We start from the raw sequence: 68,509 nt of genomic DNA, 5'->3' as shown, positions 1-68,509 counted from the left end.
CTACGAAACCAGCACGGGATGGGGAACAGCTCTGATTCCCAGCCGCTTCCCTGGCTCCCCGCTCCCAGACTTCACACAACTAATGAAGGCTGCCCGATGCCATCTGCAGGTTTGAGCAGCTCTATTCCACCAAGATTTCATGTGTGAAAGGCAGGCTCCGGCCAGAACCTCAGCACGAGTGCCTCACAAATGAAGCTCCACGCAGCTGCAGGCTCAACTTGTTGCAAAGACAAACCTCGTTCTGGCATTTCAAAAATTTGGAGTACTTGCCTTTGTATCCTCTGTCGCCCTTTTTTTTGTACCTTTACTGGTACAAAGAACAGAACCCTGATGTATTAGGTACTGTACATACCGAGAAGAAGACTACTCCAGGCCTGAAAGCTCCACTTGAGTAAGTTTTTCCTGGCAGCTCAATTTCCTCCCTTTTACATCAGAAGAACCACGCTCCTAAGATTGACTTGTGTGAGATTCTGTAGTGAATATGGCAGTTGAACACAATATGTATAAACCACAGAACCAGCCTGCTGCTTCTGGTGGCTCGGTGTGACACTGAACCAGGGACAATAATGTTGACTACAGAAAGCAGCACTAAAGGGTACTTGAAGTTTATTAAATGCTTAGAGCTTCTCAGACAAAGAGAACATGTTTAAAGGAGCATAAAGCAAAGTTCTATAGGCAAAAGTCACTGTTATTGTGTATGACTGGGCTCAAAATGTTCACTTGAAAGATGTCCCAGCTGAGCACAATTCTTGAATAACTAAGAAGTATGGCATGAGAAAGTAAATCAAAACTATTCAGTATTTATTATTCAATACTTAATAAACTAATACTGAAAGGCTTAAAATAATCCCACATGCAAGCATAAACATGTTTACCCTTCTAATTCCATACTCTGTAGCTTTTTCCACCATTCCTGGAGATAAAAATACTCTAAAGGGCATTGGCACTCTCATTTCAGCCATTATGCTCACCAAGGATTCTGAGTCCAGCCCCAAATGAAGGATCTGAAGTTTTTCAAACAGAAGAATATCAACTATCATTAGACTGCGCTGCGAAGGAAATTAGCCTTGAACCCATCGAGGTCCTTCACAGATGGTTAGGGGCAACCACATTTTGCAGGGGAGAGAGTACTGTGTTGTCCCTGCAGTACCTGGCGCAGGACATGGAAATACACGGTTCTTCAAAACCCAACACATTTCTGATGCTGCCAAAATAATATGATTAGTCTATCACTAAAAGGCGGTTGTTTTCTTTGCTGGATAGTCCTTGCTGTTTTGTGCCTGTTATCAAAGATCATTTTGCAAGAAGGATTAGCTATAAAGCAACTGCAGTCTGCTATAAAACTGCAGAGTAAATGCCAGAGTCCACATAACACGGCAAGGGCACTGGACTATCTTGTCAGTGAAAGAGCACATGGGAGTTTATGGCTCTGCCGTGCAGTCTGTGATGAAGCAGAGCTTACTTCCCCTAGGAAATCTCGATTCAGCACATTTCAAGGTCTTGTAAATGATACTCTGCTACAGACATCTCTGGGCTCTCACAGAAGCAAGGGCAGGAACAGCAGTAGGCTGGTGCCATCTGCTGGCACAGCTGCAACCTTGTCTTGATGAAAAACTCAACAATCCAAGGGAATTTCACCAAAAGCACCATCTCTGATCAAAAGGAGGAACTGCAGAAGCTTTTCTTTAAGGCGGTGCATCAGCTCTGGAAGAGGACGCAGCTCCAGCTGTGGGGGCTGCTGGGCTGGATGTTCTGAACACAAATTTCACTAATGTTTTCTGGATAACTGGGGTAAACTTGACTCTGACAATACGGAATAGATCAGAGGAGTCACTGTTTCTTAAACTTTTATAATGACGTGATCATTTGACCTTTTTTGACAGGTATTCATGATCCCAAAGTACACCCTAGTGTTCTCTAGCAGCAAGGGGAAGAAGACAACGAATAATGTACTTACTGTTTTTTCTCAAAGTTTCTCCTACCTTAACACTAATTTTAATCTGTGATTATAATGGCAAAATATGTAGATCGTTGACAACAGAACCCTGCTCTTTGATTCTTACCCCTGTATCAGGCATCTAAGAGCTGATCCCAAGGATCTCACACCTTCTTGCTGTGGGAATGCAGATGTAAGCGTGCAGGTTCCCTGCCTCCCTCCCTGTGCTGCAGACATTTTGAGGAATGCCCTCCTCACTGCTCTTATCCAGACCATAGGCTGAAGGCCACTTGATCCTCCCTAGATCCTTCCAGCCTTACCCTGCTGAAATCCTACAGAAAGCCAGTGTCAAAGACTGAATTCTACACTGGACATCAGTGCTCAAGCAGCTCATGCCAATGCCAAGTACAGGCAGGATGAATATCATTGCAGGGAAGGCTTCTTCCCACATGTACCTACCTCGGGTTCCTGTATCTCCCCCAGAACCCACACAGTTCTCAGCTTGTGCATCTGATCTGATACAGCAATTTCTACCCTCCTGAAATACAGCTGCATTGTGGGAACAGAGCTTCACAGCAGCACCGATACCACAAACCTACAGGGACACGAGCTGGGAGAAATCATGTGTGATGAGTGTGTTATTTCAGCTTGCCCCTTATACCACTGTCAGCAGTTACGTTGTGTCTTGCTCTGCAAGGTGCCTTAGCAATTGGAAAGCACGGCCACACCAGGGCTGAGACACCTGAACGCAGGTTTCATCTCCTCCTTGAGGATGGATGGAAAATCCTCAGGGATTCTCCAACGGCCATAAAGCTGGGTCCTGCCACAATGTTGGGAGCCCGTTCGTGTGCCAACCATGGGCCAGAGACTCAGGAGGTGCCCAACTCCCCACCAGCAGGACCGAGGTCGCTGGCTGGGGGCTTCTGCACGGCAAGGCAGGCACCAGCAAAGCTGCACGTACAGCAGGCACTGGGTGCAGGGTTGTAACAAATGAACAAACTGAAGGCAACCAAGGGTGCACCTACTGCTCAAATTCCAGCAGATCAGGAGATGAAGTAGGTGGGGACTGGATAACTCCCACGTTCACATCATCCTCTGTTGTGTTTTTTTCATATTCTTCACTCAAACACCAGACTGTAGAGCTACTCTCACTCACAGTTTCTAAGGGTGAGGCACTGCTGGAAACAGAGGAAAAAACCAAAAAACAAAGTAACTCTCAACTGGATTAATAAGGTCCCGAGCATAATCACTGTGAAGCCCAAGCCCATTCTTCCCAACTAGGCTTTTTACTGTCTTTTCTCTGCAAACAAATGAGAACACCTTGGTGGAAATGGACAATGCAGGAGGGAAAGGCAATATAAATACTGACTTTATGAGACCAACAAATGCACAGAACATTCATGCACTGAACGGTCTAGGTGAAATGTCTTCATCTTTCCCCCAGAACAGGCCTCTGCTTGGTAATTCAGCAACACGGATAGAGTGCTGCAGAGAGGCTGGAAGCAGGTGCAAATTATCATCATCTTTCTTGGTGCAAGTCTTTACCTGTGATTGCTGAAGTGCCTCTTGACATATTCCTCCCTGACTTCCTCCAAGCTGGATGGGCTCCCATCCTCCAGGCTGAAGGACTCTGGTGCAGCAGAAAGAAGCAGGTCATGCTCCAGGGGGGAGCACTTGGCTTCCCTCTCACCCCCCATCCCAATCAAACCAAGTCATTCTGACAACTAGGGCTCTGCTGTCACAGCCACAGCTTTCCATCAGGCAAACACGATGCGAGATGAGACACCTCAAGCTACAAGGCAGCTACGGTGATCAGGAGCTTATGATCCCTGAGGGACTTAGTATTACTGCTCCCTTTCTAACGCTGCTCTAACAGGGAAACCCATGGTGAAAACCACAGGGAAGTACCAGTCAGCAAACCGTCATGGGGACACATACCTCAAAACTCTCCTTAACCAGGTTCCACTGCTTGTGATCACTTACCTCTCTGCCAAACTATTTGCTCTGTTCTCTACATACCCCTGCACTTTACTGGTTATCAGAGGATAGGGGTTCAGAACTGGCTCATTTCAAGCACTGGGATTTTCAATTGACGCCAATGATTTGATGTGCAAGTTACATTAAGTAATACTTTTTTTTTTTTTTTTTAAGGTGTCAGTATTTTGGACACCGCAGGCACATAAAGACACGTCCCCAGCCTCCAGCACAGGGAGCAGCACAGTGCAGCCCTGTTCCTGCCCCGGGAGGCCCTGGCCTATGCCCGCACGCAGCGGGCTCGCTGGTGGCAGCGGGGTGACAAGCGTGTGCCACGTGGCTGGGAGAAAACAAAAACGCAGCCTCTTAGTTCTCACTCCCAGGCTAAACTATTAAGCAGAGGCTCCTGATTCCCATGCTCTTGGGAAGCAATCCTCAGAGGGGTTTCCGTCCTTCTCCTGTGCCTCTAGGTCAGACTGGCTCCCTGGCTCCAACTTTTGCTCTGTCCCCTCCCTATGGCCACAGCTAAAGCTGCAGCTGCCTCTGACGCTTTAAGGGGCTCCATGTGTGCCCAGCTATCTATACTGAATAAATAAAACGCAAGACCCAGCAGAGTGTGCAAGGCAAATACGCACATACGGTACCTTTCATCTTCAGCAAAGAACCCAAGGTTTGCTCCAGCTCCTGGATACAACTCTTAGCCTTACGCAAAACCTGACACTAAACATAAAAAGAAATCAGAACTGATTGCTCGCCGCTCTGACTGGACACGTGGTGTAACATGCCTTGGCTGTTTTCTACGCTCTGCTTCATTTTGACCTTCGGTTATCTCAAAGTCTCTGTGAAAACAACTGTGTTGTTTCACCATCTACCTTTATCCACTTGCGGGGAGAGGGAAAGAAATAAAGAGAGAAAACTTAAATATAGACTATAAATATTAGTCTTCATATTATGTAATGCCTACACATAGTACCCAGTCACACAACCATTTGCTACTTAACCGAGTTCTTTGTTCATAAGCAACTGTTCTTGTTTGGTTCATTCTCTTCTTGGAGCATGTCCAGAAAGACCACACTGGAAAGTCTTGACGGATGTCTACTGACACCAGACATAAGGCTTTACTTATCATTTCCCCATGAGAATTATGCTAGGGGAAGCCTTTGCCATGTCTGCTCTCAGCCACGCTGACGCAAACAGGGGCCACTTCACTGTGCAGGCAGCACAACATCCTTGCATCATTTATAGCTAACACAACTGAGAACATCTGGCCAATACATTTAAACATACGTAGCTGAAATATTTCAGGTCTGACATGATCATTGAGACCATCCAAGGTCATCTTAAATAGGTCTACCTTGCACAGCTTCCCCAGGAGATCTTCTCTTGGAGCAGTAGGCGCTAGGATGAGGTGTGAACTTAGCTTTTCAGGCTTGTAAAGGGATTGATCTTCCTCAGCCCCATAAGTCAGTCATGAGCAAATTACACTACGAAACAGAGCAGTTTCTAACTACGAATAAATCCGTGGAACTTACCAAAATACCATGAAAAGTCAGAGGCCCACTGTGGAAAGAATTGGAGGATTAACACAGGCCCTTCGGATTAGACAAAACAAGCATCCGTTTTGTCTGCCCCTTGGATTAGACAAACAAGCATCTGTTTTGTCTCTGTTTCAGGATCATGGTGACTGCAGCTTGCTCCGATCTGGGCACAGGTCGCATGCTCAGCGGCTCAAAGCGCTTTACAAGGACAGTCCTTGTCTGAATGAGCCATTACTCTCTCCATCTTACACACTGAAAATAACCAAGCTAACTACGTGAACTGGTAGCAAAAATCAAGAATCAAAGGTCTTCCGATGCTTAACCCTCCACCTCAAGTACATTAACCTTTCCAGTAGCACAACTTCACCTTTACAAACAGTATCTCTTTTGGTTAAACAGTTTCTCGGTTCAGTAAAACGCGGTAAACAGCAGTGGTTGCTGTGTTTTTCCCCCCAACTTGTTTTTTCCAGACCATCTCCAAGACAGTGCAACTCCTAACATTGAATAAACTATTCCCTTTTCTTCCCTGAAACTTCTGCCGCTAATCGCACTAGTTCTGAAATCAGGGTGCTTTCATCATGAGATGCCTTGATTAGTTTCCAAAATACCGCTACAGAGAAGCAGTGAAACCGCTGCAAGAGAAGCGCGGCGGAGCCACATGATAATCCTGCGATGCTGGGACGCTGAGGGGAGCACTCTGCTCACGCTGAGCTGACAGCTGCCAAGGAAAGGGGATCCAGGGAAACCACACGCAGGGTAAAACAGTAAACTAGCTAAGTTCAAACACACACGCAATGGAGATAAAAGAACAAGCCCCTGCTCCGCACCTTTGAGGCCGAGGCGTCTGCTTGCGACAGAACAGCCTCGCGCAGGCTGCTGAAGAGCCCGGCCAGCTTGGCCCGGTGCCGGGCCTGCGACAAGCGCCTCCGCACCACGCGCGGCTCCGGCTCCGGCCCCGGCCCCGGCAGGCGCTTCGGGAAAGCGGGACTCGCTGCGGCGCGGGGCTTGCTGCGCTCGCCAGCCGTCTCCATCCACAGCCGCAGCGCAACGCTTGCTTCTACCAAAGAAGGAAAAACAGTGAAGGGAACGCAACCCTGCAGCATGGGAGATACGGGGGTACAGCGAAGGGCGCCATGCAAGAGTATTCCAGCTCATGCTTGGTAGGAAGCCATAGCTTAAAGCCCTGATATCGGGACAGAATTGAGGGATACTGCTCCATAAATGCCACCTTCCATTGAAAGGTACAACAGCGGAAGAAATAAATCAAGTTAAAGCAATCATTTGCTACCGGCATGCTTTTTTGCTCTCAATAACCCAATTAAACTTCTGCCAAAATCGCACCTTTCACAGATGGGGCAAGACCACAACTCAGAAGCCACGAGGTGGTACTCCCAGAAGAAAGCTGGGACTGAAACTGGTGAGCAGCAAAAAAGCCAATCAACGGCCCCAAGGAATACATACCTGCTGTTATTACAGAATTGATCTGTTTGCTCTTGTAATATATTAGATTTGATTCATTATGCAACTAGAAGTTAATGAGTAAAGATAATCAGATAGGCAGCTCGTGCTGCCCGTTCTAGCCCTTCTTTAGCAGCTATTGCCCGGGAACCTCATTGGGGAAGAAGGGTGACTCCGGTCAGGACATGGCTCCAGTCGCCACGGGCAAGTGGCGTGGGGGTGGGGAGCCCTCTCACAAACTTGCAGCCCGGGGATGGGCTGGAGAAAAAAGCCCCCAAACACGACCTGCTGCCCCCTTCACCCACCGGCAACGGAGCCCACACGCGGCAGTAACTCCTGCCTTCGCTTTTGCCTTCAGGGCAAGAAAAAAAAAAGTCAGTGGGTAAAAAAATAAAACAAAAAATAAAAAGCAGCGGGCGCGCGACTGCCCCTCGCGACTGAGGCCCCCAGTGCGGCGCGGGCCGACCAGGAGCGCCGCCCCCGCCCCGCTCCCGGACCCGCTCCCGCCGCCGCGCCCAGCAACACGCGCCGCACGCGGCGGGCAGCCAATGGGAGCGCCGCCCGCGCCCGCGGCAGCCAATAGGGAGGCGGGCAGAGCGCGGGCTGGCGCCGCCCGCGGGAGCAGAGGGGCGAAAAGGCGGGAAAGGGCGGCGGCAGCCGCGTCGCTGCGCCGCGAGGCGCAGGAAGGCGCCGGCTCCGCCCGGGGCTGCGCAGGCGCGGAGCGGCAAGGCATGCCGGGAGTTGTAGTCCTCGGCGGGCCGGGCCGCGCCGCCTCCCCGGGGCCGCCCCCGCGCTCGGTCCCGCCCGCCCTCCCCGGCTCCCGCCCCCGCGGCGGCGGGCGGCGCTGCCGGGCGCTGCGATGGCGGCGGCGGCGGAGCGCACGGACGAGCTGGTGCGCGAGTACCTGCTGTTCCGCGGCTTCACCGCCGCCCTCAAGCAGCTGGACGCCGAGATCAAGGCGGACCGCGAGAAGGGCTTCCGGGTGAGCGGCGGCGCCGGGAGCGGGGCCGGGCGCCCCGGGGCGCCGCGTTCCCCCGCGCGGGCGCCCCGAGCTCGGCGCGGGGCTCGCGGGACGCGGCGCCTCTGCCCTGCGCGCGCCAGCGCCGCGGGGAGGGCGCCCTGGGATTAGCGGGAATTCCCGTTCGCTTGCACTGGTGTAGCGCGGCCCACGGCAAAACAGAAACCCCAGAGCACTTCGGTAGTTGAGTTTTGTGTCAGGCGCAGCCTCTTCTCCTCTGGTGGTGTCTTGACCCTCGGGAATCGCTGAACCGCCGATGTATCCCCTCGTCGCTGGTCACGTTGTTCGTGTGGCTGAAGGGGTTTTTAACAGGACCTCGTGGCAGCAAACTCTGCAGTGAGGTTGTACGGCCGCCTCGTTAAGAGGGGACGTTATTAAGGATAAAAGCACTTCAAAGATCACAGTCCAGGGGATCTCTTCTTCCCTCTTTCTGTGCTTCTTCTCTGTTGGCTAAATTTTTCCTTCTGGTCTGAAAATAACCTGATTTTTCCAGTTGTCACACATGAGTTTCCAGCGTTTAGTGACATTTGTGTTTCCTCCTTATCAACCGCCTTTAAAAATAGGTGGGAACCTTTTCGTCCCTGCTGTAAAAACCTTGTGTTTAACAAGATAAAACTCTGTGCCAGAATTTGTTTAGCCTTGCTGTTTCGCCTTCCTTCCTCCTTTATTTTGGAAGGCGCCGCAGGGCAGAGAGCGCGAGGACGGGATGCACAGCATCTCCTGGCTTAGGGAAAGGCTCGCACAGAAGTATCGGAGTGCCACGGAGCTCCTGTTTGTGCAGCGGGAGCTTCTTGGCACGAAGTCACTCATGTGCCAGCGGAGCCCTCATGTGATGCTTCTTCCTGTTTTTGCCTTCCCTAGGTGGATAAGATAGTGGAGCAGCTGCAGCAGTTTGTGCAGAGCTACGATCTGGCCGCCCTGCGGGACTACTGGGGGTATCTGGACCGGCGCCTTTTCAGCCGTTTGGAAGACGTGTACCGGCCAACAGTGAACAAGCTGAAAACCAGCTTGTTCCGCTACTACCTCGTCCATGCTGTCCAGGTGGTCTTTGGTTTTTTAGACTTGTGTTTAAAAATGTCCCTGGCGGGTCAGGCCGGAGCACTGATGTGAGCCTGACGGGCCTGGTGACATGAATCATGTGTCAGGAGTTTGACACAGACGCACGTGACGAGCTGGGGAGCAGGATGGGGAACTGTGGGTCGTTCGGGCGCATGGGCTCGTCGCCGTCAGGCAGGGTGGCTGTGTGGCAGGCACGAGCTGAGTACCCGGTACCCGTTCAGTCACTGTTAGCCACTTGGAAACCAGGAGAGATTGAGTTTCATAAATGCTCATGCACAGAGCATGGCAGTGAGAGCACAGGAAGACAAGATCCGTGTTTAAGGCGATCTTCAGAAGCTGAAGAAACAGCCAGAAAAGAACAGGCTTCTCTACATAGGTAAGAATGATCAGCTGCAACTAGTACAGGGTAAGGAATGACTGGGCAGGCAGCAGTAATGCAAAAAAGGGTCTCAGTGCAGCACTAGGTGATGGTGTCAGCATGGTCATATTTCCAAATGAAGTCAGAAGGAGCCTGTGCTTGGATGAATAAACAGGACTCTTGTCTGCTTTCCTTTCACTTTAAACTCCTAGCAGGACTTGGATGGTCCTAATGGATCCAGGCAGATGGGAGGGCTGGAAGAAAGAAAGATGAAGCTGAGGGAGTCGAATTGTTTGTTTCTTTTTAGTTTATAAGGGAGAAGACTGAGAGGAGAAGTGTCCTTCAAATCAGTGCAAGGTAATGGGGAAGCAAAAGGGAATGAACATTTTTGTCTGTTATGAATAAAACAGAAATAATTAATTAGCATAAAATGGAGCAGAGGCAGTGAATGAGATCTTAGGAAAGTGAGTGTGATATACTACACAGGGCGGACTGCAGGAAGCAAAATACTTGTCAGGAATTTATTTATTTGTTTTGAAACATTTAGGAGCAATATTTCCTCCTTGATTCCGCTCCTTCAATAAAAATCTTACATCATGGGTATTGATGGAAAAATGAAAATTAACTCCACATTTCTGCAAGTGATTTTTTTCATGTTTTGTTCTTTTGCCCTCTGCTCACTGTGCAGCATATGACTATGCTGCTTGAATAATGCATTAGATAGTTTTTTTTTTTTTTCAGAGTGCATCCATTGTAGAATTATTGAGTAATCTGAAGTACACTTTTCCCCTCAGTCCTGTGTGCAAATACTTAGGCCTTTATGTAAGTGCACAATCTCCACTTTCACTAGAAATCAGTGGAGGGAATTTGCCTGGTCTGCCGCAGCCTTTGAACGAAGCTGTGGTAATTAGAGAGGTTAAGTTCATTTGCGAGCGTTTCCTGGTGTGTTTAAGACTCTCTTGCTCCCAGATAAATGTTAACTAACTGCTTGGTTGGTTGGCTGATGAAAGTGGTTGTTACTATGCTCATAACATGGAACAAATGTTCCTAGATCCATGCGGTGGCTGGGACGGAAATGTGATTCCTGCTCTTCTTGCTGTGTTTCAGAGTGGCCGCAATGACAAGGCGCAGGAGTTCTTCCTCAAGCAGGCCTCCGAGCTCCAGAACCAGGCGGAGTGGAAGGATTGGTTTGTCCTGCCCTTCCTCCCTGCCCCAGACTCCAACCCCACCTTCGCCACGTATTTCTCACGCCAGTGGGCAGATACCTTCATTGTGTCCCTGCACAACTTCCTGAGCGTCTTGTTTCAGTGCATGCATATCCTTTTTTTTTTTGTCATTTTGTAGTTAAATCTCACTTGCCCTTGTGCCAGTTTTAGTGTTAGCAACAGTGCCAAGAATCAAGTATTATAGGACCTGCTGCTCTCAGGTGGTTGTTAAGAGCCAAGACTTATTAGGAAGCTGTTGTTCACCAGAGGATGCTAGAATAGTAATTACTCAATTACATGATGATATGTTGTATTCCCTGGGCACAAACCACCAAGTCTGTCGCTAATCCTGAACTCATTCCTATGTTAGCGAACAGAGTAGTAGTGAGAAATCTTGTGTGCATTTTTATCTGAAACTTTTCCTCTTGCCTTGGGACAGTGCAAGCTTGGGTTGGAGTCCGTAACTAAATTAGGATATCCTTTTCGACTCCTGTCTGGCTATACCTGTTCCCAAGGTGTCTAGTGACAGCCCATTATAATAGAGAAGTCAGTGTTAAGGGAAATGAGAGTTTGTGTCCCATTCTGCACAGTTCTGTCCAGCTTTGTTTGGCAATGGGCAGGTTTATGCGGTGGCTGAAATGCAGCTCATCTGGGACTCATCCTCTGCTTTGCACAACATTTCTTGTCTTCCGCTTCCCATCTATAAAAAGGAACAGTCTAAATTCCTTGCCAAGTCAATGTAAAATTATGTTTATGAAGTTGGTTTGGGGTAATTAAATACAAGGTTGGCTTAGGTAAATAAGCTGATACCAATCTTTTGGCCTCACATGTTCTTGCTAGCAATACTGACTGCCCAGCTTTGCTGCCTTACAAGCAAGTGGTCATTATGAATTGGTTGTATTAACTGTTTCTTTACAGCTATTCTAGCTAAACCGGGTGGGCATGGGGTATTGTCTTGAGTTTTTCCTTTAACATTCCTCACCTGTTCCAGTCATTTTGAACTTCGAGGCTGAATGTCACAGGAGCAGTCTCATACAAGAAGAAAATGAATCGTTGCGGCATAAGGTCAGAACTGAAGTCACTCTTTGCTAACTGGCTGTATAAGGTTGTTGATTTTGTTAAGTTGATTTGCCTTTCAAGAAAGTAGTGGCTCTTCAATTTAGTGCAGCTATTCCAAGGCAGACCATTGTATAAATACTTTAATTTCATTTATATTTTAACTGTTTTCAGCAAACTTAAGGGTTTTGACTGTATGTTTACTAGCGAAATGTCTGCTCAGGATGTAACTACCCTCTTTGTGCTATCTGAGACATGGTTGGATCCCATATGAACTCATCTTCTGCTACGGTGCCAAATCAGGCAAGGAGAAAACAGCGGCAAGTTAAGCACATCTATAGCTGACTGCATTGAAACGTGTGAGGGGTGTTCGCAGTCGTTTCTGAGATTCAGCTGATGGAGCAGTAGAAATGGGAATAACTTCTGGTAAAGAGGCAGAAACAGTTGCTTCCAAAATAGCCACTTAACCATTGTGGAAATGCACGTAAAGTAATTTAGAGAAACTGATGCAGATGTTGTTGGGGGCGCTTATTTCCCAATCCGAGATCATACTGTGAGCTGTAGGGCTGGCTGACCTCTGGTCAATGAGGCACCCAAACGTGGCTTATTTTGTGGCAATGCTGTCAACACATGTATGTTCTTATACTTTCCCTCTACATAAGACTAGCTAGTCCTTTCCCAGTAAAATATCCCATTAGGGAGACTACGAAAAAAATCTGCAATGTGAGAACTTTGGAAGGAAACTTCTTTCCTTCTTTGAAAGTAGGAAGTTTTATTCATGCAAACAGGACTTTAGTTTTACTTCCCCAAACATATACTAAGTAAAAGCATCCCCTAAATGACTGTTTCTCAGTAGTATAAGCTTTTGTGCTTTAACTCCTGTGTTACAAAACATTCTGATGACATGCTAATTTCCAGTTAAAACTTTTTTTGATAGCTGAATTGCACTGTGTTCATCTGCCCTAACATGTTGAGATATGACAGATTGATCTATTTCAGCAAGGAGGCATTATGGCTCAAGAAAAGCAAGCTCTGCATGCTGCATGGAGTTGCTAGATGAGGAAAACTTTGCTAGCAGAATAGAGAGAACAGGATAGGTTATGTTTTAAAATGGGACTCATTTCTTCCTTCCAGTTTTGTATTTTGCATTTCTGGTTGGACTGAAGCTAGTTTTTGGTCATAATGTGTTGATTAGTCTTGCTTACAGACTGAGATGAGTTTCCTGAGTCAGACAGTGGGAGGTAAATCTAGACCTGTCTTTTTGGACAGCTGATTAGGTTAGGAAAGGAGGAGCTACCTGTTGAGTACAGGTTTAAATTAAAAATGATGTGAAAAACTAGTGAATCCTGCAGGGACTGGAATTAATTAATGATTCCAGTTTCACTGAGGAAACTGCATGTCTATGGATATATGGAGGTCTATGGATAACATGGATAGTAACCTTAATTTCTAAAGTTCGCTTTTTTTTTTTTGTCATTTGTTTCCTTAAATGCTACAATAGAAGCACAAAAAGAATTGTATCTGGAAAACAAAACACTGTAGCAGAGAAGCCTGAGAGGAACCCTTCCTGCGGCCTGCAGTGGCAGGCAGCAACCACATCCTTCACAGAAAGCTGCTTCCTGGGGTTCCCTCCTGCTAAGGATGTTACCTTCTCTTTAGGGACCAATGAATGTCACTGTGGCCCTCAGGAGGGAGCCTGGCCGGGTGTGCAGCCGCATCAGGGTGCCCCGGCGGCGGTGCCTGTCACCTGCCCTGCCGTTCCCCGGCCCATGTCTGTGGCGGGGAGGTGGTGTGGCCGTTCCCCAGCCCCTTTCTGTGGGGAGTAGGTGGCGTGGCCGTTCCCCAGGCCGTGTCTGTGGGGAGGCGGCGTGACCGTTCCCCAGCGCGTAGCTGTTCCCCAGCCCCTGTCTGTGGCGAGGAGGCAGCGTGGCTGTTCCCCGGCCCATGTCTGTGGGGAGGAGGCAGCGTGGCTGTTCCCCGGCCCGTGTCTGTGGTGGGGAGGCGGCGGGGCCGTTCCCCAGCCTGTGTCTGTGGGGAGGAGGAGGCGGCGGGGCCGTTCCCCAGCCCGTGTCTGTGGGGAGGAGGAGGCGGCGGGGCCGTTCCCCAGCCCGTGTCTGTGGGGAGGAGGAGGCGGCGGGGCCGTTCCCCAGCGCGTAGCTGTTCCCCAGCCCCTGTCTGTGGCGAGGAGGCAGCGTGGCTGTTCCCCGGCCCGTGTCTGTGGTGGGGAGGCGACGGGGCCGTTCCCCGGCCCGTGTCTGTGGGGAGGAGGAGGCGGCGGGGCCGTTCCTCGGCCCGTGTCTGTGGGGAGGAGGAGGCGGCGGGGCCGTTCCCCGGCCCATGTCTGTGGCCAGGAGGCTGCTTGGCTGGCTCGGCGCCCACACGGCCCTGCTTGGGCTGCCTGTGAGCAGCGTGGGGGAACGGGCCCAGCAGCCCTGCCCTGGCCGGCTTCGATTTCTCAGCACCGTTAGTGCCGCTAGAGCAACAGCCCAAGCAGGGGAGTGAAGGGGTTGGAGCAGGCTCCAGTTTCACAAAGTGCCAATTGTTCCTCTCCCGGGTGCTTAGCTGATCAGAGTGGCTTTTACCCTTCCCCAACCTTTCTGGGGCTTTTGAAATAAAAGGAATAAACAACTTCACGGAGTGGGAAGGAGGTGAATTGCAACTAAACCTTTGCTCACTCGGCTCTGCTGTCTTGTTGCAGCTATTTGCCTTGCAGGCTGAATCCTCCCGCATGAAGAAAGAAGAGCTGGAAGTGGAAGAAGCAGTTGTGCATCACAAACTGCCTGCATATGTGGCCAACATGGACCGTCTGGGGGACTCTGAGCTGTGAGTGCCTTCAGAGGAGGAGTGGAGATGGCCCCTGCTGCTGTTATTGGCTCAGGGTGGCACCCAGAGTGTCATTTGCTTGTTCCCCTGCCCTGAAAGCCCTTGCAGAAAGGCACCCAGGCAGAATTTCTGATGTCCTAACTAAGCTTAAGTGGGGAATTCGCAACAGTTTCTCTCCCCATATTTGATGGGGAAGGACATGCTGTCTTCTGGGTTTGTAAAGGACCAGCCTTGTGGGGAAGCTTTTTTGCTGTGGTCTCAGCATTGCACCAGGGTATTTTGTACAGCCAGGGCAGGGCTTTTCTTGGAGATAAAGGTAACAGTGCAGTACTCTGTAGTACCGCTCAGATGAATTGCATGCTGTAGAGTCTCTTGATTCCCTATTTGTTTTCTCTAGGACCTGGGTCCTTTGTCACCTGTAGACACTGGTGCTGTGTGACCTGGAGGAATCATTGCTGTGTAGAGAGATGCTTTCTTACCTTTTCCAAGTCAGGTGAAAGGGACTGTCTCTTTGCTGGGCCTCAGTTATGCTTGATTTATTAAATTCTTATCTGTGGTTAGACAATGTATGCAGTGATACAGATTTAATTGTTAGATATGTATTTAAATCCTTGTTTTCTTGAGCTCGAAAGCAAGTCTGTGTGCTTGAATTCCCTTTTTTATTGAGGTCTTTTTTGTTTGTTTTAAAACAACAAGGAGTATCTTAGCCACAGGCTGGAGCTTTGTTGTTTTTTGTTTGTTTGTTTTTTAAGTGCTTCTTTCACGTCCACTTAGACATGAGCAGAATTGATCAAATTATGCTGCAGACAGCGACAGAGAAGCTGTGACCGAGGCCACACACAGAGCCTTAGTTTTTGTCTAAAATTTCTCTGAGTAAATAGACTGTTTGCTGAGCTCTCTTGGTAACCACTCTGCACTATGTAGGACAGCCCATAGAGTTTAACCGGAGGTCTCTTCAGTTTGAGTACTGTGAGGAAGCCCTAGTGTTCATCCCTGCACATGGAATAGTGATGTGAGGGACAGAGAATCCCTCCTGGAGAGGTGATTAGAGAGGAGATCATATGCCCCCTCATCTGCTGCTGCTCTGCCCTCAGGGGAGGATAGAGCAGGACGAGGCCACGTGGTTGTTCTGGGAAGGAGCTGCTGCTCTCGGCATTGCAGGCTGAAAAGGGAAGTGTGTGTAGCCATAAAATGGACCTAGCTTTCCTTAACTTCTTTGGGTTCCATTTTTGAGGTGTTGGGCCTGTGCTTTGGAATTGCAGAATGTGACTTGATTGTTGAGGAGAACTTTGGATGCTTAGGGCTTCCCAAAGGTAGACTATTTAATAGCTTGAATTAGGAGTCCAAGCTGAATATGCTCTCTGGAAAACTGGGTTCCTCTTCCTCTCCCCTGGAACTTTTCGAAACTAATCAGTTGGGTTGTAAAGAGTCAGGGTAGTTCTACAGAGGATTTAGCCAGAGCTAGGCCTACTGTCTCCACAGCACTGTACCTCTAAGACATGAGCTTTATCTGGTTAGAGTGGTTATAATGATCTGCTCAAGTCGCCAACAGGGTGTTCTAAAATAGTCTTATAGGACAGTGGTCTGACATCAGTTTGGGAAGGAAGCTCTGTCCTGTAGTGGTTCAAACAGCTGGTGCTTTGCTTGTTGGGTTTCTCTGTGTTGTCTAGCTGTGCTTTCATGTTTTGTTTCTCTCTTTCAAATTAGTGATATGACCTGCAGCCAGAGGAGCACTGCACACTCTCTTCAGGCCCGGGGAGGCTTTCTGTCCTCTTTCCTCTCCCAGAGTAAAAAGGGCCCTTCCAGACCAATCCATCCAAGTGGGGCTTCTCCAACACAGACTGGCAGTGTGCTGCTAGGGAAGAAAGAAGCAGCAAATCATCAGGTGATTCTCAGATCTATTCAAGGAAGGGTGCTCAGTAGCTAGGAGCTAACTTGCAGCATGACATTGTTCCAAGCTTTTGCTTCCACATGAAAAAATAAAATGTCCTTTCCTCCTGCTGAGCACTGGGCCTGAATGCAGCACAAGAACAGCTGCTTTTGTCTGAGGGCTTGTGGGGATGTTGCAGCTGCCTCCTGTTTTGCCCTTTGCTCTACAGCCTGGCACAAGCGTAACTTCACCAAATCGTTCCTCTGCCTTTCAGAGTGCCAAAGGAAAGGAAGGAGCAGTGAGCAGCAAGGATGGGAAGAGCCACTTCAGCGGGTTGGCAGCAGGTGAACTGAGCTCCCTGCAGCAGCGGCAGCGGCGCTTACAAGAGCACGGGAAGGAAAGGAAGGAGCTGCTGTCAAAAGGGACCTCCCAGGTATCGGGCAACGCTGCAAGGCCACGAGTGGAGGGCTGACGTTTGTGTCGTTCGTTGTGCTAGGTAGTAGAACCAGGGCGAATGTTCCCATAAGCTTTTGGACTGCTACTCAAATCAGATCTATCGAAGGTTAATCTCTATAGCTAATCTGCTCTTTCCACACTGGTATTATTTCTGTGTCCCTGGAGCAGACTCAGAATTGGGATTTTAGATGGATGATGGCTGGTTGTTTGTTCTTTCTTTTCAATAGCCTGGTCCTGGTGAGTTTTTTTTTTTTGGTTGTTGTTTGTTTTTTTTCATGTTAATGGCTGTTATGTTCAAATATCTTCTTATAACCCCCCCTTCCTTAATAGCAATGAGCTTGACTCACAGATCCTATTTAAATGAGCAACTGTGATATGAATTTGAAGCCTCATTGGAAATATGTTTTTCCAAAAAAACCTGCAGTATGGATTCCAGAATCTTATTTTTTTCCCTGGCAGCTAGGTTTTCATGCTGATTTCTGCATGCTCTTTATATGGCAGTTAAAAATTGATAGCAATTTTTCCTGGAAAGGAATGGAAAATGAGACGTCGTTAATATCCTTCATAGAAATTTTTGTCTTTGAAGTTGCACTATATAGTGAATTTTGTGTGAGGCATGCTATGCTTCCTAAACTAACGAAATAACAAAGCTATCCTGGATTTTATTTGTTGAAGGTCAGTGAACCACTGCTGTTTACCTGCATGTTGTCTGGTTTTCAGCAGTTGTGTGTTATTGGAAGAGAGAAGAGAGCAGAAAGGACATAACGGCAGCACCTCAGCCGCGTTTATCTTGGCCATCCAAGGCGCTCTGCCTTGGGGGGTCTGTAAAGCACTGGTGAGGGACTGTTGCTTATCAGCCAGTACGTGTGGCTGTTCTGTGTGCACTGGGAGATGCCTTGGAGAGGGGTTGTTTCTGCGCTGCTGATTATTCTAGGCTATGAGGGCACTTTGTTCTTCATGACCATCTAAAAAATGTTTTGATCAAGTATTGGTCTGAAAGTTGCAAACCCAAGCTGTCCAGCATGTATCCTTTGGCTCTCATTTTAATGAAATGTTCCAAGTTAAGTGTTGTCCTTCTGATGCTCTTGGGGAAGCTGATATTGTTTAACTCTGCCGTTCTTAGTGTATGTGAGCAAAGATGAAACTGAAAGGCAGCACTGCTGCTTTCATATGAGTGTCATGGGTTATCTCCCACATTAACTAACACAAAGAAAGGCATTCTTGAATTTATTTCCTCTTTTTTTTTTTTTGATTGATTGCAGAGGATTTAATTTTGTAGTGTTTGACCTGTTGCTGAAGACACGGTACCATTACAAATAAGGCAAGATGTGTAGAAGATAAGGATATAATACTTTTGGTCCGTTTTGTCCTTGGAGGGTGGTGTAGCAAAGTGTTGCTTGAGGCATTTTACTCACTAGTGTGCTGTGTCTGCTTTGTGTTCAGATCTTGGTGGCAATGAAAGACTAGGCTGCTTTGAACCAATGGTGTGGTGCAGTGTGGCTCATGTCTCTTAGAGATACCTTCACCTCCTGAAACTCCTTTTCTTCTGTGTGTCCTGTCAAATTGGGTTTTAAGCTCTTGGACTCACTCTTGGTGAGTTTGAAGTTGTCATCAGTCAGCTGGCTGTGGTGGTTATCCTAATGTGTGCAAACTAACAGCATCAGGCAAGAGGTTAATGGATCCAGTGTGCTTTACCTCCACCAAGGGGTTTTATGTGCTGAGCTGTGTCATGTAGATCTATTTTGCGTTGCTCACACGGTTAGTCTGTGGTGACTTGATTTTGAATCTGTGCCCAAACAGCATCAAAATAGGCCTATGACATCAGCTGAGGTATATTGAACAGAGATGTGGTAATTCCTCCAATTCTTACTGTACAGTGCATGGCTGGGCACATGGCAGGGGTCTAGGGAACTCAGCAGTCAAGAAAGCTGTATTAAAAGCCTGGAGTTCAGGGGATTCAGAAGGGGGATTCAGGGGACTCTTGGTTCTTTCTCCCACTAGGAGTGGGTGGTTGAAAAGCTTGATCTGGTGCTCCCATTTCTCTCCACTTCATACGGCATTTCTTCCTTCAGGGTCAGAGTGCTGAGAAGAAAACTGATAGCACCACAGCTGAGGCCGAGCCGTGCTCAGAAGCCCCCGCTGAGCAAGCGGAGGCTCCTAGCAGGACTCCCGCCGGCAGCGCGGAGGCTGCGTCCGTCCGGCAGGAGCAGCCCTTCATTGTCCTGAGCCAGGAGGAGTACGGGGAGCACCACTCGTCCATCATGTACTGCAGGTATGGGGAGCACCACTCGTCCATCATGTACTGCAGGTACGGGCTGGCAGCGGCGAGAGGAGCGCTCCCTCCTAGGAGCATCCTCAGAGGAGCAGCTGCGTTTGGTCTCTTTCTGCCAGCCGCTGTCCTGCCCAGGACACTGTGCGTGTAGCCGTGGCAGCAGGGCGGTTGGGTTGCTGTGGGTGACAATAACCCGTGGCTTGTGCAGTGAGAATGGATCGTGATTTTGTGATTGGGAGATTCCAACCCGGAGAGAACTCTCCGGCAAGACAAGATGGGGGTGTTCAAGCATGTTATGCTTTGCGTGTGGAGCTTGGTGCATTATATTGCACTAGGTCCTGGTGTGGATTGAACATTGGTGCCAGTGTGGCCAGGAGAAGAATAGGAAACCTATTCATACCTAAGAACTCTAGGGAGAAAAATATGCAATCCATTTCCTTCTGCACATAGGGTTGATTGTTCTGGACGAAGGGTGGCCAGCTTGGATGTGGATGGAGTCATCAAAGTGTGGTCTTTTAATCCCATAATGCAGACCAAAGCTTCATCCATTTCCAAATCTCCCCTGCTGTCTCTGGAATGGGCAACCAAGCGGGATCGGCTGGTGAGTAGCTTGCGCATGTAGAGATTCAAGTGTCACGGCCAATGGTTTGCTGTGTGTTGTATATTAACTTCCAGATGGCTACATTGCAGATAAGATCAGGGCAATGGCTAGTTTCCAGTTTAGTGGAACATGATGAGCTGGAGCCTCAGGGTCTGATAAATGCTAGACAGCAGGGAGTGTGCTCTGCATATTGGGCAAGGAATTCACCACCACTTGTGCAGAGAAGGGTTCCCAAGCCCTGCAGGACATGAACAACTGCGTGACAGAAACAAAAGTTTCAGGAGAAGCCTCTCTGTAGGCAGCCTGGCCAGCAGCCTGTGGGAGATCTGTGGTGGGAAGCTGTGAAGCTTCACTTGCATCCTGAGCCAGAAACAGAAAGGAGAATGGGGCCAAGGAGCTGTGCTTTTGGAGTGGGGGTGTGAAGCGAGCTCAGGAGCCAGTGGTGCCATAAGCACCACTCTGCATTTCTTTAGTCGTGTTGCGGTGGAAGGAAGTCAGTACTTCCATAGGGACTTGTCTTGTTCAAATTTCTTGACAGTTAAATCTCTCCCGTAGCCCTTTTCCTCCAGTTCTGTTACTGGAGAGTAACTTAAACAACTTTTAAATTAAATAGCTTCAGAGCCCTTAACTGTCACAGCTATTTCCTTGGGGAAGGAATAGGGCAGTGCAGGAAGGAAGCAGGCCTGTGACTGAGGGGAGATGGTTCATATTCTAGCACTGCTGATGTGTTGCAGCTAGCCCCAAAATGTTGTTTGTGAAGGGCTGGCACTGCTGCTGTGTCTTTCTTTCTCACTTGCAAGAGAAACTGCCCTTGTAGTCATTCTGATTTTTTTTCCCTTGCTTTATGGAGGTTATTTCCTGCTTACTGATAAAAAGATTCTTCTGTCTGAAATATGTCAGAATTCAGCAGCAGATTGTGCTCTGAACTGAAAACAGACCTGTCTGTCTTCATTTTCTTTGTAAAGCTTCCCTCCATGGTGTTTTAAATACTAATACTGCAAAGTGTATATGAACCCTGCTGAATGAATTCTTCCTCTACAGGATGAAAGGAAGTGGCTTCTGATGAGGTTTTTTCCCTAAACCCTAGATGGTTAATTCTGTGTTGTTTTTCCTTACTCCCCTAGATACTGAGACTCCTCATTTCCTTTATGCCCTATATTGTCAAGCCATATTCTAGGAAGTGGATTTTACTCCACCGTGGTGGTTTTTGGATCTTTCTCTGAAGATGCTCGCAGTGTAGCGCTCTTAGCGCTCTTACACTCACTCCAGTGGTGAGGGGATAGTCATAGTCAGTGTGATATGCACAGAAAGACAGGATATATCCCAGTGAAGTGATCCGTTATCAGAATGCATGAATGGAAAAGATGTTAAACTATGTGTGGTGGTGGTGCTTTTTGGGCAGCATCATTGTACTTATACTCTTTCTGTCTCCTCCTTGCTGGTTTCAAGCTGTTGCTTGGCAGTGGGGTTGGGACGGTTCGTCTTTATGACACAGAAGCAAAGAAGAACCTTTGCGAAATCAGCATTGATGAAAACATGCCCAGGTAACACTAGAAGTAACACTAGAATACTCTTGATTTTTCCCTAATGTGCTCCTTTTTTTTTTTTTTTCTTTCTCCTTCTTTTCTTTCTCTTCTTTTTTATGACTGTCAATGATTCTGCTGCTTTCCTGCAACTGAAATATTATCAAGCCTTCTTCCAAAGGGGCAGCTCTTGTCTGAGCATCATGAAGATGCTCAGCTACACTGGAGAAACAGAATCAAAATCCATGTCGATACTTTAATCCTGCTCTCCTTTACAAAATGCCTGAGATGCAGGACTTGTCTTGCAGGATGCCTATGAGAGAGCTGGGAGTGGAGCGTGTTGTTCTCGAGGCAGCTGCTGGAGAGATGCAGCTCTGACTACTTGTGTGTTTCAGGATCCTCTCACTTGCCTGCAGCCCAAGCGGCGCTTCCTTCGTCTGTTCCGCGGCCGCCCCGAGCCCCATTTCCCACATGGACTTCTCAGCGGTCAGCTGTGGAGGCAGAAGCATGAACCAAGTTCCTGGGAAGCTGCTGCTGTGGGACACTAAAACAATGAAGCAGCAGGTACTTGGTTTTCTTCCCATTCTGCGTCTGCTTGCTGAGAAAGTGTCTTCTGGCCTAAACAGCGTGTGGGATCTCCCTTTCTAAGTTAAGGGAAATAGTTGTTGGGTTTCGTGGTGTTTTGTTTTTGTTTTTTGTTTGTTTAGGATTTCTTCAGATTAGTGCATGTTCCTTCTTCTGCCTTCAGAGTTCGTTATCACAAGTAGCTTGAAGGGTGCTTTGCTCAGACGCTTACTGTGTCATCATCCCCCTTCTCCATTGTTTCCAGTTAGATGACTTGGATCCTGGCAGGGAATCCTGGTCCCATCCCTTGCCCTTGTCTGGCGGGAATGGTGGTGGTGGTGTTTTTTTTTTTTATTCCTCCCCTGTAGGAGAGAGTGTAAAACTCAGGCTAATGTCTGCCAGAAAGGGCTTTCTCAGCCTCAAGACATCTCTGAGGGAGCTTAGACCTGGCTGGGGTGAATGACTGGTTTAATTCACAAGAAGTGCAGCTCCCAGCCTCCAGGTCTGTGGGCCTGAGCCGGGTAGGGCTCCAGGCAGGGAGGAGTTCTGCTCACCAGGCCCTGCCTCCCAGCGCAGTCTGAGGTTTCCAGGCATTAATGGAGACTTTCCCTTCCAGCTGCAGTTCTCCCTGGACCCTGAGCCTATTGCTATTAACTGCACAGCCTTCAACCACAACGGCAACCTGCTGGTCACAGGGGCTGCAGATGGGTTTGTTCGTCTCTTTGGTACGTTGGACCAGAGTGGGTTCCTTGGGGTTCCGCACCGGTTGCCCCCAGTACCTTCCCTCTGCTAGCAGGGAGGCAGCTGTGGGACAGGCCCCAATGCCAAGGTGGGAGCTATTTTCCCCCTGCCTTCCACAGCAGCTCCCATGAGTGAAGTGGCCCAAGCCTTCCTTGGAAGTGTTGTCTGAAGACTCTGATAGTGCTACTGGATTTATTGTCCTCCTGTTGTGAGGAGCACAATGAACCTGCCCTTGAGCCATGGGGCCTTGACCCTGGTAGGTTGGTACCACTGCCCTGGTACCAACTAGGGGCAGTATCACCGCCCTAGGCTGAGCCTTGGAGAGAGGTGTTCCTGGGGGCCCCTAGTCTGAAGGCAAGAGCTGCAGTTCTGTCATTCACTGAGCCATTTCTATCCATATCAGCTCGTCCTTGTGGTAAAGGCAGCCCAGGCCACCCTGCTGAGCTACCTTTGCCCTGGGCGCTGAGCTGGCAACGGTCTCAGGTGGCTTTGAGGGGATGGCAGGGAAAGAGAGGAGAGGAGAAGAAAGGCGACCAAGGGGCTTGGATGCAGAAGGACTGTTGTGACACAGATGTGGCAGCGTAAAGCTGGAGGGAGAGGGGTTTGCTCACAGGCAGTAGCTGTGTGGCCAGTGCAATGACTAAAGCCAGCATGTTGGAAAATATGGACAGGCTGCTGAGACTGAGTTGGGCTCCCCCAGGGGGAGCATTGGGACAGGGCCCTGGAGAGCTTTAAGAGCCCTTTTCTCCTCACTGGTTCTGCTTGTAGAATGCTCAGTACTGCTTCTCTCCTCAGATATGCAGCAGCATGAGTGTGCCATGAGCTGGAGGGCACACGATGGGGAGGTCTACTCTGTTGAATTCAGCTACGATGAGAACACGGTCTACAGCATAGGGGAGGATGGCAAGGTAAGCACTGTGTGACCTTCCATGGGTAGTAAAAATAGGAATCTGGAAAACTTGCAAGCTGCTAACTTCCATCGTGCATCCTCATGCGTGCATGAGGAGTTCTTTCAGAGAAGGTGGCCAGAAATCTACTGGATGAGTGAGACCTTGTCTGCAAATTCTTCTGTTGGTGACATCCTCTTCCTAGAGAACCCTTGTGAATATGAGCTTTCTGTGCCCATGGGATCACCGTGTTTGAGGTGTGAGGTCACCATGGAGCAGATTCTTGATCCCTTTGCATAAAATTGATTGCCAGGAACTTCATATTACTTATAATAAATGGTCCAATTTCTGCAGCTCAGGAGTCCTCATCAGTAGAGCTGTGGCTCAGGGGATGGAGACTGGCTGCAGAGTGTCAAGTGAAATCCCAACGGGATCTTGCTTGTGAAATGTGGAAGCACACACAGCAGCAGTACTTGTGAAAGGCATATTCCTTCTTGTACATGAGGCACACTTGCAGCCTTTGCAGCTTGTGTATTAAAAATATTGCCTCATAGCTTTAGATGTAAAATTGCCATATTACCTATGTTGGAAATAACCACTTTTTTAAAAATGCGAGTGGGCTCTTCTGCTTCTATTCCAGTTGACCTAATGACAGACTTGTGTCTCTTTTTCTGCCCTTCTAGTTTATTCAGTGGAATATTCACAAAAGTGGCTTGAAGGTGTCTGAATATGATCTTCCCAGCGAAGCTACAGGTCCCTTTGTGCTGTCTGGATACAGTGGATACAAGCAAGTCCAGTTCCCACGAGGAAGGCTTTTTGCTTTTGACTCTGAAGGGAACTATATGCTCACGTGTTCTTCTACTGGGGGAGTAATTTTTAAGGTAAGTCTGAGAAGTGGCAGGGAATATTCCCGTGGATCCATACAAGCACTTGTAACAACAGCAGCCCTTGAAAGCCCCCAAACAACTCTTGCTGACCCCTGCGCTGTGAAACTCCAGTTTGATCCTACGTGCACTTTAGCTGTGTGTAGCTAGAACGTGTGTGTTCCTTTGTTCCTGAAGCCTAGTTACAGCACAACTTCTTACTGTTGGGAAGAATTCATAAATTTCTGAATATTGACGTACGCCAGCTCAGTGCAAAATGTGTAGTTGATGACTACTTATCTTTAATCTGCCTCATGTGCCTGCCAATGCTTTGCTAGTGCCAGTCTTGGTTTTCTCCTCTTCCTGTATACACAACACTAAAGTTCTATAAGGCGTAAGTTTGCATGGTTGAAAGTAACCAAGTTATTGTTGCTGTGCTAGATGGTCATTGACTGCATCCCCCTTGTCTGTCTCCCTTTGAGGCAATGCAAATCAGTATAAGGCACTACAACGTTTATTGACCTCAAAGGCAACTTAAACTGAATTATTTTTACTTTATATCTGCACATTCAAAGCAGCCTCACTAACATAACTGTGGCTTAAACTTATGTGTTCTTTGCAACTGAGTGCTCTTTGCCTGCCATGTTCAATTACTGCATTTCAGCTGATGTAACGAGTCAGCTGCTTGAGATCATGCGCCTCTGTCCCGAGACTGAAAGTTTACTTCCTTGTGTACGCAACCTAAATCTATTTTTCCACTTCTTGATAATATACTTATTGAGGTATGGATTCTTTTGAGGCCAAGAGGCTTTGGATTTTCCTGTGGGTACACTGCTGCTGTTGCAGAAACTTGCCTTCTTAAATCCTTACGTTTTCTTATTTCAGGTAAATGGTGAAGAAAAGGTTCTGGAGAGCTGCCTTTCTCTTGGAGGACACCGAGCTCCAGTTGTCACAGTGGACTGGAGCATGGCCATGGACTGTGGAACCTGTCTTACCGCCTCGATGGACGGAAAGATTAAATTAACAACTTTACTGGCTCAAAAGTCTTAACCTGGAAAGTGCAGGAGGAAAACAACAACAGACTTGAGGAAAAAAGAAAAAAGTGTTAACTTCACAGGAACAAACTGCATGAGAGAGAAGGCAAACTACAATCAATCTTCTCGTTTTAGCTTTTGCCTTCTGGCAAGTGTTAAGCGTATATGCCAAACCACTGTGCAAAAGAGTGCTGTTCTGGGACCGGATCAGCAGCAGCACTGGAAAACAGGCAGCCTTCACTGACCCCTCGTGGCAGCTGGGCTCCCTCCGATAGGGAGTCTTGAAGTAGTGTGTGGCTAGAGGGCTGCTGAGGTCAAGTCCAGGGCTGGGTGGGAGAAGGCAAGGATGGAGGAAGAACGCACGAGGCAGCGCAGTGCTTGGGGCACAGATTGCTCAGGCTGAAAAGGCCTGTGCAAAACCAGAGTATTCCTTGGGTATAATGTCTTTTTCATAAAAAAAAGAAAATATTCCCTTGCACTTTGATTCCTGTGCTCTGTTTCCCTGTTGCTGATGGCTGAGACAGCTATATGCCAAGAGTGGTCTCTTGCACAGAGAAAAGACCTTTGTGTTTTCACCAGGTGCTTCCTGTACTGAGAGCACTGCCACTGAGAGGAACCTGTGCAAGTACCTGTATTGGTTCAATGTTTTATGTTCCCTAGCAATATCTTCCATAAATTGGAAGAGGGACCCTGAATTACACTTTTTGAAATGTTTATATTTGAGTTTGGATGCATTAGATAATCCTTAGTACCTAATGGTGGAAAGGACAGGGGAGAGGAGAGCCAGAGTCAGTGTGGTTCTGCATAGTGCACTCACTACAGCTGTCTCATCCCACCATCTGCCTTCCACATTAAATATCAGTTGAGTCATGGAGAACAAGGGTTTGCATGGGAGGCCAGAACTGCTTCTGGGTCTACAAATTTCTGCCTCTCATCAGAACGTCTTTGTGCAGTGGAATAGACGAGATCTTTGTGGGGTGGTAGTGGATGTGAATAGAAATCAAATCCTCATGGGGTCATCTTTCATCATCTTGAAGCCCTGCCAGCTGTTCAGGGTGGGATTCAGTCAGAAGTGGAGCTGTCTGCAGCGTCCCATAGGGTCTCTGACCTCCCCTCAGAGCTGAGGGGCCAGCCAGCCACTAGGTGTCTGTTTTGTGTTGGAGATCAGCCCAAAGCTGGGCTGGAGCACAAGGCCTGTTTGAACACCCCTAACAAGGGTTCCAGAGAACTAGTGTTAATCTGAGAAGAGATCCAGGCTGTGCTGGAGATGAAACCTGCAATCTCCTGCATGCACCTAAAGCAGCTTCCCTGTGAGCTGGTGACACTGACACTTTGCAGAGGCAGTCCCCTGTGATACCAAGGTACAAGATTTTAATGTTACTGTGTGTGTATATATATATGCATGTATGTATTTTAAAGTCACGTTTATTTAGGCTGGGCTAAGTTCTTCCTATGTTGGGACCCTATCAAATCCAGGTACAAGATGGGGAGGGTCTGTAGTAAATAATCTCACTTCTGGATCATTGGGAATGGAAGGACAGGACTGCAGGTAGGCCTTGGCTCTTTGTCCAGGCAACAGTGGTAGCTTTTTCACGTGGGCTGTTTCCTAGTAGCTGGAGGAAGGGATGGTGAAAGGTCTTTAGCTTAGTTTTGGGGTAGATGTGGCAGGAAGGAAACATGAACATAAGGAAACTGATATGCAGAAAAACACTGAGCTCCTCAGGGTGAGAGTTTGGTCAGTTTGTTGGACCAAGCCCACAGCTGAAATGTGATGTGGGCTAGATGCCCTGGGAAGCTCAGGAACAGCTCAAGAACTGCCAGGAGTAGACAGTTTCATGGGCCTGGTACAAAGCCCCTGTCTTTGTAACATTTTAGAAGGAAGTTTTGGAGGGGAAAATGCAGGGAAGCTGAAGAGGGCAGAAGAGGGAGTTCTCACCATCCAGCTGCTTGGAACAGGGCAGCTTTTTCTAGGAAAACTGGCCATAGGAACACCAATCCCCGACTGTCAAAAGGCAACAGGGCTCAGGATCTTGCCTCCTACTTCAGTCTATATAACAAATGGTCTTTGGCTTTGCTTACTTCATCTTCTCCTCATCTTCTTCCTTAGGTGATGTCTCCCTGAGGGCCATCGCGGGGGAGTGCAGTGGCAGTGGGTGACAAACACCTCCCACGGACTGCGTATGCCAGCAGCAACCTGGGGCTGGGAGGCTGGTCCTTGGCTGACGTGGGGCTCCCGTGTGTGGGTGTTGCACTAGGCTTCAACCTTGGGGTCCAGCTGGATGTCTGTGGCTTTTGGGGACAGCGTAGAGGACAGCAGTAGTGGGGTGAGGGCTGTCCTGGGGTGTGATTTGCTATTGGGGCAGTGGGGGCTTTTCTAGATGCTTGCTAGGCTTTGAGGTGGGGAAGATCTCCTGCCCTCCTTGTGCCTTATCATCTGCACTGAGTGCCAGGGGCTGGAGGAGGTTATGGGGCAAAAGCTGGCGCCCAGCACCCAAGGTGAGGCTGAGCACAGGGACGATGGCTGGATCCCTGTCCCTGATGCCTGGGAGAGAGGCTCGAGCTCCAGCAGCCTCCTATGGGGCTCATGGTCTAGCTGGCTGACCAGGGCGGTGTGGCATTAGTCCCTTGGGCTGAGGCCATTGCCGGGTGTCCTGGGCTACTTAGAAAGGAGCTATCCTGATGTCCCGAGGCTATCACCCTCCACCCTGAGACTAGAGTCAATCCCTCTCATGCTTCACAGAGTGGTGATGCAGTCACCTCTTGCTTCTCTGCTATAGATAGTATCTTCATAACTGATTCGCCTGGGGGCAAGCCCACAGCTTAAGCATAAAGTATTGCTGTTGCTTAAGTCAAGTAGTTGAGCATGGGCTATTTCTTTCATCACGTACCCTTATCTACAATATGATTATAAGTGATAGACATAATAGTATTAGTTAACAAAATCACAACTGGATATTAAGCATTTTAAAAAGTCCCATTGCTGCCAGTGACCACCCAAGAAGAGTTTCCTCTTGATACTCTCTATCCTTTTTCACTTTTTCCAGAACACCGTGTATTTCTTCTGGATGATGATGGACCGTTATCACTGACCAAATTCCCACTGGAACCAGGCACATGTACTCCGTTTTGTTTACAATATCTAGCTGCTCCCTGGGCAGTAGCTACTCCAGGTTAACACAGCTGAGATAAGGCAACACTTGTAGTAAATTTAAAGGGCACCTAGGAACAAGAAGTTGAGTCCTCCCTGTAAGTTGGCCTGTGCATCCAGCAGCATCCCACCTGTGACCCCTTTGCATGGCCCCTGAGGTTCCCTGAGCAGCCTGTATGGTAATTCCCTCATTAAACTTATCCCCTTTACCCTCTTAGGAACTTTGAGTGCTTCTCACCACCAGTATCTGACCTTCTCTCACCTGCCTTATCACAACAGGTCATTGTGTTGTCACTTTTTTTTTTTTATCAATGTAAGATGATTTATTATGATGAGGGTAGACAGTAAGTCTTGACTTAATGTGCTATTAGATTGTAATCATTGATAAGATGTAAGAGAAGCTGGTAAATTAAAGATGCATTCCATAATTCTAGGAAAATAACAAACATGTTGGAACAATTGCTCATATCTATGCTAAATTTATCTACAAATACAAAACTGTAAGGAGCTCTCATACAAACGCATTGTTTTTTGAGATATAAAGGTGTGGTTTCAGGAGTTTCATCAGGATATATTTCAAAAGGACAACTACTTTGTTTAGTGTCAGGACAAACGTCTTGGGCTCTGACAGTATCGCTTTCACAAATAAATCCTTGTTGTTCCTACACAACGCACACCTTAGCATCAACAGTTTGCCATTCCTTTTCATTTTGCTGGACCTATGCTCTTTGTCCTGAGGGACAGAGGATAGTTCCATGGTGATCTAATGCCAGTGCAATAGTTGGGCATATGGTTTATACTGCAGCATTGTGTATAATTAAGACAAGAGCTATAGCCTTACTGTTGATGAGGTCATAAGTAAAATTGCCTCGATCCCACCAAGACTGTAATTCCTATGTGAAATTAGTTGTCTTACCCCACTGGGCTCATAGTCAGAATTCACATGCAGATGGGTCTTAGTTGGTGTCCCTACCTCTGCCTTGTTTACAAGGAGGTCAGATTGAGAGGGAGCAACCATCACAGGTGGGCTAAGGAGGCAAGTGGGCAGAGACCCACAGCATGACCCCAGCTGGATCTGGGGTATCTTCTACAGCCTTGGCATGGTACTAAGCAGGGCAGGTCTGTGTTGCCCAGCCAGCCTGGGGTGAAGTTGTTCAGGGCAGCGCTGGCTACTTCTGGTCACAATTCACAAAAGGAGGAAGGGGAAGAAGTGGCCTGCTCCAGAGGTGGGAGCTCCTTACAGACACCACCGAGCTTGGGGAAAGAACAGGCCAGGGACTTTGTTCTCAGATGAAGCCTCTCCTCCCTGGTGGCCTAGCGGTATGGGGGCCATGCAGTGGGTGTCCCTTCCTGTGGCACTGCGAACAGATCCAGGCCTGTCCCTGCTACAGGTGTATGAGGGCTTGGGAAAAGGTTGGGGGCTCCAGGAAAAGTCACCCAGCATCTCCTCCCTGGCTGAAGGGAGTAATGAACAGACTGTGTGAGACTAGAGCTGCATGCAAGAGCCTTTATTGTAATGAGGACTCGATCAAACCAGTATCACCATCGGGACCTCGTGGAAGGAGATAAGAGGTGTGCCTAGAGCAGAAGGGTGGAAAGCCAGTGCTGCTCCCCTGGGGTCAAGGATGTGGCGCTGTGTCCCTGCTGCCTGAGGTCCATTCCTTCACCTCTCCTTGCAGGAGCCCTGCTGGCAGCCTGAGTTGAGGGCCTAGGCATGGCTGTGGTGTGTCAGCATGGCTGGACAGAAGTCACTCATCCTACAGGTCAAGTTCTTCCCCAAAGGCGGTAGTGGGAGTATTTTTTTAAATACAGCAAAGCAAGGGACAGCGTCCTACCTGCTTTCAGTTCTTGTGTGTGTCCAACCTGCAGCACATAAAGGCAGTGAGAGCCTGCAGAAGCATAAGGATCAGAGAGAAAACCAGTGCTAGAAAGGCATAGCTAAGGTCAGAGATACAAATCCAATCCCAGACTTGGGACAAAAACAAGAGAAGACCAACAAGAAGCAGGGAGGCACTGAAGAACGGTGTGATCCAAGCAGCACTCCTGGGCAGTCTTTCAAGGGTGTACATCTTAAATGAGATGAAAATAACATAGAACAGGGTGAATACTATAGGTGAATATGCACAAAAAATAGCTAACTTTATTATTTCTGTGTTGATGGCAGTGCCTTCCAGATCTGTGCATGCCAGACACTGTAGCTTTTGAGCTGTCTCATTCCACAGGCAGAAATTGTAGAAACCAAGTCGCTTGTCAGGAAGATCAACGAGGTTGCCAGCTTCCCAGAAGAGGGCATAAAACATCAGGATAAAGGATAACACAGACTTGAGAAACATTGTTGTGCCAAGCCATCTGTCTGCAGGTCTCTGCTGCACAGCACCCCTTGCTTTGCCCATGCTGCCTTCTCCTCGTTTCAAAGCTGCCTAGGAGGAGAGATGGAGGGGGAGACACCATTGACGGGGCATGCTCTGTAGTGGGCTCCACTTTGCTCCATGCCCTCTGTGCCCCTTCCCATGGCACCCTTCTCCCTCAATTGATTTAATCCAGTGCTGTTATTGTCACCCACTGACTGTAGACAGTGGGCAACACCAGGGTCTGGCCGCAGTGCTGGTGACTTTGGTGACCCTCCCAGGCCCTATTTCCCTGGAGAGACCCCATGAGGACACTAGCCCCTCTCCTCCATCCGGACAGTATCCGGGAAGAGCCTGACCCTGCCATGACATTGGGTGCACTCCTACTCTGTCCTGGGGGAACCTGTGTGACTCTTTCCCATGGTTTTCCATATAGCTCTCTGTCTGTTCTTCACTGTGTTCTCTCTTCCTTAAGGCTCTTCCATTTCCAGGAGGGCACAGGGTAAGGTTAGGATCAGGCCAACTGTGGGGACTTTGTTCAAACAGGGAGATTACATTACAGACACTCTGTCTCCCTTCCTGCCCTAATGCCCCAAGCTAGAAACTCGTGCATTGCAAAGAAGAAAAGCAGAAGTAGTAGATGTTCGTCTTTGTTTTCATCCAACTCCTGCAAACCTGTTTTAATGAATTCTTTCAGGAAAAGAAACTGCTTTCCCAAACCCCGTGTGGCATTTTCTGTCACAAATAAGAGACCCACCAACTGAAGTGCTGCTGCCAGATGTGAAGTGAAAGAGGAAAGCAGGAAATGCCCTGCACAGGATAGCAAATGGACAACAACCTGCAGAAGTACATGCATTTCTCCCAACTCCCCCCTGTCTGCAATACTCCTTATGTGAGTAGCAGGGAAGGCAAGATAGAGCAAAAGAACAATTAAAGATTGGAAAGGCTCCAAAGAAAATCCCAAAGGAGACAGTTACAGGTGACTGTCAGGCTGCTGAGGGCTAAGGCTTACAGAGAAAATTTGTACCTACTTCTGCTGGTTTGCTCCTTTTTGCAGATTCTGTTGATGTGCTGAAGAAGCTGCTCTCAAGTGGAGGGCAGGGATGTACGTGACTGCTGTAGTATTTAAAGGTCTGTTCCCACCCTGCTTTCCATTTCCTTTGGAGCACTACATGACAAGATTGCATCAGCCTGAGAGAGTTGCTATTGTTTCTTGTAAATATTACCTGTTTCAGAAAACCAACACCATATTAAGAGGACATTTTCTTTATTCGAGTGCCAGAGGCACGAGGAATAGGTCCTCCTGTTATGCGTGATGTGAGTTGCAGTGACTAAAGCGTATATTTCTCTATTAACTACACGGTCCTTCTGTTTCTTAGAACTAATTACAATATACCCTGTCCTCACACACATGCGCCTTCTGTCCCTTTGGTGTCCCTGGTGGCCTTTGGAGACCCCTGATGGTCATCTTTTGGTGTCTTTTTGATTCACTCCATTAACTTACTTCCATATATGGTCTCATTTTGGCTCAGGGAGCCCTGTTTTGGCCTCACTGTCCATTTTCAGCTGGTTCCTGGAAGATAAGGTGTGGGGTGGTCCTTATCTTTGTCTTCAAGCAGCATTTGCTGTTTGACCATATCATGATTGATGATGACCTCTCTCATGATGTACCAGCAACAGCAGCAAAAATAATGTCCTTGGGTGTGTTCTTGTCTGAGGCTTCTTATAACAATAGCAGGGTGGTCGTCAAGAGAGAGGCCAAGATCTGACCTTGAAAATCCGACTTGGTAGAACAAGATATTCAAGGGTGTCAAAGGGGGGAGCCTTTCGAGTAAAGCGTGGTTGAAGTGGATATGGATGCATTTCCTGACAGCTGGTTTTAAAACCTTCAAAAAAGTTTCACCCTTTGCCACCTGCCCCATGGTTCTGACCACGTGATGGAATGTTTGGGAGATCAGGCTACAGCACAGTAAAACCATAACATTGTCCTGCTGTGGTTTTTCCCTGGAGGCTGAGCCTACTACTATTAAGGACGTAGCCTTTGACCGCAGTGCTGCTCAAGGGGGCCACAGGGGACAGTGTGTCTCCTTGGCAGGAGAGACTGAGGCTGTGCAGTGGATCCCTCACTGACCAAGTGCCCCCAGCCCGATAGGCTTAAATGTCAGCTCCTACTCTGCCCTTTTGCTGCTCCAATGGCTTTGCTGGGAAAAGGGCTACTGGCACCTGCAGAAATCGTCCCTGGCAGTGGAAGAGATACAACCAGCCCCCCCCAAAAGTGACTGCAAACGAGGAAGCCCTCTTGGTTGAGAGGAGAATCCCAAAGTAAAGCTCTTCCCTCACCACGTGACGTCCTTCTCAAGGAGGAAATTGCATGAGAAGTGACGCAGTGGCGCGCATGGGTTTATTCGCCTAGATAAGGCTGTGGGAGGGAGCGAGTTGCTCCCAGCTCTCGCAAGGGAGTGACAGACAAAATGGGCCCAGGCTCTTTGTGGAGGTCCGCGGAGGCACCGGGCGGCAGCGCAGGAGAGCTGTGTGGCAGGTGAGGGCACTTCCCTCCGTGGAGCCGGTGAGCTCAGGGACCAGCACCCCCGGCGGTGGCCATGACCTCTGCGGAGCGGAGTGGATGCCCGGAGCCCCGCGCAGACCCCCCCTCCTCCGGCCCCGTGCACAAGATGGCGGCAGGCAGGCGGCGGCTGCTGCCCGCCTGGATGGCGGCGGCGGAACAGCCTGCGGCACCGGCCGGGCCTCCCCCCACGGCAGCCCGGCGGCGCCGGCGGCAGAGGCAGGGGCAGGTGGTGGCCAGGTAAACCCTGTCGTGCACGCCTGGGGCCGCGGCATCCGGGCTCTCAACTGAGCGTCTCCCCTCGCTCCCCAGGGCAGCAACCATCTACTGCATGACCGAGGCGGAGCTGGTGGACGTGGCCCTGGGGGTGCTGGCCGAGGTGAGCCCTGCGGCCGGAGTGTGCTGGCCCTGGCCCCTCTCCTCGCCGCAGCTGCTGGGGGAGGGCTGTGGGGCTCTGTGCCCCAAGCACCTGCCTTGCAGCGGCCCCCAGCACTGGGGGTGATTGCAGCAGGGCCCGACTTGTCTCCCCTTGGTCAGAAGCTGCAGCGCGAGCAAGCGCAGGAGAAGGCCTGGTCTGCAAGGGAGGAGGAGCAGGACAATCCAACGCCGAGCAGCCCTACCAGCAGCGCAGCCAGCATGGAGGAGCGCAGCAACGGCAATCCATCGCAGCCATCCCCTCCGCACACTGGTGCCGAGAAGCCTGGCGGACAGGACTCGGAGGACGACGATGTTCTGAAATATGTCAGGGAGATCTTTTTCAGCTGATGCCTCTCTCATGAGGCTGCCCCAGCTGCCTCATGTCTGCAGGCAGCTGGAGCAGTGAGGGTGAGGCCGTGGGGTGGCCACACATTGGCCGCGGCCTGTGGTCTCTCACCACAGGGCAGGGACGGGGCCTGTGCTGGCCAGGGGAAAGGGGGAGCTCCTTCCTCACAGCATGAGCTGGGACCGGCGGGTTTGGCCCCGGGGAAGGGTGTATCCTTTGTGCCTGACACCTCAGAGTACAGCCAGATTAAAGGAGGTTACAGAGACTTTTGCCTGTGAAAGTCCCTTTGCCAGGTAGATGCTGGGGCAGGAAGGGAGCAGGGACTCCCCAGCCTTGGTCTCCAGAGCTGGATGGTTGCTGATTGGATTCAGCCTGAACGCTGCGGCCCTGAGGCTGTCATCTTGCGGGGCTGTCCTTACCCTTCCCAGTGCTGTTACAGAAGGGTCCTGGAGCTCACTTGCCTTTGCTGTCCCTCCCTGACGGCTGGTTTGTGACCTGTGCTTGCGAATCCTGGTACTGAATTTGCCCCCAGCCCGGGACAGCCCCCCTTCAGCTGGATGTGTGGGTGGGAGCAGGTTAATGGGGGACAGGGACCATCCTAAGGCACCTGTGGCTGCTCCTGCTGTAGGGTGTATTGGGAGTCTGGGGTAGGCTTGAAGGCACAAGGCAAGCACACCCTGGAAGGGAGTAATGAACAGAACACACAAGGCTCAGGCAGATATGAATAACAGCAGAGTATTGACATGAGAAATCAATCAAACCACTGCCACAACTGTGCTCTCATCAAGATCCTACAGAAGGAGAGATGAGAAGATGGGTGCGCCCAGGAAGGACAGAGTTGACAACTAGTGCTGCTTCATATGAGGTTGCCAACAGCTCGGCAGCCAGCTGCTTCTGCGCAGGACTGGTCTCTGCTAAGGGTCTCTGAGGCTGCTGGAGTACTGGGCTCAGCTGCATAGTGTCAGTGAGAGCCTGGGGGTCTGCACCAAAATCCAACTTGAGTCCTCAGGAAAGCTATCCTCATCATGGCTGTGTTCAGCCAATGATTAAAATGCCCTTCAGGTGCCATGTTGCTCCTGGATTTGGACAAGAGCCACCTCATCCAAATAAACCACAGAGTCGCCATGTAACTCAGCGTTACTCCAGCCGATGAAGTTCAGGTGCTCCGGTTGAAGAAAGTGTTTCCACTGCACACCTGGGGCTTGCACAGCTGTGATGGCAATGTGAAGACAAAGTTCCTCTCTCATGTTTATTTCTAAGAAGCCTCTGGTTATCCAGGAGGTGGAGAAGCAGCTGAATGTCTTTGGAAAAGTCCAGGAAAGTAAGCCCGTTTTGCTTCTCTGGCTGCCTACACTAGGCAAGATACTGCCTGATGGACATATCTGCCTTGTGTTGGGTCTGATCTTTGCTGTCCTCAGGGTCATGGCCAGTGTCTCTGTGGTGCCATGCTCCAGGCTGCGGTGTGTTATGTGCTGCCATTCCCAGGAAGCTTCCACATTGCTGTTGGTGTCTGCTGCCCATTTGCTGCCGGATTGGTGCCAGTGCCTGCCTGGCAATCACAGCTCTGTGTTGGAGCATGGTTGGACATGAGCACTTGGACTAGAGATTAAATTTCCGCCAGTTACAAAAGCTGTAGTGCTAATATTGTTCTAAATGGGGCAATTCCTAGCTTTTGCATCTTCTTCACTTTCAAATCTCAACAAGGAAAGGGCTCTGACATGGGTACTTATGCCGGGCCCATCTAAGATACGTAGTGGCAGTGAATATCTGGAGCAGCAGCAGAGCCTGAGCCCCAAGCAGTGCCAGGAAGCCCCCAGTGAATTCAAAGAGGTGAATCCAATGTGAGGTCTGGAAGAGGAATGTACCCAGGCCTCCGGACAGTATCATCAGCTTGATGACAAGTATGATGAGAATCGCCTTCCAGCCCTCTGTGTCTTCCATGAACTTCACATGTGCAACAAAAAGGGGGTAAAAGATGTTGAAGACCAGGCAAGAGTACACACAAACCCTGGCTACGACTATTCCTGGTAGGCTGATGCCAACCACCTGCAGATGCCTGTACTGCAGGCACTGCAGCTCCCCGGCTGTCTCGTTCCACAGGCAGAAGTTGTAAAAGCCGATACGCTTGTCAGGGAGATTGACCACGTTCCCGGCTTCCCACAGCAGAGCATAAAACATCAAGACCAAGACCCCTGCAGCTTCCAGGAGGATCAATATGCAGAGCAGGTGCCCCACACACCTCTGTTGCAGCAGGCCCATTCCCTTGCCCGTGTGCTCTCTTGATACCACCGTGAAGTCTGTTGTGAGGGCACGCCCTGCAAGACAGGAAGGGGGGAGACCCCTTGGTTATTGCACATACGCTAAGGTGAGTTCTGCACCTGTGACTCCCCTTGCACATGGAGTGAGAGTGCCTCTGTCCTGCCCCTAGGTCAGGGTCACCCACCTGAAGCCAGAACCATGTCAATTGCTCCTGGCCAGTGGCTCGGACAGGGGAGTGAGAGGGTTCTGAGCATTATCCTTCCTGCACTCAGCCAACTGCTTGCAGCCTCGTGGAGCAAAGGGCCCTGGCATGGCCAGTGCTCACCTCATCCCATTTTGTCAGGGAACCTTGGCTCTGGAGGGAAGGATTAGACCAGAACATGCCTCTGTTAAAGCCATCCTGGCAGAGTGGTTGAGTGCCCCACAATGCAGGAAAGCAGAAGGCTCGGACGCACCCTGCACATGCCACAGTGTCACACAGGCCAGGGCAGGCATGGCAGCAAACTGGCCTCTGCGCAGTGAGGGCAGGGAGAGGAACAAAATGCTGCTATCTGGTGAGGGTTAAGAACTATGCTGGGAAAATGTTTGTCTTTCATGGCTGGTTCAACAAGGACATCCCTTGTGATCTTTGGACAAGTGATCAAAACACAGGCATGCACAAGTCAGAATGCTGTCTTGGGACACCCAGTGCCACTGGTGCCCTAGCTGGACATGGCATGGCTGGTCAGCCCCATGCAGAGCCCACCTGTGGTTCCTGCCACCACAAAGGGTTCCCTGGATCTACTCACCTTCCTCTTGAGGGCCCAGCCCCAGGGAGATGGGTGCTGTGGAGTCAGATGGGCCTTGTGCCACTCTCCTGCTCACTCCTCTGGCTGCTTGGCAAAACTGGCTCCTTGCTTCTCACCTGGACACGTGGCTTGTTTTCAGCAGTGCTCCTGTGGGCTTCTGCTTCAAGCTGAAAAACAGGGTTGTTGAATCAGGACATTGTCTGCAGAGCACCATGGCATCAACAGCTGGCTGTCCCAGTCTGCACAGAGACAAGGAGCTTAGAGACTTCACCCTGAGGTGCTCTCTGCCCTTTCCTCCCTCTACGAAGCAGCATCTCCTGTGTATGCTTTACCAGCACACAACGGCAGCCCCACTAGCTCCACTCCACTGGCCACTACCCATGGTATATCATCCCACACTACACTGCCACACTACGCTGCTTGCATTCCTGCCTCACAACTGCTTGTGGGCTTGGTTACAGACTCTCTAGCTTTTTCAGAGTGCCACGAGAGACCCTGCTCACATCTGCAACCAGCACCTGGCTGTGTTGCTGGTAGCTGGTCCCTTCCTCATCTCCCTCTCACTCCTGTCTCCCAGCATGCTGGGTATCGCTGCCTAGGTTTAATGTGCATGGTGCTAAAGCTCCTCTGCCCCAAATGTCCTCATCCCCGCAGTAACATAGCCAGGAGAAGATGGAGAGGGTCACAGCATCCAGGCAGCAATCTGTCCCCATCCAGTAGCATTACCTCACTTCTTAGCGCCTCCCTTGGAGACCTTCTGGACAGGTCTGAAGGCCCCACGGCGGATCTCCGTTGCTCTAAACCTGTCATATGCATAAAAATAGACCAGGAAAATGTCACTAGCACTGTCTAAACCTTACTGCAGAATGGGACCTCCTGTATGTGGGAGTACTTTGACTAGGGTTACTCAGACCTCTTGCTCCCATTATCTCCCCTTGGTTTGTCTGTCTTTACACCCTCTCTCCTGCATACAGTCATTGCTACCTTTCCTCTCCCCGTCCCCACAGGGTATCATGCCTTATGATCCTGGCCCACTCACCCATGCGGTTGGCATCCTGCCTTGCAGTCCTCACAAGGAGTCCAAGAATCACTTTGAGAGAGCTCTTCATTAGTTCACCAGGTTTGTAATGATTAACACCAGACTCAAAACTATGACCTGTGATGTTCAGCCAGCTCTCAGCCCCTGCTGACCAGCCAGTTGTTACTGTCATGAATCTCCAGCCTCACTTCCAAAGAAGAAAGCTTATATAAACAGAGGCTTTTGTTCAATCAGCTCTGATTACTTTTTTTTTTAAACCGCTTGGCCCAGGCACAAAATCAATTAGAAGTTGTCTTTTTTGCACATGTTTGCCAGAAAAGAAAAGGGAGAATTAAATTATTGCAAGGTCCATGGAATTATGTCACAGGGGTAGAGGAGAGACGCCTTAAGACGCCTGGGCTGACAGAAGGGCTATTATGTGATCTCTGCATTTATGAGCCCCTCAGAGAAACCCCAAGGTTTCTCTGCCTCTTCCTCTCCTTTGAGCCCCCAGCCCGTACGGCTGTACCTGCTTTGCCAGTAATGCCATGCCTTCACTCTTACCCTGGGAGCACTGCAGACATTTCCCTCTTGGCTTCCTGCTCCCTGCCCAGCCCAATATGTGCCCAGGTATGAACTGTGATAGGGACAGAAAGCTTCTGGTGCCAGCAACCGGTACTAGCTGGGGCCGGGAGCGCATAGATGGCCTGGAGGCTGCATCACCGTTTGGCTGCGAGCGTGGAGAGGTGGCACCCTGCCAGCAAAACAGCCTCTGGGAACTAGGTGGCGTGATTCGGAGCGCTGCTCGGAGGCAGCCTGGCTGGGAAGCGGGGGATAAACAGGAAAGAGCTGCCAGCCGGTGTCCAGCCGGGGCCTTTCCCAGGCATCGGAAGTCCCCCTGCCTCATAAGAGCTGCCTGTGCCTTTGGGCAGGGGAGGTTGCAGCTCTGCCTCAAAGGCACCATGAAGAAGAGCGCAGCGCAGCGAGCCCAGCCTGGCTCCCCTCTCCGTGCGTTAGGGCAGGCATCATGCGAAACACTGAACATCCCCATGGGAGCCCATGCCCCAGTCTCCAGAGCACAGAGAGGCACCAGGCACACATCCCACCTGGGGTGCCTGGGCTGAGCCACCGGTTGAGCACAGGGTCACGGGCAGCGTGGGCTGGGAAGCCCACAGAGAGCTCTGGCCAAGGGATCCAGCCCCGGGAGGCTCGGGCTGAGGCCCTAAAGGTCACTCAGCAGGAATAAACAGCTGTGCGGGGGCGCGTGACCCAGCCGCGGTAGACAGGCTGTGCCCCGAGCACCAAGGGGAACGGCTGGAAAGCTACTTGAAAAGCTACTTTCTTTCTTACTGAAAAGCTACCAGAAAACTTAGATTTCCTGCATTTCCCCCCACCCCTGCTTCCCCAGCTGCTGGGAAGCTTAATGCCATGCAGGAGCAGTGGGAAAGGGAGGTAGCTCTGGACATTTAACCTTTCCATTAACCCACTCACCTCTTGCCAGGATCCTTTGGTTAAATCTCCCCTACTCTGGCAGGATCCGCTCTTTCCCCAGCTGCGGGACAATCTCAGGTGACAAAGGGCCACTAATAAGCTGGTGTTTGGTGGCAAACGGCAAGCAGCCAGCGGCAGGCGGACGGGCCACTTGGCACTGCCCGGCGGCTGGAGAGGGTCCTGCTCCCACCCAGCCCTCTGCTGCCTGCGAGGCCACCTCTTCCCAGGCACGGTGAGACTGAAAAGGTGGGGGACCCCTCAGGAGGGGCTACTCACAGCGTGGCCATTGTGCTGCATGCTGCTTCTGAAGCCAAAACACCGCAAAGGGCCAAGGTCCGTCCTGCCGAGCCGGTCGTGTTGTCTGCCAGCAGCACGTAGCAAACGGAGCTCTTGTTGTTGTCCCAGTTATCTGGCCACGGTTTCTCCGGTTTCTGTTTCGGTTTTGAGGCCTATGAAGTCCTCGTGCTTTGCTCCTCCCCACTGTTGCTGCTGCGTCAGCTGAATATGAGGAAGAAAACAACCCAAACGAGCCACTGCAGTCCAAGCTGGGTGCAGATTTGTACTTCTTTTTTTTCTGGCCTTGATACCTTGATAACTTGGCCTTGACGTGATTAACTGAGAGAGCTGAGTTCGCTTGGGGAAACCTTTGATCCTGGAGCAGTTTGGGCACCAGCGGGCATGAGACCTGGTTGTTTTGTCCAGGCACTTGGGTAGGGGAGTACGTCCAGTCCAAGGCAGTCGGCACTATCAGAATTCCCTGATGACCTTGTCCTTCCCCCACTTTTGAATACTGCTCCCCGCCCTCCGCCCCGTGCTCGCCTCGGCCGCCCTCGCTGCGGATGTGTCGCTGCATGCACGGTGCGGGAGAAACGGCGACCTGCGTGCTGCGACGGCAGGAAACCTGCTGCCCCGGCCCCGCCTGAAGGGGATGTGTGGCCCTGGCTGCCGCTCACCAGCACATTGTGTGCCTGTTGGTGTGCACAGCTCCCCCTCCTTGGTCCATTAAGCCACAGCGCCCCTTCTCCACTGGTAAGAGCTAAGGAAAATCACCCAGCTCAGGCAGCTGGTGCGGAAGTGTGACCTGCTAGGCTTTTCAGAGGCTACATTTCCCTCAAAAAGCTGTCATGTGCCTCAAGCCAGTGCTCCTCGGTGAGATTAGTGGGTGGGTAAGCACTGTGTGTTCCCTGCTGCCCCAGAGCCCAGAACAGAGACATCCAGAGGGCCAGAGGGTGGGCAAGGAAAGGCCATGCTTGCATCTCCAGCCTCCTTTTTTGAGTCCTTGGTGAATCACAGAATCGGAGAATGTTTGAGGCTGGAAGGGACCTCTAGAGATCATCTAGTCCAACTCCCCTGCTCCAGCAGGGACACCTACAGCATAGGGTGGCATCCAGATTGGTTTTGAAGATCTCCAGAGAAGGAGACTGCACAACCTCTGTGGGCAGCCTCTTCCAGGGCTCTGACACCCTCACAGTAAAGAAGAGATAGAACTTCCTGTGTTTTAATTTGTATCCACTACCCCTCGTCCTGTAACTGAACACCACCGAGAAGACTTTGACCCCATTCTCCCTACATTCACCCCTCAGGTACTTGTACCTGTTGATCAGATTTGCTCTCAATCTTCTCTTCTGTAGGCTAAACGGACCCCACTCGCTTAGTCTTTCCTCATACAATAGACGCTCCAGTCCCTTAATCATCTTCATGGCTCTATACTGGACCTTCTCTTGAAGTTCCACATCCCTCTCATACTGTGGAGCCCAGAACTGCACCCAATGCTCCAAGTGCGGCCTCACCAGAGCTGAGTAGAGGGGCAGGATCCACTCCCTCCACCTGCTGGCAACGCTCCTCCTGATGCAGGCCAGAATCTCATTGGCCTTCTTGGCCACAAGGGCACGTTGCTGACTCATGATTAATTTGTTGTCAACCAGGACTCCCAAATCCCTCTCCGCAGAGCTGCTTTCGAGTAGGTCAACCCCTAATCTGTACTGATGCCTGGGGTTATTCCTCACCAGGTGCAGGACCCTGCACTTGCGCTTGTTGAACCTCATGAGGTTTCTCTCTCCCCAATTCTCCATCCTGTCTAGGTCCCTTTGAATGGCAGCACAGCCCTTGAGAGGGTTGGCCACTCCATCAGTTTGGTGTCATTGCGAACTTGCTCAGGGTGCGCTCTGTGCTCTCCCCATAGTGAATGGGTGAATGTGCTCTCCCTTAGTGAATAAGTTGAACAGGTGGGCCCAGTGCTGACCCCTGCGGGACACCACTGACCACCGGCCTCCAACTAGACACACTGCCAAATGAGCAGAAATGAACACTAGGTTCAACAAGAAAAGATATTTTAGTCCTGCTATTGTCTGTAGTTGCTGAAGGGAGTGTATGCAGTGGCTGTCTGTGGCATGCAGGCTGTTGAATGCTTTGATGGCTGCACTTTCCACAGCTTTTTCTTGAAGAGGTGGAAAAGTTAAATGCCCTAAAATGAAAAATGAATTATTATTTTTTTTGGTAAGTGGCCAGAGGAGAGAGTCCCAGGCTAAGCTGAGGCAGGAAGATGAAGTAAACCCCAGACTCATATGAGACCCTGCCACTTCACTCCCCTGGGCACCATGTAGTACTGAAGCACCTAACACTGCTGCCAGCTCTTTGGCAGAGAAATGCCCTTTCCCAGGAAGGAGATGAAAACGAAGGCCTTTCCCTAGTTGACATGTCCTTCCTTGTGTGATGGAAGGGACAAGTCTCCTTTATTTAGCTTTCCTGGCCAGACCCAGAACCATCTGTCCTGTCCTACTAGCAACCTTAGTAGCAGATGTTAGGTGAGGTGTGTGAAAGGAAATCTAGCCAGGAAGCTGCTCTGAGTCACACCTAGTAATTCCACTTCTGGCAAGGCCAGGAAACCTCCAGGTGGTACACACACTGTGAGCCTGTAATACACAAACAGCCCCTCCACCATACTACAGTGCACAGATCCAAGAACATGAGGTGGGTAAAAGGAAATATGAAAGGAAGCCCTGAGAGAAGGCTGTGGACGGACTCACCAGCCAGGTGGCAGTGGGAAGTCCCTTCCCTGAACGGCCATGGAATAACTCTAGCATTGAGAAAGACAGGAATCTGGGATGAGGTGGTCCAGGTGGCTCAGGCAGGGACTAGAGGCCCAAGGCTGAGCTCAAATAATGGGGCTCCTGGGCAGGAGCAGAGGGGCCCTTGTGCAGCTGGTCAGTAAGGCCTCCCCTCCCCCAGAGCCCTGGCACAAACATGAAGCAGAAAGGGACAAAAGAGGCCTTTGTACAAATAGTTTAGGAAATGTGCAGTTTTTTTTTTTTTCCAGTTTTGGAATATCAATCAGCAAATCACAGCTGTTAAGAGTTATACTGTCGGTTATAACTGACACCTAATTGATCCCCCTCGCTTCCTCTCCTGATAACCAACTGTAAGCATTTCTAAACCTCCATGCTTGTGTGTGCTGCTGGCAAATTTCCAGCAGGGCCATTTATTTGCAACATTCATCAGTCTTTTCATAGGGCATCTCAAATTGGTAATCTTATTCCAAGCAGAAGGCAATAGAATCCATGATGCACTACAGTTCTGTGGCAGAATATGCACAATATAGGGATATTAACAGCACTGGAGAGACAACTTGTGGTTTTAGCACTGGTAATCAAGTCTTTCATTTTTTTTTTCTGAAAGTGGACTCTGCCTAACAAACAAACAAAAAACCCCAAAACACACCCTCTCCTGCTCCTCCACCTCAAAAAAAAAAAAAAATCCCACATGGTGTTTAAGACAAATGATATTTTATATTGAGAAGACACTCACAGCTAAACTAGCTCAGAATGCAGGGCAGGGTACTTCACGTATTGACAGAAACTTTATGTGCTCATTACCCAACTGTGTGTGAACTCTATATTTTTTTCCTCAGAAAAGAAAGCAAGACATCTTTGGTTTCTGTGGTTACCTGTACGCTCATGGCAGAGACATAATCTGTAACCAGTCTTAAGAAGGCAAGTCACAAATTTATGCAAGTCACATATATGACACTTTTTCAGGTGCCTTCACTATTTGAAGAACTGAAGTTCCAAAATAAATCCTGATATTTTGTAGCAGATTGTTTGCCCTTTGCTTCAGGCAATAAGGGCGGAAAGAACTGCAATGCATTTTGAGCCTGACAGGAATTACTCTTCTTAAAATTTACATCTTGGTTTGCTGTTGTGGTCTTGTTTTTGCTGGGCCTTGTGGCTTTTGAGGAGAGTCTCTCCTTCACTTTCCTTTCTTCCTTGCTTGAACTGCTTTTTGCATTAGAGTCAGGACCTGAGTCAAAAAGGAGGAAAAAACAAATCTGCTTTCAACTACTATGTTACTACCTGCTAAAAATGTACAAGGCTTTGGTTTCATTCACAAGAAACTGGTATTACGGCAGGAACATGCATTTCCTTTAGTGTAGGAGTGCCAAGGTATTATTTATGATCCTTACTGCTGTGTAAAACTTTCTGCCCTGGGCATAGGACCTTGTTCTATTGCTCCAGCATTATGATATTCTATTAAAGGATTGATCCTTATTAAAGGATTATTTCCAAGAGTTCACAGAATCACACTATACAACCTTTTATGGTATGCTGACACATATGAAAAGGTATGAGTCTCTGTATGGACAGAGCATCTCCTACCAGGAACACGAGAAGAACAGGACAGGGTCAGAGGCATTATCCTTTCCATTAGGCTGAGATTTTTTTCAATTCCTTTTCAGTGGAATGCTCAGCATGAAGATGTATAAAAGCTTTTGCACCTCAAGCATCTCTGCTGGAACCTTCTAGAAAATCTGTTCTGATACCCTCCAGAAAGTGTCAGCTACTTCCCAGCACGTAGGAGTTTCCTGTCCCTATTACTGATCTTGTTACCATCTGTCTCAGGGCTTTCAGTAACTGATGATATTAGACTAAGAAACCCACCAAGTCCTATTTGATTCTAGGATAGAATAACTAAGAAACCTTTTGCATAATGAAATGTCTTCTCCGAGGAGTTGCAGATATTTTTGCCTTCCAATTTCTTTATCTTCTGGGAGATGAGATTAAAGCTGGAAGAATGAAAATTTTCTCTTGTAGCTAGGACTACAGTGTGGGGCACACTTTTCTTTGGCTCCTGGGACACAGATGGATTTTCACGAATACTTTCAGCACCATGGGAAAGTCTCTTAGAGCTAAAACACACAGAGGTCAAGCCAAAAAAAAAAAATTATCTCCACATAAATTCATGGCAAAATATACATAAAGATGACAGCCTAGAAAGAACATCATCAACAGTTAAAATTCCTGCTATTTTAGTTTGAAAAAATAAGAAGCGATTTTCTTTACTTCAAAATACACAGAATCACAATGCCATCACATTACCTAAAGGACACTAGTGCCAATATCATATAGCCACTATACCAATATCCCCTCTGAGTCAGACAGAAACACTCATGATAGAAAGAGCAGAGATTTACCTTATCATCCTAAAATGAAACAAAAACATCAAATACACTTCTCTTCCTCAGGGGAAAGCTTAAGATTTTCCAATTTGAGTACCAGTGTCAGAGCTAAAGGTGTAAAGCAGTAGTCCTCAAATTAATATTGTGGGAAGAAATTAATATATCTTATTTCATAAGGTGTTTGCAACAGGATCCACTGCAGTTACATTAACTAGCCACTTTGCTCAAACTGCCTAGCAACAGACAAGAGTGCACTGGGCTAGACCAGAGCATTTGTACTATCACTAGGTGAGTATTTAGGAAAGCAACCAACACTGCCCAGCAGTGTTATTGCCACAGGGTCTTGCACACCCATAAGAGTGCACAGCCTTCAGTTTTCACTGCCACAGAACAGAACCTGGAAGTGGACTGGTGTGTAGCAATGAGCTAGACACCAATACCATGATGGCATTATGATTTCAGTGGTAGTAGATACCAAACCATCTGCTAAAATTAGCAGATGCCCTGTTTCGGACTCCTGTGCAAGTCAGCCCAGCACATCCTTTGTTCCCTGATCTACATCCCTGTTTGTTAGTAGTGATATTGCCCCATTTCCTCCTTCCCTCCTAAGGCAACAGCAATTGTTGTTTCCTCCTTGCTCCTAGGAGGTCAGCAATGGAAAGAAGGGGTATGAACTAAAGGAGGGGATCTGGCACCCCAGATGGGATGGAAAAAAAGGGTTTTCTGCCCTGCTAACATTCGCTTGCACTACAGTTTCCACAAGGGGCAAGGGAAAGAGACACAGTGTCACAGGAACACAGAGGAGGGTGGATTTTGAAAAATCAGGCTGGGAACTCGGCCTGGTCCTCTCATCCCTGCTTTTTGCAAAAGTCTAGATGCATTTCAAATAATACTACTTTCCCCTACCTTAAGTACTCTCCTGCTTGCTTCACAGAGGCTGTAATTGGCAATTTTACTGGAGAAAAAAAAAAGTTCTCATCAGATCTCTTCAAAAAATAGCAACACAAGAAGCACTCAAATTTTATCTTGGCTAGTTCAGACTCAATATTTGACTGAAGTGGGTTAGAGTTACAGTAAGTAGACATCTCCGAACATCAACCCACTTATTCAGATACTTTTAATACAAATATAAAGCAGCTAGTTCTGAGTGTTAAGGCTAACCTCATATCTAGCAAACTCAAATTCACATTCCCATCTCCCCGTCTTCTTCTATTGCCTAACAAAGGGTATTTTGGGATGGTGACACTGCTCAGCTTCCACAGAAACTGTTCTACTATGGGTAAAACCGTAGTCAACAAGTGAAGGTGCCAAAGGCAACATGATTCGCTTGCTCTGGTAGGAATGCAGCTCTGCTGAAGAGTTTGTTTTTAGTCCTAGTTTCTGCCTCATGTAGCACAACTGTGTTTGACATTGAAGTCACACCAGACACAACCCAATCATTAGATCAGGGACTACTCTGTGGAGGATGGATTTAGACTATAGTCATGTACTCTTCTCTCTTCTCCTTCCGTGTTTCTCTTTTTGGACTGGATGATTCCCTGGCCAATTTTAACAAGTGGAAATGCTTTACTGGACAATCAGAGAAGAACAGAGATACAGAACTGAAGAGTCTGAATCTTAAGGACTTTCATGGGGAAGTGGAAAAATACAGGTTGGAATCCCCTAGGCTGAGGCTGAAATAACATTTAGCTTTCCCTCTTACTGGTAAGCAGTCTGATCACCAAGCCTTAGTGAGGAAGACAGCTACACTCCCACTACAGGAGATGATGCACATGGCTGCTCTGTGTGCGCTCTTTGCTCTGTAGAGTCGCAGTGAGCTAGTGCCAGCTTATTGACCTTGAGGGGAGACACGCGTTCCTGAGCAGCTTGGCTGTCAGCAATCACTCCAGGAGAGCCGGCTTGGTAAGAATTGGGCAGCAATGTAAGAGTAAAGCACACAGTGAATCTGGAAGGAGCCTGACAGCCTACACAATGCTCTTGTTGCTGCACTGAGGCAGCAGCAGAACAGGGATTCCAGAGCAGGTGAGATAAAAGTGCATGAGCCAGAGCAAACTTTGGGCTACAGATCATTTCCCTTCAGGTACATGTATAGCACCTTTCTTCACTACACACACTGCTAAGACTCTCATAACCTACAGGATCTGGAGACTCCTAGCTGCATGATCATCTCTGCTTGAAAGATGCTGGGCAGTTTTCCAGGACTGTTTAGCTGCAATTTCTCCCAGTCCTTACCTCTGTGCTGGACCTTTTCTTCCTTCTCCCTTGACCTGCTCTCTCTTTTCAGAAGATGACATGCAGAGACTGTTCTAACTCCTCCCCTATCCCTTGCGTGGCATGCTTTTTGATGTGCAGCAGGAGGAAGAAAAGGATTTGGGGATATAAAGTTTTCTGTAGACTGGGGGACAGTATTCCAGATCAAGTCTAAAAACACGTAACAAAGTAATAAAGAGCAGTTAGTCAGAAAGGATTCATTTTTTTTCCCTCTAAGCAAGTCAATTCCAGGAAAGAAGAATGTAATCTGTTACATTTTTACCCTGGGGCATCCTACACAATAGGTAGGAACAGCTGCAGCTGGAAAAGGAAGTGCTTGAAAATCTCCCGAGACTGCGAAAATCTTTTAAAAATCATACTGTGAGTGAGTACTCAAGCTCCTTATTACCTTTCACTTTTGCAGGCAGGCCCTGAGCAGTCATAGCACTTACACCCACTTAAGCATACAGACACTGACTGTCCCACACAAGTTAATTACAGTTATAATTATCTGTGGTGGGGAAGGGGGAGTCACTGCTTGTTACTTCATCGTTCCCTTCACACCGCAGATGATCCGTGTGCCTTGTTTCTCAATACTTGGATTCCAAGTGCGACATTCAGGGCTCCTGGCACTAAGGCCACCAATTCTTAAGTTGCAAAATTGCTGCTGCAGTCTTGGCCCCCTGACATCTTTCTACCATCGTGACCCAGCAGAAGCAGTTTCCTGGCAGACTGTGGACTAGATTAGCTGTGTCTGACTTCAGCACTGTGTGGTGAATACCTTATCGGAAGAGCAGTGTGAGGAAAAAATTTATTGTTCAAGTTTCATGATCTGCAGGTGACATGAAACAGTCTGACAATCTATGGGAAGGCACGACCCTTGGACATAAATATAATTTATCTTGAGGTGCTTTTATTCTGTACAAACAAGTGCCTATATTGTTGATGCAGAATTTCATTAATAACATTTAAACCATAAACTGAAATGAAACCCAAAATGAGAAAGGGGAGGGACAGGCAAACACAGGAACAATCTTCTAATTATCTTTACATAGATTTAAAAAAACATGTTATGAGCTCAGGTTCTCTCTCTCAGAGAATCCATACAAGCAAATATTTATTTTTGTATTGTACTGGAGGTTGAATTGGGTTCAGTAAGGCTGCTACCAACAAGAGAGGTATAACAATGTGATGAAGACAGTTTAAACTAAGGAAAAAGGAGCACTTCCAAATACTGACACTGAGTGAAATCCCGGCCAAAGAACTCTTATCATTATCTTTTTAGAATACACTTTTTACTGGGGTATGAGATTACAGGACAAAAAAAAAAAAAAAAAAAAAAGGAAGGCTTATTGGGCATTAAAAGGCATATAAGATATAAAAACGATACATTTACCTCTGCCTACTGGATCAAGTTCCTGAAATGTCTGATGCAACATTTCAATGCCTTGAGTCTGCAAGAAAGAATGGAAACACAAAAATATTATTAAACATAAACATTATTAAACAAAACAACATTATTTAAAACAATATTATATAAGCAATATTATTTTGAAAAATATTTTAAATATTTTTATTATTTTAAACCTTATTAATATTATTAATTTCCAGGAGACTGAATGAACAAAAGGTATTATTCAGCAGCCACTAGTGTTCTGTAGTTTATTCAAGATGTGTAAATTATGTTAGGATAGGGGAAACTTGGTAAAGGATAACTAGCTTAAATGGGAAAAGGATAACGTGTAAAGGTGCTGCTGATTATTTATTTATTTATATATGCATTTTAAAGTAGGAGGCAAGCTAAGAGTTCAATGTTTGGCTCATTCCCCAAATGTCTGAAAATTCAGCAACTTCTGTTGACTATGTAAGCTTTTGGGTGCTCAGCATTTTACAAATATTTAAATTCCTTTTCAGGAAAGAAAGATAATATTAGACTCTATTGTTTTCATCTTGGATTTTCTAGTGTTTGCCATCATGGACATATTTTTTCTAAATAGTTAAAGAAAATGTTGAACAATAATAACGGAGAAGTGATGTCTTAAAAAAAAATCTTAAACCAATTATACCAACTATCCTGACAAGGACACTTTAATAAAACTAATGCTAGTAGCTACGCCAGACAATAAATGCTGAGCACCAAATTGCATTCCCTAAAAGGTAAGAAGGGATATGACTTTACTTTACAAATATTGCCAGTGAAAATATTTCAGAGCTACAGCTTGGCAATGAAAGCCCAAATTAATTAGCAAATTTAATGCCCGTTTCCCTAAAATAGCCCATGACCTTCTCCTTTGTCTGCTCTTTGCAATACTCTTCTGAATGAAAAACACAATGGAAAATATTTTAATAGATTTGGCAAAAGTCTTCAAGAGAGAAGTCTTAAAAGAGAAATGGGTCCAGCTGAGGGAGTGAGGTATTTGTAGTTTCAGAAGAGGAGCTGGTATAACCTCCAGCTCCAATGCCCATTCCTTCACAGAAAGAGCTAAAATAGATAGAATTTCCCTGCTTGTTCCTGCCCATGGACTTTCATTTTAAAAGAAGCCTCCAAATGTACAGGGTTGCATTAAGCTGTCATATATCACTTTATGTTGTGTTAGCATGTTTTTACTGGGATGAAAAATGCTCACATTTTTGCTTTCATAACTTCGCTCCTTAGCAATCCTGTGAAAATTTTCTCCTGATGTTTTGGTTTTGTTCTGCTCAGAAAAAAAAAAAAAAAAGTATATAACCATTTTGGTTCATGAGGGAATATCACAGTTACGAAAAGGAGTTGTAAATAAACATGATAATCGTAATGCCAGAAGGAATACATGCAAACAAACAACAAACCACTCAAGATTGAATTTCTTACACTGTTCTGTTCAGCAAATATTTATGAACCTGGACACAAACATGTCATACTGACGAGGGACCTCATTTCCTACTCGATTTGGGATGTTTATTTTTAGTCTGGGAACCTGAAGAACCAGGGTTTCTCAGTAGTATGAACTGCCACTGCTCTGTTTTCCCAATGTGCAGGCTCCTGAAAACAAAGATTGGCACGCAACACAAGAAGTCTGGGAAGCAGTGGTCTGTCCATCGAACCGACTAAACTACTAATAAATCAGCATCATAGTGGACATGTATATAAAAAGAATTACCCATGAAAATATTAGTATGACTTTTTCTTTCAAAATTACATTTTGCTTTCTCTAGGCAATGACAGTAGTGCTCCTGTTTTACATCTGGAGGCCATATGCAAGGCTGAACATGAACAAAATGCAGTTGAGGGTTACAAACAGCTTTGGCACAGATCTCTGTCAAAATATCTCCTATACCTGCTATATTTATTGCCATTCATCTTTTTCAAAGGCCTTTATGAACTTCTGTGGAAAGTTTATAAAGAACAGAAATTTTGGTAAGTCTTCTCATCTAATCATCTGAAATGGTCACTGAAGTAACAGAGAAAACACGTGTACCCAGGAAAAGGACAAAAGAAGGAAGTTTTTTGCAGGAATTGTGCTGTGCTGTTCTTTCAAACTTTCTTGTTAACCTGTTGTAACTTTCCTTAAATAACAACAGTATCAGTCTGATAACGTTTAGTTCCTATTGCATACACAGTAAAAACTCCTCAGTTTACTTGCCTAGAAGATGTTTCAGCAATTACAGAAGAGGTCACAGGGAAGCTCTGTTTAACTGGAAGTTTTGCAACATATAGTGGTATTGGCAGAATGTAAAGCTCAGGCACAGCCTTACAGAATCAAGCTTTTATATGGCCCAAGCCCTGTTCATTCCAAACACGCTCACCGCCTCCTAACACAGGCATGTGATGGAGGGGGCTCTGCACTCATAGAATTCCCTGTTGCTGGAGCCAGTTCTTTATTTTGTATTAAGTTAGTTTAAATTAGTGCCTAATTTGCAGAGTGAATTAACTTTAACAATGTAAAGGTTGAAGTAATCACCTACAGCTCAGATCTCCTAATGGTTTCCTGCTGCTGAAGAAGAAAGTTTCATTCCTTTGCCTTGGTCCTTCCACCTCTCCACTCCCCAACCTGCCACTTGACTCACTCCTCCCTTAGTCAGTGTTTTGCTACATCTCTCAAGCTGGCTCTGATGCTCAATAAAATTTTCCATGAGCTGATTTAACACATTAACCCAGCAGATGATGATCTAATCTGCCTTTTTTTCCCCCCTGTGTTTGTTTGCTCTCAGATTACTGTATTAAATTGGGTCACAGAAGGGACTGAGAGAAGTAGAAGGAATGTGGCAGAGAAACAAAGTGGAAGGTTACAGCTGAGGAACTATTAAATGGCTTATCACATTACGTGAAGAGTCCTTTGGGTCAATATTCGGGGAATATTCGAATCCACTGTTCAGCATGCATATGAAGTAATTGAGCCTTACCAAATGCTCGTGTGAGTTCTGTATGGTTTTTCAAGTGTTCCTATGAAGGTATTTCTGCAGTTTTTATTGCTGTTGTTTATTACCTAGCAAGTCCACCAGGCTTTTTGAGTCTACAAATCCCCTGCAATCACAATTATCCAAAAGGTTTCCACAGTTCCAGCATCATGTGGGTAAGTCACCCTTCATCCCAATCCATGGAATGACTACCAGGCACCCTTGCCTTACCATAACTCATTAGTTATATGGTAGTCAGCTCAACCTACAGCTGTATCACAGACATCAGGCAAACTTGCACTCTTTGTTTTCCATGTAGCACTTACAGACTAAAACAAAATTGTGCCTACGAACATCAGAAAAAAAAAAATAGAATCAGTCCCACTGACAGGCATGTGAGTCTTTTGACACAAACAAGTTTATTTTTAGCAAATCAACTGGAAGGGCTCAGCATTTCAGGCAGGTTTTTTAAACTATTCTCAAGTTACCAGTCCTTAGAGCTGCCAGTCCCATGTCTCACCCTCACATGCATGGTGTATTGCTTGTGTGATGTGGGGAGCTTGGACAAGAAAGCACGAAGGGCTGAGAGGTACAAAGTGACCATAACGCTTGGTGCTAATTGGAAACTGTCGCTAACTTCAGAGTCCGTTATTCATTCATACCAGGCTGAGGTTTTCATGAACTCTTTTAAAATACAGTGCTGGGAAATGTATCTACACTGGTTTACTATTCACATACCAATTTAAAAAAATCAATATTCATCCTTTCCCTGTCTCCTTTACTAGCCCTCTGCTACTAGACATTCTATAGCACAAAACAGATTTTTGGTCCAACCTACTGAGGTTGATATTCTCTAAAATATATAATAATAATAATAATAATAGTAGAAAATCTGTGATGTTGCTTGGTTCTTTAGCACAAAACAAAATAGATGAAGAAATGCCAAGCTGTAGTAAACATTAAATAAAAACCACCACCACGATTGCAACCCTTTCATCAGATATTATTCCTTCTCCAGGAGGACTGGCGGAGACTCCAGGAGGACTGTCCGGACATCTGCCTGCAAGTACCAAACATGGTAGCATTGCCTGAACTCTGAACGACAGTGAGACTAAGCCGAGCTGCTGGACTTTGCACCAATGCGTGCTCTCAGGGACACATGCCTGAGCAGAGCACATCACGGAGCCCCTGGTAGCTTCCCTCACCACCAGGGAATTCACCAGAGCTTATCTGGCAATAACCTGTTTCCACCTAGTTCATTGCTGAAACTAGATCTAAAACTCCAAATCATGCCAATTGTCAACCACCCCAACCATGTGAAATGCCTATCTACATTTGATCTCAGAAGTATTACAGGTGCTCACTTCAGTTGCTCACTCTAGTTTTACACCCCTCTGTTTTGGTACGACAGCTCCTCTTACTTTTGTGTATTTATAGTACTTATGTCATAAACAGGAAGTAATTATAGGAACTATTATTGTTGGCTAAAATTCATTCACAAGCTTTCTAAAATACACTCACAACAGTTGTTTTTGCTCATGTGCAGCAAACATCTCAATTGCTATTATGGCAATCCCAGGCACCAAAGAAATAAACATCAAGCCAACAAAAACACATCCCCCTCCACTTCCCCCTCCCCCAAAATATTCAGTCTGTTCCTGTTTAGCAAAACAAGGAAACACATGTTTTAACAAAATGTCCCAGTGCTTTCAAGTGAAAGCACTTTGTATAATCTGGGGTCACATTTGCCTACCAGGCTGCAAATAGACAACGGGGCTGGATCAGTCTTTTGTTGACAGCGCTTAGGATCACTGTCACGATGTGTCTGTCTGTGTGAGAGGAGAACACACCTCCTGAACACTGCACTATTTGCAAAACACATCTGACTGTGTTTAAATAGGCACTATACTTCTGTGCTAAAAGATGTGGTCTTCATCCTCGCTCTGGGGATCTAAATCTGCCACATAACTGAGTGGAAAGCTGAGTTTTTTCAGACTAAAACACCAGCTTCTGGATAATTTTGGGTGAAGGTATGGGGGAAAATTTGGACTGTATGTTTACAAGCTATGTAGATCATTTACAGTTCTCGGTTACTTCATTGATTTGTTAACTACTATTCTGACCCATTTAACTCCAGACTTCTTCAAAATAAAGCCTCCTAAAGTCTAGTCATTCTTTCCTAGTAGTATTCAGAAAGAGATGTAAACAGTCAAGAAAAAAAAAGCATAGCATACCTTAGTACCTAGATTTAGCTGGGGTGCAACAAGATCACAGGAATCTGAGCTGTCAGAAGTTTGGCTGCTGCGAAAGATGAGCATTATTTTGTTTTACTTCCAAATTTGGTGACTGCAAAGAGGTATTTTTTTTCTGAATTCATAGCAACCATTAGCTGGTATTCCCTGTAGTAACTCGAGATGCAAATATGTTTTCCACACGTATGTTTTATCTGTGTTTTAGTTTTATAGACCTACATTTTTATAGACCTATAGACCTTTGATGCCCGTTATTGGAAGATGCCATCTCCTGATTATAGATGGCTTTCTTTTAGTTCTGCTTCACTTATTCTCCCCCTCCCCTCTTAAACCCTCTCATTAACATCATTCTCTTTGCCCTGAGCAAAGCTTCTGTGAGCTCTCTGATGCATTATGATAGATAGTGTCTCTCCTTATTTCCTTGCATATCAGCATCAATTGTGAAGCTCAACTGTTGATTTCTATATTTTATGCACCTGAACTTAGATGAGATGCATCTAACTCATTAATGTTTCCTTCAAAAGAATTCCACAAAAGTTTATTCCCAGAGAAATGTTTTTAGGGTCCAAATCCTTTCACAGTACATAAATGCCCATCTCTCTCTGTTGTCTCTCACAGTCAGAGCTGGCACAGGAGGAGCTGATTGTTTGTAATGGGAAGTGTGCTGTTTGACAGTGTGCAGACCCTTGCACTGCTCTCAGTTACCTTGAAATCATCTCCGTTGGTTTAACAGAATCAGTCTAGCACCATCCCTGCTTAATAAAATTACATATAAAAATATAGAACAATATACCTTATACCATAGCTAGACTGCTCTGCAAAATGTCAGTCTGAAAAAGAGCATACTGATTAAGTGATGCACTGGACCAAGCTCTGTACCAGTGCAGTTTCCTCTCTCCTTAAGAGCCCATGGAACTCAATACCGCGTGACTTTCCTTTGAAGGACAGGGTCAGCTTGAGCACACACACAGCTCTATTCCCAACTAAGGGCTTATTAAGGTTTGTATAATAAGATTTGTATGTGGCCATCTTATAGAAGTGCAAATATTAAGGGTCTATCTTTAGTAACACTAAAAAAAAGTGGCATATCTTAATAGTTCTAACTTACCTGGAATCCCTGTCTAACACATCAGAATTCAGGCCCTCAGAGGTCACCTTAGCTTGCTGTTTCACCATTTCCTCGTGTTCCTTCAGGCACAGATAATACTAAGAAACACCATACATGTAATTATACATGTAATTTACTGCTTTACTGAAAGCCATTATCAAATTTATTATTACTCTAACTGTGCACAGTATCATATTTTGTCACAGTAAGACCAACTGAGGCAGCAAAAAAGGCCTGGGAGGGACTTTCCTTACCTTCACATTGGGAACACAGTAGTCCAAGAGAGCATCACAGAAATGGTGTCCTACTGACTCTAAGTCTCTTGTGTTGAAGTGGGTGCTTCGTCTCTGGCCTGCAGCATCAGAAATGAAAATGCCAGGCATATTGCTGACTGCCAGCTATGCTACGTTCAGGATTATGGTTGATTGCAAACTTGCACGTATTTCATTGAAGAATGCTAGGCGGGTCTGTAACTGCCAGAGTTTCATGCAGATGATATTACATATCGTTGTTCAGACTATATGAACAAATGTACCCACTCAAAGGGATTTAATTATGACTTTTAGCAGAAATGGTCTGTCTTACCACGCACCCACACACCGAGGTGCTACATTCTCTTCCAGACAACTGATCCTCACACAGCTATTTTCACTTACTGCTTTTAGTTTGCCATCTACTGATACGTTATCTGCCTTTCTATGATATATGTGTAATAACAGTAGCCGTGGCCTGAAAGGTCACTAGGCAAGTGCCCTAGTCTTTTCTGATTGGTTGGTTGTTTTTAAATCAGCTCTCATTTTAGATCATCATTCACTTCTACTCAATAAGACAGAACACCAACAGAGAGATGGAGGCTCAAACTACCATTTTCCCTGGAAAAAACATAAATACAGGTCTTGTTTGATGATTCCTACCAAAAAACTATGGGAAAACTCGCTCACCCAACTTAGAGCCACAGACAGAGGCTTCCAAAGTGTAGCTGTTGCTGATCCCCATCTTCCACATTACAACTCGGCCTGTGCCTTCTTTACTCTTTTGTACCCTGAAACGGCAGTCTGGGAACGAGAACTTAAAAGAGACATACAGTGTTAGCCTTTGCAGTAAAATGAGGAAGCAATAATGTTATTTTAATCCTGTAAAGTTTTCTGCCTCTTTCTATCAGGTAAACAAATGCACATTTTTGCATGCTACCTTACTGTAATATTGTACTACATTCTTCATAGTAATCTCTGCCATTACTGGTATAATGGAGATGTATAAAAAACAAAAATTCTTTGATTAGAAGCTTATTTTACTTTAAAAACGACTTCCACACTTTTTGCGGGTGTCTATTTACTAAGTAAGCCTATACAGAAAAATGATCATCTGACTTATCACGAGACCTGGTTTACACTAACACACATATTTAATAAAACTCTTTAAAGCTCTTCTCTCATGAATTTATATATCAGCAGTGTGATAATGTAACCTACCTGGAGTTCACAACCACCTTATCCCTGATACCCGAACATAATAGCATTAGCTGCATTAGTGTGCTAGTAGATTAGTTTGTGGGTGCATGTGTTTACTGTTGAGCCTTTACAACCCTTCTGGTTTAAAAGCAGCTCTTTCAAGTCAGATTTTGCTGGAAAATGGCATAGTTTAAATGCAGTTATTTCCTACTGAAATATATTTCTTTTCCAATTAAAATAACCTAAATAAACAAGGATTTTTTGACATAATTTTTAACAAGAACATTTCAAAACTATTAAACCTGGAGAAATACTTTCTGACTTTCTTCCTTAGTTTCTTATTTCCTTAGTCATTTGGTTTTATTTCATTTTCACAATGTATTATAAAGCTATATCTAACATATTTATATGTAATATTCCATGTTAGGTGTTTATGTTGTCAAAGCAAAATGCAGTTTTACTTTCATATTTCAATTTTTTATTCTTAAAAAAAAACTTTAAAAATGCTTTTTGTCGCAGTTCAGCATGATATAAATTTATATTAACGATATATTTTGCAATGCTGAAATTCTTCAAGGCAAGGTATTTCATACTGTCATAATCTGTAGTTTTAGCCAACCAAATGTTATTTTACTGGACAAAGTGCAGTTTTTCAGTGTATATGATACTTCTATAAATGAAAATTAAGATCCTAGTGGGAGTTGGAAGTTTTAGGTGAAGTTCCTAGCCGGAATTTTACTTGTTACCTTATCTGGGCAGATCTTGCTCAACAAGAGTGGAAAGACACGTGGATGCCAAGTTGGTGCTTTTGCTTGTTGCTTTCTTTCACAACCATATACAAAGACGTTCTTTTTTCTGTTGTGACCATGGAAATCACAATACAGAATAATGTCACGTTCCTCCATCACTCTGTAATATAAAAAAACATAGGCTGTTATATATATCCAAATGTATAGCTGCATACTAGAGCATGTTGTAGGGCTGAAACACCCCACTTTTATCTACAGCTCTTTTGCTGTTGTACATAGGCTGAATCCCACATGCTTTATACTTATAAGATGAAGCACAAACAAGCAGCTCGGAATAATGGAGTGCATATTCTCCTCCTTATTAAGGGCAGGGACATTATTTTTTACAGTGTGTCAAGTTTCTGCGGGGTACTGTCACTTAACTAACTTTGTAAAGAAAAGCTTCTGGTAGACATGCTTGGATTTAGCTACCCACACCTCTCTAAAGGCCAGTTCCTGTTAAAGCAGTTTTATGGGGAGGAGGTGATGGCACCAGAGCAGGTCATCCTGGAGCTTTCATCTGGGTGGCAGCTGGAAATCCATGGTGGAATCAATAGGAAGCAACAATAAACATATCTGTCTTGACTGACAGCAGCAGAACATGAGTCTGAAGAACTGTAGCAATTCAGCACAAATAATTGATGTTATTAAAGTGTACTCAGAAGTCCAGGCTCTCTTCATATAATAAACTAGAGAAAGGGATTCTCATAGAAGAAGAGAGGCACAATGCTCATCTCCTTTATGCTGTCTACATGCCAAATATGTTTATTTGAAGGAACACAGATCTTATTTAAAATAGGTTCTAACCGGCATCTCCTCAGAAAAAATTAAATCTACTAATTCTTACATTGGCTTCTTGCACAATAGTTTATTGTGAGAGAAGGATAAAGTTTGGTTTTAAACCCGAAACACTAATGGCTAATGGCTATGTGAATGCATCAGAAATCAAACATTTTTGTAGCAAAACATGCAGCAAACTTGACAATTTTTCCTGTCAAATGGACAGCTGGGTTCTATTCTGAACCTAACTGCATTCTAGGACGTGGCCAGAGAGGAAGAAAATGAAAGACAAATTAGAACTTTAATTAGTGAAACTTGGCAGTGGGAAGAAATATGCTGAAAATGTTCTGAAGAAACCTCTTTCTTAGGAATTAAAACTTTCAACCAGGAAAGAGAACATATATTACAGCAAAAATGTGCACAATGCTATAGGGGGAAAAAAAAAAAAGCCATCACTGAAATCCAACACAATGTGAACAAAACAGCCAGAAATGCCTGGGTATGGGTACAGAGCAAAGATGTAAATAATACCAAACCAATACAGATCACATTAACATGGAAACACTGGAAAGAAAAAATCACTTATATTAAATGAAAAGAAAATGAGGTTACCTTTTGATCATGTTTCGGGTATACCAGATGGAAGGATAAAATTCTTTCAGGTTAGATTTGTATTTGCGGTTCAAATCCTGCCCTGCTAAAGAGCAACGGTGATTTCCCACGATCACACCATCTGGATTCAACATTGGTATCACTTTGAAGACAAAATTGTCCCGGAGCACTTGAGCGTTGCCTGAATTGCCAAGAATGTAATCCAGAAAGCCTTTCATTATCCAGGAACTGTTTGTTTCCCCTGGATGAACCCTCGCAGTTAATATCACAGCCTTCCTCTTTGCTTCTGTGTCACCTTCATGGGGGTTGGTGATTGTCAGAACATACACTATGTTTCTTGCCAATGAATGGCACAAGACATGGATCTTGCAGAATTTGGACTTCACCGGATCTTTAGAGATGGATACCAAGTAGTCCTGAAGGTTGGAGTAGGTGTAAGGATAGCAGTGGGCAAAATAGCAGGTATCTCTGTTGTGAGGGAACTGGAATGTCCAAGTGAGTGAGAAATACTGCCGTCCACCTTGGCCTGCACTGTTCCTGTAATACTTAATTTCATTCCCTGTCCTCCTCCAGCCAACGTTGTGTTTCTTGGCATCTGCTTCCGAGTACAGGAGAGGGCGCATGCCACGCTTGTACAGGCTGTTGGGCTTGGTGAAGTTGACAATGGTGAAGCGATACGGCATCCCGGCCTGCGTGTTGCTCACTTGGAAGTAGTACCACTGCGTGTACTTGCTCGTGTAGAGGTCGGTGCGCAGTGTCAGCTGGTACTCAAATTCATTACTGGCAGGCAGGGAAAAAGAAAAACAAAAAGGAACAGTTGTGACAGTGGTTAGCACTGCAGCACGATGCAGCGCCACATAATACAGACCATCAGGAAAAAACACTCTGTGGGGAATTGGATACAAATCCAGCAGACTGACACCATCAAATCAAATCTAGGCCATGTCAGAAAATGATGGCAAATTGGACCAAGTCTGCCAACAAGGCAATTTATCTCTTCCTTAGGACTTTCAGTAATAATTCAGACTTAAGAGAAAGCTCTCCACACTATGGTTTAAAAGGAAGGACTTAAAGGTGTGTGTATTTGCATAGGAGATTATCACCTAGAGAAACCATTCAACCATATGCAATGGCTATCAGATTATTTAATGAGAAGACTATTTGAAACTATTTTCAAAATTCATTCAACCAGTGTGTGACTGAAAACAAACCCAGAATATCATGCTCACAAACCAATGGCAGGCCAGTGGTAATAACTGTGTCTTAATAAAAGAAGAAAAGATTAGAAACTTACACTTTGACCACCTTCTGCAAATTCCCGCTTTCAAAGCGTGCTTCAAAGATCAATGTGTTGTCCCCATTCTCATGGATCTGCTTTGAAGGGGAGAGACCTCTCACTCGAGAATACACAAAACCAGAATCTTTGTTAGCTAGTAGAAAAACAAAACAACAACAACAAAACAAAAAACAGAGATTTTTTTGTTGGTCTGAGTCATTTTAGGGAATATTAGTATTCTTCTAGAACTTCCTAGAAAGAAATGGACAAATGCATAAAGCTGAGCTTCAAATAAAACCTGGGTAAACTTCCAGGAAATTATATAAAGATTTTGCTGTCCATTCCTGCTTAACTTTAAGGATCCAGGGCAATCTGATTCTGTCTAGGATGTGCCTCTCTCTCTCTCTATATATATATATATAGAGAGTGATTCATATTCTCTATTTACGCAAAACAGCTATGTTAGGCAGAAAGACCCTAGGTTCCTAGCTCTCTTGGGTCTTCTCATTAATGAAATGAAATTTTCTACTTGAAAATTACATGCTTATTGCCGTCAGTTTATTTTTAAATCCCTACATTCAATTCTTCTCGTCTAAAGGAAAGGAATAAGAGTCTCAAACCCAACAGCCATCTGGACTTGCTACCTTGTTCTGCGTTCCTCAGATGAGATGACTTCATCCGGCACAACTCAAACTTTTACTCTGTTCTTTACTGCTGAAGTACATTAAAAAGCAGAACTCTTGAATTTGCCATCAGCAAGACCTTACTCTTGCCCACGGCATTATTATTTAGGTTTCAGATTTTCTGTTTTGGTCTAATTTTAAGAGGCAAGGATCCTCTGTTTACAGAAACAAGGCAGTATTTTTTTAATATTCATTGGCATTCTCTCTGTTCACTATAGTGGCAAAGCCTTTTGCCATGAAAATGTAGAATCCTGCAGTAATCAAAGCTTCTTCTCATCTCCATCTGCGCCCACAAAAAGGACTAAGACCATGCAGGCAGTAACACAGGCCAAAATTTAAAGAACATCAACTAACAGACAGCAACAGAAATCATTGTCCTCCTTTCCAGGGGTGGGGGGAAGCAGGAAGCTGGGAATGTTTCTCCTTACCTTTATGCTTGCCAGACAAATAAATTAGCAAAACAGCTGCAGAAGGCAGAGGTTCTTCTCCAGCCACTGAGCATTTACCATTTTCTTGGCCAGAGGCAGCACTTAATTTAAAGGGAGGAAGTGCCATGTACGAGATATGGCAATTTGTGTGCACATAGTGAACACATATTGCAGAAGGGAACAACTAAATAAACACGATGTCAAAGAATACCAGCGCTTTGCAGTATATTGCAAACCTTTACCAGGTGCGGTAATGACTTCAAGAAGGTCAGCAACCCTTTGGTTTTGCAAATTTGAAAATTTTGTTGCCATATCCAGTTAACCTAGAATTGTAAAACTGAATCATTCTTTCTTCTCTATCTACAAGTGGTCCAGGGCTCAAAATCAGCAAGTTCATTCAAGGCAATTGCATCAGCTCAAAAAACAAAACTAGTATAAAGAACCCTGATAATCAGCTAGTGAAACAGGGCTGAGGCTACCTCCTGTCAGTTCCATCCAATTAGTCCTTCCCAGACTTAGAAGCCTGCAATCAAGCACTGATCCAATCTGGACATATTTTGTTTTGTTCACAAGGCTTTTAAAAAACAAACAAACAAAAAACACTATAGGAAACAGGAAAAAAACATTTTCTCCCAAAACAAACTTTAGATTAGAACTGCATAACTGCAAGATCAAAACTTTTTCACTTTCTCTTTTGATGTTAAGTAATCTTTCTGCACTCATAACAAATTTCATAACACACTCGATCAGGGTGATTCACACTGCTATTCACTGAGAACAATGGCTTGATGTGAACTTCTGAGATAACTAATAGTATGAGCAGAATGAACGGATGAAAGTACAGCTGCATAACTGAATTCCTTTTCTAAGAAAAGGATTTATACCCAGATCCTGTTGATTTCCATAGGTTTTGAATTAGGCTTACAAAGGAGCTACACACCACTGACAGCAACATTTCTCAGAGCACTCCCACCTTCTTCTGTCAGATAAATCACAGTGCCCTCGCCAGCAGCCTGGTATGATGGCTTCATTTCCAAACCTGTTGGAGTGTACAATGGCTCAGGCCTAGGGGGTGTCCAATCTAAAAAAATAATAAAAAAAAAAACAAAGAAGAGACATACAAAAGGAGTACAAGCAGGGAGATTTTATTTGGCTGGTTGTGAAACAGAGGAGACATTGAAAATTTAGCAATTCATCCTATTTAACTCCAGATAAAGGATGAGGAGGCTCCTTTTTGTTTCAACTAGTTTGGAGAATGTCCTCAGAACTGCATAACCAACACAATTGGCAGGCTTGGTTAGTTTGGTGCTTTATGCAGAAAAAGAGAAAACGTGTTCAAAATTTTAGTACCTGTCCAGGTCATTTTGACAGTAGAGCTGGGAGAGATTCATATGACAATTAGATAAAAATTTACTTTGTATGTCAGCACATACCAAGGGAGAGACTTGAGATGAGATGGGGGGTTTCAACAACTGCCTGTCCCTAAGCTCTGCACAGGCAGGGGATGACAAGAGATGGGGCACGGATGCGGCGTTAGTGACCCCATGGTTTTAAGCAACTCATCCATGGTCATTCAAAGAAATGTACCTGGAGCTGGACGAAACTGGTCGGACAAGAAGTGAACAGGGAAATTGCATTTAACATATGCAAAGGGCAACATATATAGTAAGAGGTAAAATGGAGTTGCAGACTGATTAAGAAAGAGAAGGTATAAAAGCATGTCAGGAAATATATAAAAATGACCTTGAGAGGATTGTAAAATGAGGAAGAAAAATCACCAATACAAATATCATATTCCTCCCAGCAAAGGACTCCAGGTGCTGACAACTCCTCTCACAATCAGATTAAAGTGATCAACCCTAGGACTTGGAGAAGCAGTGCAGGGACGAGCACAACACCAGGAAAACGGTGCAAGTAAAGCATTTGTATGACAACTTTAACTGCATTATTATTCTTTTTCTTTCTATAAGAATTAGATATGGTCTAATAATGACTCTTAGAATTTCAATTACACCAAGAATAAATTCTTGGCTTTACTTTTACATTGCAGGTGTGCATCCTCTTTGCCCATTGCAAGATTTCAAGCATGACACACAACTTACCAATGTGCTCAATTCTGTCCCTGATGACCTCACATTGGTGTGGCCAGTGCACTAGGGAGAGCTGACCTGCAGGGGATAAGCCCTGAAGATTTTGAGGCACATTAAGGTGGGGCACCATTCTCTGAGCCAGATGACAAGAGAATCTGTTTCGTCTCGGAAAAAGATCAGCATGAACAGAATCTAAAAGAAAGTAAAAAAATATTCATAACAGTCTCTTCTACTCTTGGAGCAGAAGTGGAGCACAGAGATCACCTGCAAAAACTTAATGTAACTATGCTATAATGAAGTTACATCTCACTGAAATGTAAATTCAGTGCTCCACCCTATAAAGCACACTGAATTTAAAAATAGCATTGAGTAACCAGTTAATTCATTAAACCACAAAGCACATAATTTAACTGTAAGCAAGAAATAGTTTCTTTGAGCTCCTGTAGAAAATACTGGCAGTTTCCAAATTTATTATTGCTTTTAATAGGAATGTGTTATAGTAAGACTTAAAATGTCAATGCCTGAGCCCAAATCTGTACTGTGCAGCATTATACAACTAACAAATACATTCCTACAAAACTTATCACACAGAGAACAGCACGCAGCTATAGTCACACAGAGAGTATGCAACAATGAGATGGTGCTGGCTAGCGCAGCAGGAGAGGTAGCAACCTGATGCTATCAGCAGTTTTGTAAAGCATGAGAAGTTCTCTAAGCAGAGGGAATGGGAGGAGGTGGGAGGTCTTGCTTGTCAGCAGGGAATTCCTCAAAGCTCTGAGAAGCCGCTTGAAAAACAGACAGACAGAAAAAAAAACTTTGAAAAGTGTAGTAGTACTAGCACTGTGTAGAAACTACACTGCTCAGAATTAATTAGTTGTCTGTGTCATAGATATTTAAAAAATTACTAAAAACATTCCATCTATAACTGATTTTTACCCAGAGCATACCAAAAAATAGAAATCTGGCCATTTGATTTATTTTGTATTTGCTTTGGGTCTGCAGCAGACACCAGTAACCATAACACCTATCTTGACAGAAAATTTTCTAATCAGTTTTAGACCTGGTCTCTAGAGCTATTTCTTTGCCCAACAAACAAAAGACCGTCTTAATATAAAATGTTTTCACCTTAAGAATCTGGTTTAAAATGTAGATTGTATCATACATAAAAAGGAAATGAATTAAAAAACAGAAGTGCTGCACCTCTTTGTAATACTAGTTGATACTAATTCTACTGGATACCTGACACTCTAATACAATCCAGACAAAAGAGTAATTGATGATCAAGGACAGGCTGCAAGATGGGACTGTTCATTTATGTTCATATTAAGTTCATACATGCGTAATTACTTGTCTAGGTCAAGAACCATAAATTACAACTAGACCTAGCTCAGATTCTGGTTAGAGCTTGGCAGTTACATGAGCCTTAATGTATTTTTCCCTCATCATCCTTCTTTCACCTTTGTGATCGTAAAGTACATGTGTCAGGGGACCAGTGAAAGTCTCCTAATCTGCAGTAACTGTACACTGCTGAGTATCTTTTATCACAAATGAATGAGTAGGATCGTCATCCTGAAAATATAAAATTAAGATTCCACAGCAGGACAACTTACTCCTATTTCCTATCAGAGAGGGGCAACAGCCTCTTTTTTATTTATGTTATAGCTTGAATAAGAATTGAGTATGTGTAGTTATTTACTCTCATATTGTTCCTGGTTGCCTAAGGCAAAGCTTTCTCTTGTCCACCATTGTTTCCCAACTTTTTATTTACACTCTTTGTCTTGTACAGCACTAATATTCATATTATTCTCATGCAATAAATCTCTAAATAAAATACATATGTCTGAATCCTTCTTTTCCACTTAATTTATTATTTTGGCAGAAATCTGTTTCACTACTATGTTTACTTTCTTGTCTGCATGGGAGAGTAGGTGGAGAAAAAAGTGATAGTAAAGGTGATCATTAACTCCCTCAAATGAATAGCAACATTGAGGAGCACCTGCCATTATTTTTACAGGGCTAGGCCACAATGTGAAGTGGTCCTTTTAAAACAAGGAGCAGAAATACAGATTTTGTGGAATTTTCCGACAAAACAGCACGAGCTGTGACAGCAGTGGTATTATTCTGAGCACAGAGACAGGGAAATCGAACCAAGGGAAACTTACTGAATTCCACTGCTCACGGACTAAGCGGGTTCTCTCTGGCTTACTCCTCTCCCAGCCTTCTGACACTCTTCAAAAAACCCTGCCTTGCTGCAGACTAAGAAACACACGGTGCTCAGTTAAGACCGGGCTCGGCGCTGGGTGCCACCCCCACGTCCCCGCCACCCGCCCTCCTCCCCCGGGCAGGGGCGGTCCTCGCCCTCCCGCCCCCTCCCGGGTGCCAGCCGCCACCGCAGGGCAGCGAAGGGGCCTGGAGGGCGCTGAGAGCGGCGCTGAGAGCAGCCCCGAGAGCCGCCTCCGCCCCCCCTCCGCGGCGCGGCCGCCATGACGCGCGCAGCCCGCCCGCTCCGCGCCGCCAAATGGCCGCTGCTCTCGGGGGGCACCCGCCCGCCAGCGAGGGCGCCTCTCTGAGATCCCCTTCTCCCCCGGGGCGGCTGCCAGGGACTCGAGCGGGCGGGCGGGGCCCGGCAAAGCCCCGAGCGGGCACCGACCCGCGGGGCCCAACAAGGCCCCGAGCGGGCACCGACCCGCGGGGCTCCTCACCGCGCCCGCCCCCTCCCCGCCGCGCCGCGCCCGGCGGGCGTCCCGTTACCGCGGCGACCGCGCTCTCTTCTCGCGAGACTTCGGCAGCCTCGGGGAGGGGGCGGGGCCTGAGCGGGGCGGGGCCGCGTTGCCAGGATACGGCCTTGCTGGGGGGCGTGGAAAAGTCTCCCCTGTGGCGGGGGCGGGGCTTAGCGCGGCGGCCCGCCCCGGGGGGCGGGGCACAGGCTGCCCGAGGCATCGCCATGAAAGTGAATAGGTCTTTAGGGGGGAGCCCGTTCGTGCTATACTTTCCTGTGTCATTTTTGGTCATTTCCCAGTCCTTGCCTTCTTATTGTATAGCACCATGCTTTATTCTTTTAGACTTCTACCAGCCCTTTGATGGACCAAAGAAGTTCTGCTCAATAGTCTATTTTCTAGTCACTTATTATGCTGTCCATCAACTACTGCAATGCTTCAGCCACACAGGTAAAATAATCAGACTTTCCAATTTCTTTTTTGCAACATTACTTCTGCTTCAAACACATCAAGGGGGATGTTGAAGGTCCCCCTGAGCCTTGGGTGCCATTGCTGAAGCCACAGCAGGGCTGCAAACGTGAAGACTGTAGTACGAATGCCTCTTCCTCAGGGTCTTGTATAAGACTCTTCCTTTCCATAGTTCTTCACATTGTTTTTATTTTTTTTTGGGGGGGGCAGGGGGGATAACTGTGACCTTGGAGTTTGCAATGAAAGAAGGGTATTCCTGGCATCCAGCATAGGTTGCTCAAAGGAATAGGCAGACTCTCCTTGCTCCCCCTGTTCATGAGGGTAGGTTCTCCTGAAGAATGATCCACAGAATGATCCAAATGTGGATCTGCTTGAAATTGCCCTTTGGAGGAGATCCTCCTCCTCCTGCTGTTACAGCAGAGGCCTGTGGAGAGGCGCTTGGCTGAACTAGGGGCTCAGGTTGGTGCAAGCGAATGTCCATCCCCAAGGACCTCTGTGAATTCCCAGCAGCAGTGGCTGCCCAGAGCTCTCCACCTTGCCCAGAGTAAGTCCCAAGGGTACCTTCTGGTCACAAAAGGGACTGTGCGGAGGAGGCAATATTTGGATCCTGCCTCTTACAGGAATGACTTGGATTGTATAACTAGGAACCCTGCAACTGTGGAGCAGCCCTTAGCTCTGAAAGCAGTTTCCAGGACTGAACACTTATGGGATCTTTGCCATCAACTGCCTCAAGAGAAATTCCGCATCCTTCGCATCAGTGATATATGTCATGGTTGTTTCAATTGGTATATAAATGGGACTCACTGCTGTTTAACAGGTAGGAAAGGTGTTTCCCCTATAAATCATGCCTCGTTTTTGGTTTTACAACCCCCCCTAGAGTCAGACACTGTATCTTCAGTTCTCTAAAGGAATAGATATTTTTCTCTGGAATGAAGCTGGCCCTGACACAGATGCAGGTGCAGAGCATCTGTCCCCTGCCATTAAAATACTTGAAAGAAGTTAAGTCTCCCCGAAGAGTGTTTTCAACTGTAATGTTTTCTTGGTTATGATGAGCGAAAATTGAGTATTTAATGTAGACCTATTTAAAGTACTACAATGTGTCCCAAGAAAGGGTTTGTAACTTGGGCAAACAGCTGTAAAGCTCCCCAAAACAGTAAAGCTCCTAAAAAAATACTGAGATGATTCTGTTTTGCAGGCTGAGAAATAGTGGCAAGTGCTTGATATTGCATTTTCATAATAACTTGCTTGCTTTCCTAAAATGACAAAATAATTATCAGGATATTTACTTTTCTTGTGTGAACGGACAGATCTGGGACCTAAGCACCAAGCAAAACAGATAAAATGAACCATACATTTTAAAGTCAATTAGTCACTTTTATTTCTATCACTACTCTGCTTAAAAACCATAATCGCTGTCAGAACTGTGTTAAGTGCTATGTGTTGCTAGGAGCCCATCATCACTTTGGGATTATTAGGGAAGGAAAGAAAGGAAAGGGTAAAAAATAGAAGCGACCATTCCCAGAGCACAAGATTGGCAGAACTGAGAATAGAGAATGTGTTTTCTGTCCTGCACTGGTCAGCACTGTCCTGGTCTGTGACCGTTGGCCACCTCCTGGCCTAATGGGAGCTTAAAAGTGAGCTGTTGGGCTGGCAGTTCACAGACAAAACCTTGGTTGGGGTCTCTAGGAAACTTTGGGTACCTTTGCTGAGATATTAGGCATTAAATCATACTTGTTCTTCGGAAAAAGATGTTAGTAGTAGCTTAGTATAAAATATTTTCTGAGAGCTTTATATTAAGGAACATTGCTCAGTCTCAGTATTAAATTGTTCCTGAATTAACCAAGAATACTGGGACTTCCGAATGAGTGTGTTGAGTGTGTTTGACATTGGAGCAATTGTTCTTCACAAATAGTTCCTTTGCTTCTAAAATGTCTGTGCTGTTCTTCTTTAAGAGTTTTATCTGCATTAATAGAACAACATTGTTGGTGCTATTCTGAGATCCTTGTGTAGACTTCAAGAAGAATTTTTTAATGTTATTTTTTTCTCCAGTGACACAGTTAACTCACAGCACTCTGGGTTTTCTACTTTTTTTCTGCCATACGAAATATTAATTTCGAAGAGAACAGCTAGGAGAACAGAGGAAAATGAACTCATTGTTAAAGC

General features: G+C 46.4%; 6 protein-coding genes across 10 annotated transcripts in view; 2 read left to right on the top strand and 4 right to left on the bottom strand.

Moving 5' to 3' along the window:
* The window catches only part of STRA8 (stimulated by retinoic acid 8), a 13,810-nt gene extending 7,331 nt beyond the window's left edge, over nucleotides 1-6,479 (bottom strand). Inside the window, exons 1-4 of the mRNA XM_088532982.1 lie at nucleotides 6,276-6,479; nucleotides 4,555-4,630; nucleotides 3,482-3,566; nucleotides 2,962-3,114 (exon numbers count right to left, since the gene is read on the bottom strand). Coding sequence (XP_088389108.1) covers nucleotides 2,962-3,114; nucleotides 3,482-3,566; nucleotides 4,555-4,630; nucleotides 6,276-6,479 — 518 coding nt within the window. The remainder of the gene's footprint in view (nucleotides 1-2,961; nucleotides 3,115-3,481; nucleotides 3,567-4,554; nucleotides 4,631-6,275) is intronic.
* A 1,283-nt stretch (nucleotides 6,480-7,762) lies between these two features.
* Nucleotides 7,763-25,717, top strand: WDR91 (WD repeat domain 91). 2 transcript variants are annotated; one of them, XM_088532845.1, is made up of 15 exons: nucleotides 7,763-7,888; nucleotides 8,786-8,965; nucleotides 10,449-10,656; nucleotides 11,529-11,611; nucleotides 14,301-14,425; nucleotides 16,133-16,310; nucleotides 16,570-16,728; nucleotides 18,824-19,023; nucleotides 19,474-19,624; nucleotides 21,074-21,168; nucleotides 21,543-21,711; nucleotides 22,328-22,436; nucleotides 23,248-23,360; nucleotides 24,023-24,220; nucleotides 25,088-25,717. In XM_088532845.1, exons 1-15 carry the CDS (start codon nucleotides 7,766-7,768, stop codon nucleotides 25,250-25,252), a joined length of 2,256 nt encoding a protein of 751 aa, XP_088388971.1. In that variant the 5' UTR covers nucleotides 7,763-7,765; the 3' UTR covers nucleotides 25,253-25,717. The 2 variants fall into 2 exon arrangements, with proteins under 2 accessions (XP_088388971.1, XP_088388970.1); XM_088532844.1 differs by having other exon boundaries at nucleotides 16,525-16,728.
* A 4,508-nt stretch (nucleotides 25,718-30,225) lies between these two features.
* LOC104566148 (transmembrane protein 140) lies at nucleotides 30,226-30,725 on the bottom strand. The gene has a single exon (XM_010212903.2). The coding sequence runs from the start codon at nucleotides 30,715-30,717 to the stop codon at nucleotides 30,226-30,228; it is 492 nt and encodes a 163-aa protein (XP_010211205.2). The 5' UTR covers nucleotides 30,718-30,725.
* Nucleotides 30,726-33,403: 2,678 nt separating this feature from the next.
* CYREN (cell cycle regulator of NHEJ) lies at nucleotides 33,404-34,060 on the top strand. 3 transcript variants are annotated; one of them, XM_088532980.1, is made up of 3 exons: nucleotides 33,404-33,524; nucleotides 33,588-33,674; nucleotides 33,833-34,060. In XM_088532980.1, exons 1-3 carry the CDS (start codon nucleotides 33,405-33,407, stop codon nucleotides 34,058-34,060), a joined length of 435 nt encoding a protein of 144 aa, XP_088389106.1. In that variant the 5' UTR covers nucleotide 33,404. The 3 variants fall into 3 exon arrangements, with proteins under 3 accessions (XP_088389106.1, XP_088389105.1, XP_088389107.1); XM_088532979.1 differs by having other exon boundaries at nucleotides 33,404-33,535; nucleotides 33,608-33,674; XM_088532981.1 differs by having other exon boundaries at nucleotides 33,405-33,508; nucleotides 33,608-33,674.
* A 1,504-nt stretch (nucleotides 34,061-35,564) lies between these two features.
* On the bottom strand, nucleotides 35,565-36,356 carry LOC104566147 (transmembrane protein 140). Its single transcript, XM_010212902.2, has one exon. The coding sequence runs from the start codon at nucleotides 36,315-36,317 to the stop codon at nucleotides 35,748-35,750; it is 570 nt and encodes a 189-aa protein (XP_010211204.2). The 5' UTR covers nucleotides 36,318-36,356; the 3' UTR covers nucleotides 35,565-35,747.
* Nucleotides 36,357-43,621: 7,265 nt separating this feature from the next.
* AGBL3 (AGBL carboxypeptidase 3) lies at nucleotides 43,622-63,291 on the bottom strand. Of its 2 annotated transcripts, XM_088532843.1 has the most exons (15): nucleotides 63,174-63,291; nucleotides 62,045-62,152; nucleotides 59,979-60,114; nucleotides 58,685-59,464; nucleotides 57,251-57,413; nucleotides 55,995-56,121; nucleotides 55,308-55,405; nucleotides 55,054-55,151; nucleotides 53,928-53,994; nucleotides 49,944-50,012; nucleotides 48,713-48,770; nucleotides 47,299-47,487; nucleotides 45,973-46,021; nucleotides 44,588-44,796; nucleotides 43,622-43,910 (listed from the first exon to the last, which is right to left on the bottom strand). In XM_088532843.1, exons 1-15 carry the CDS (start codon nucleotides 63,289-63,291, stop codon nucleotides 43,645-43,647), a joined length of 2,535 nt encoding a protein of 844 aa, XP_088388969.1. In that variant the 3' UTR covers nucleotides 43,622-43,644. The 2 variants fall into 2 exon arrangements, with proteins under 2 accessions (XP_088388969.1, XP_088388968.1); XM_088532842.1 differs by lacking the exons at nucleotides 49,944-50,012; nucleotides 53,928-53,994; nucleotides 55,054-55,151; nucleotides 63,174-63,291 and having other exon boundaries at nucleotides 62,045-62,170.
* Nucleotides 63,292-68,509: the final 5,218 nt, after the last annotated feature.

The sequence above is a fragment of the Tinamus guttatus genome, unplaced genomic scaffold (assembly GCF_059628265.1).
Source record: "Tinamus guttatus ecotype Peru unplaced genomic scaffold, ASM5962826v1 Tinamus_guttatus_pri_ptg000472l, whole genome shotgun sequence".
In the NCBI taxonomy this organism is placed as follows: domain Eukaryota; kingdom Metazoa; phylum Chordata; class Aves; order Tinamiformes; family Tinamidae; genus Tinamus; species Tinamus guttatus.
This window is presented reverse-complemented; position numbering and strand designations above follow the sequence as displayed.

Bases quoted from the DNA above. Each gene is read 5' to 3' on its own strand.
- LOC104566147 (XM_010212902.2), bottom strand. From the start codon at position 36,317: ATGGGCCTGCTGCAACAGAGGTGTGTGGGGCACCTGCTCTGCATATTG.
- CYREN (XM_088532980.1), top strand. From the start codon at position 33,405: ATGGCGGCAGGCAGGCGGCGGCTGCTGCCCGCCTGGATGGCGGCGGCG. The intron at 33,525-33,587 runs GTGGTGGCCAGG...CTCTCAACTGAG, and splicing joins GGCGGCAGAGGCAGGGGCAG to CGTCTCCCCTCGCTCCCCAG. The intron at 33,675-33,832 runs GTGAGCCCTGCG...CCCCTTGGTCAG, and splicing joins CCCTGGGGGTGCTGGCCGAG to AAGCTGCAGCGCGAGCAAGC.
- WDR91 (XM_088532844.1), top strand. From the start codon at position 7,766: ATGGCGGCGGCGGCGGAGCGCACGGACGAGCTGGTGCGCGAGTACCTG. The intron at 11,612-14,300 runs GTCAGAACTGAA...GTCTTGTTGCAG, and splicing joins ATGAATCGTTGCGGCATAAG to CTATTTGCCTTGCAGGCTGA. The intron at 21,169-21,542 runs GTAACACTAGAA...TGTGTGTTTCAG, and splicing joins ATTGATGAAAACATGCCCAG to GATCCTCTCACTTGCCTGCA.
- AGBL3 (XM_088532843.1), bottom strand. From the start codon at position 63,291: ATGGTGCCCCACCTTAATGTGCCTCAAAATCTTCAGGGCTTATCCCCT. The intron at 55,406-55,994 runs GTGAGCGAGTTT...CTGATGCTGCAG, and splicing joins TGTCTGTGGCTCTAAGTTGG to GCCAGAGACGAAGCACCCAC. The intron at 44,797-45,972 runs GTAGGGGAAAGT...TGTGTGTTTTAG, and splicing joins CAAGCAGGAGAGTACTTAAG to CTCTAAGAGACTTTCCCATG.
- LOC104566148 (XM_010212903.2), bottom strand. From the start codon at position 30,717: ATGTTTCTCAAGTCTGTGTTATCCTTTATCCTGATGTTTTATGCCCTC.